This window comes from Telopea speciosissima, chromosome 7 (assembly GCF_018873765.1).
Source record: "Telopea speciosissima isolate NSW1024214 ecotype Mountain lineage chromosome 7, Tspe_v1, whole genome shotgun sequence".
Classification (NCBI taxonomy): domain Eukaryota; kingdom Viridiplantae; phylum Streptophyta; class Magnoliopsida; order Proteales; family Proteaceae; genus Telopea; species Telopea speciosissima.
The window spans coordinates 44,793,297-44,865,385 of record NC_057922.1 but is presented as its reverse complement, the minus strand read 5'-3'; the positions used below and the strand labels follow the sequence as shown (position 1 = coordinate 44,865,385).

The window sequence follows — 72,089 nt, the reverse complement described above, 5'->3', positions numbered from 1 at the left end:
CACTAGTCTTTCGAGCGGCTACGCATGTTGAAATTCATGTTGGTGATCTGTTCCAAGTGTTACTTGAGCCAAACAATGGTTATTTGTGAGAATGACATGTTCAATTGCAAGTTTTTAAGTAAATCTAAAATTCAGCAACTATGACTAAAGCCTTTTTGAGACTTGAAAAGTGTGTATATGAGAGAAAAAAGACAAGTGGTTTGTACCAACATGTTTACAAAGTTTTTCTCTACAAAGTGAACAAACCACACAGTCATTCGAGCTATAGGTTGATGTATGTGAAGACCAGAAGAGTGCTTCAGGATCATTGTCAGTGAAGCTGGATAGCAAGTTTGAGTTAATTTTGAAGAGAGAGTGTGAACCCCACCTGGGGGTGCCATGTGTCAGGGGGTAGTAAGGTGGCATGTCCACCTTGGCATTTGATTGAGTCAACATGGCCATATGGCCATCACAGCCTTGACAGCATGGTTGCACAAGCACCAGTCCAGCAGCCTAGCACCATGGGCACAACAGCCCAGGCACCAGCCCCGCAGCTCAGCCCCATGGGTACAGCTGCCCAACCCTCTTGGGCATTTTCTCAAACATATTGTGGGTGCTCATATACTTGGAAAATATTTTGAGATTTTGAAAATCAAGCTACTGGAAGTCATTCTCTGTAACAATTTAGTGAATTTTTTGGAGCATTACATGGGAATTCCAACCGTACGGAAGTGAAGCCCACGTGGCAAAGAGTGGGAGATAAAAATTTCAGCTTTTTCTAACTTGTGTACAAATCATAGATGAGTCATCGTTTTCCCAAAAATGTTACATGGTGAATGGCTGAGATTAGTTCTTAAATTGGTTTTAAACTCTTCTGTTCTGATTGGCTGATTTAAGTATCATATGGTATATGAGCGTTGCAAGTTATCATTTTAAGATCTTACGGCTCTAGTTAAATGATCTGAGGTTTAATCAACGGCTAAAATGGAAGATACTAAATCAACATTTCACAATTAAGCACATGCGTAATTGGTACACTTAAGTGATGACTTCTTATTGGTGGATCAGGAATCTAATTTGATGGTTCTATTTTAATCTCATATCAAAGATGAGGATCCAATGGCTTATGTGTGTTCCGCTCCCGTGTAAAGCAAAAAACGGAAGATCAAATCTTATTTTAATCTAGGCTGTCCGTACGATCTAATCTAATGGCCCAAATTGACTCAAGCTTTGCCTCAAACTTTGGGCTATTTAAAAGTCCAATTTCGGGATTTGTGTAGAGACACTACCCCCCATATTTTGACGTCCTCTACGCAGTGGTGAAGTCGGATTCAGGGTTTGATGCTTCTGTGATTTGTTTTTCAAAATTTCTCAGAGAAAAAGTCATTTTAAGTAGATCGATGCATTGGGATCCATGTCAGAGGCTTCCAGGACATGCTGTATGCCGCTACTAATATCTAGAAGGTCTACATCGATGGTGGTTGTAATTCTACTTCGTTCTTGAGGTAGTTTTTCATTCATGTTCTCGTTCTTATCATTGAGTCTTGTTGGGGAGTGAGATTCATGTAATTTTGAGTGGTGAGAATTTGGGTTGATCATATAAACTCATTTTTAGTGTTTAAAGTCTACTGTGCTGATACAGTTAGGTGTGTGGGAGTATTTTTTGTGGTTCCTGTGTCATATGGAACTGTGTTCAACCAATGCAATAAGGTTTTTAATAGAAGTGTGCTAAGCAAAGCACGAACCCGTGAAGGGGTATTGCTCTGTGGATGTAGGTCATTATGCCAAACCACGTATATGCTTGTGTTGTGGTTTGATATTTTATTTTGAAGTGCTTGCTTGCAGAGTGGGTGTGGTTCACTGGTAGACCAAGCTACTTTGTAGAGATTGGGGCATGACAATACAATTGTGTGTTGGTTGTTATAATCTGAGTTTGTGAAAATTTTTAATAAGCACAGATTCACCCCCCTTCTCTGTTCCGAGTGTCATTCATCAGAAGGGAGGAGAAACATACCTGTAGGAGTTTTGGAGATGAGGGACAATTGAGTTTGGACTCCCAAATGCAAGGATTTGGGGCAGAAGTTCGAACAGACTCACCTCCCCTCTTCCTGGGTTCTAGGGTCAGTTTAGCACAAGAGCCAAATGAGTTTTGAAAACTCGTGGGCTAAGTGGTTTATAAAATGGCTTGAACGAATTTACAAATGGACCCAGGCATTGGGCCTCTATTCAAAAATCTGTTGAGTTTACTGGCTGAGCAAATTGAGGTTTTGGCTTGAACAAATTTAGCCAACGGACCCAGATTCCATGCCTCCGTTGGAAAATCTGTTCAGTACATTTTGTTTCCTTCCTCTCAGGATGTTGCTTTTGAGAACGGATTATCCAACAGATCCACATGACATGAATCCATTTGAAAACCAGTTCCAAATTTTAAAGGATGAATTGACGGTCGGATTCACGAACGGACTCATGGGGTTTGCCTCCATCGAAAATCCATTCGTCTTGAGACCTAATTTTTGGCTATTTCTTTCCCTATTCACTGATGTGTGGTATCTTTCCCCGTGCCTCTTCTTGTTTCATACCATGATTGTGCACGTACGTCCCTAGCGAAGGATGCTTTATTATTCTTCAATTTTATGATTGTGCTGACCATGCATGATGGTGTGATTTTTCCCCCTTGACAGGTAGCCACTATGGTCAATACCCGTCACCAGAACCATTCCCCTCCTAGGAATGACACCGTTGATGTTTCCAATACGGCCTTACCTGTGCCTCCAATTAACAATAATGCGAATGTTGCCGCATTGTTGGGAAACATGCTATGGGCTATGTAGCGAGAGCATCGAGAGGCAAAGCAAGAACAATGCACTTTCATTCAAAACATGACCAATCAACTACAAGAGATTGCCAGGGAAAGGCAATAGGTACCTCCCACGATACACATGGACCCCACTCCCACAGCTGCTGCAGCACCTATTATTCCTCTGGCCCCTACTGCTGCCAAAGTTCCTTTGGTGCAAGTAGTGCCAATTCCTCCTCCCCCTGCTCCAGAAGCTCCTCAAGTCAAAAATGTGGTGCCAGCTTGGGCAGATGCCTCCAAACTCTCAGAGAAATTCTAGAGGCATCGCCCTCCTACCTTCTACAAAATGGCTCACGATTCTATGTTTCTGGCTACATGGATTAGGGATCTGGAAAGGATCTTTGAAGTGCTGCACTGTAATGACAGCAATAAAATCAGGTGTACCACTTACCAACTCCGTGGCGATGCCAATGCTTGGTGGCATTCCTCTAAGGAAAACTTTTGGGCCAAGTACCCTAATGCCATTAGGGCACAGTTCACAGAGGCCTTCCTTGAGAACTATTTTCCATGGAACTTTTGCGATAAGAAAGAAGCCGAGTTTATGAACATCAATCAAGGGTCTAAGTCAGTCCTTGAATATCAACAGACCTTCGAGGATCATTTCTATTTTTCTCCAAAGTACATGAAGACTAAGGAGGTCAAAACAAGGAAGTTCGAGAGAGGGTTGAGGCCCAATCTCAGTACTTTTGTGGTGCTGCACAAGTATCCTACTTATGCAGAGGTAGTCCAGGCTACCAAAGTTATCGAGGACCAGCAAAGGGAGAACTACAGGGCCATACAAGCTGGCAAGAGGCCCATATCTTCTTTTGATTGCCTAGGGCCTAGCAAGTTCCAGAAGAAGGGACCCTACACGGCTACATCTCCAATTCAGCCCCGCAGACTTGATGCGGCCCAAGCCCCCAAGTCCACACCTAGTCCTCACTATGGGACCCAGACCCTCATATGCTACAACTATAAGAAGTCTGGCCACATGATCAAGGATTGACCGCATCTATGGCAGACAAGTTCTTGGCCAACTGTGTCTTCTAAGGCACCCTAAGTAAAGGTAGTCGTTCGCTCTCTTCTTCCCTCTCCAGCCAACAGAACCCATGGGTGATTGTATTCTGTTACTAATGAAGAAGCTCAGGCTGACCTAGTGTCATCACAGGTATCACGCTCAACTCTTCAGAAGTGCTTCTTTTATGTTTGGGTTGTTATGATTGATTGTTTAATGTCTGTCAGGTATGATCTCTGTTTTCTATACCTGCTTACGTGTTGTTTGACTCAGGAGTGTCGCATTCTTTTATATCCCTGAGAAGTTACCTATCAGACCGGCAAGTATGGTGCAAAAGCTTCTAGTTAGTACACCGACGGGTAGCAAGGTCGAGCTTGACAAAATTTTTAATTCTTGTCCCATGTGAGTGTGTAACCACGGGCTAGAGGCTAGTTTGATAATCCTGGACATGAAGGACTTTGACGTAATCTTAGGAATGGATTGGTTGTCCACTCATAGGGCCAGCCAAGGGAAGGCCAGGAATTTATGTTCAAAGGCAACAAACGTGAGAAGCCTAAGAAGGCCATCATCTCTGCTCTCCAAGTCCAAAAGTTGATGGAAGAGGGTTGTCAGTGTTAGCTGGCCTCCGTGGTAGACACCAAAGCAAGGGTTATACCTACGGAAGAGATAGGTGTGGTGAGAGATTTTCTGAACGTCTTTCTGGAAGACCTCACACGGTTACCACCGAATAGAGAAACGGAATTCATGATAGACCTAGTACCTGGTGCTACCCCAGTGTCTAATGCCCCCTATATAGGATGGCCCCTACAAAGTTAAAGGAACTACAGGAACAACTTAATGACCTATTGAAGAAAGGCTTCATTAGACCCAGTGTTTCACTGTGGGGTGCATCTGTTTTGTTTGTGAAGAAGAAGGATAATAGTATGTAGATGTGCATTGACTACCGTGAACTCAACAAACTTACAATCAAGAACCGATATCCTTTGCCTAGGATCGATGACTTATTCGATCAACTACAGGGTGCTAAGGTGTTCTCAAAGATCGACCTTCGATCAGGGTATCATTAGTTGAAGATCAGGGGTAGTGACATCAACAAGACAACATTCAGATCTCGTTACAATCACTATGAATTCTTGGTTATGTCCTTCGGATTGACCAATGTCCCGACAGCCTTCATGGAGTTGATGAACCGGGTGTTTTATGACGTTTTAGACAAGTATGTTATCGTCTTCATTGATGACTTCCTGGTCTACTCTAAAAGTGAAGAAGAGAATGTAGACCACTCTACCTCATATTATAGTGTTAGAGAGAGAAGCAATTGTATACCAAATTCAGCAAATGTAAGTTTTGGCTGCAATAAGTGGCATTCCTAGGACACCTTGTCTCTACCAAGGGTATTGAAGTAGACCCCGATAAGGTAAAGTTTGTAGTTGATTAAGAGACACCCAAGAGTGTGGCAGACATTCACAGCTTCCTGGGTCTGGTCAGCTACTACATGAGATTCATTGAGAACTTCTCAAGGCTTTTAGCTCCTATGACTCAACTGACCCGGAAAGGAGTGAAGTTCAAGTGGTCTGATGCTTGTGAGAAGAGCTTTCAGGAGTTAAAGTAGAGGCTGATTTCTACTCCGGTATTCACCATTCCAAATGGTACTAGAGGGATGGTAGTTTATAGTGATGCTTTAAAGATGGGCCTTGGTTGTGTTCTAATGCAAGATGGGAAGGTAGTAGCATATGCCTCTCATCAGCTAAAAGATTATGAGAAGAATTATCTAACCCATGACTTGGAGATTGTAGCTATGGTCTTTGCTCTAAAAGTTTGGAGACATTATCTGTATGGTGAAAAGTGTGACATCTATAGTGATCACAAGAGTCTCAAGTACTTTTTCATCCAGAAGGAACTTAACATGAGACAGAGGGGATGGTTGGAGATAATAAAGGACTATGATTGCACCATCCACTACCATCCCGATAAGGCAAATGTAGTGGCGTATGCCCTTAGTCAAAAATCTCAAACCTTATCCTTAGCATCCTTAGCTGTCAGTAAGGCACTCATTAAGGAAGCAATGAATATGGATCTGAAACTATCGGTAGAGGGTGTTACCCTATCTTTAGCAGCCCTATCAGTATAATCAACATTGGTGGAAAGGATTCAGTCTGTCGAGCCCTCCAATTAAAATTTTTAGGAGATTATTGAAGCTATTTAGGGAGATACACAGCAAGATCTAGACTTTACATTAACCGAGGGTGGTGTCCTCATGTTTAGGGATCGGTTATGTGTTCCCAAAGATGATAAACTGAGGAAAGAAGTTTTGTCAGAAGCCCACGACTTTCCTTATTCAATCCACCCATGTAGTACAAAGACGTACAGAGACTTAAAAGGACACTACTGGTGGAGTGGAATGAAGAGAGATGTAGCTGAATTTGTGGCTAGGTGTCTCATTTGTCAACAAGTGAAGGCAGATAGGCAGCGGTCCTATGGCCTTTTATAGTCATTGCCCGTGTCAGAATGGAAGTGGGAGCATGTTACAATGGACTTCGTCATTAGGTTGCCTCGTACACCCAGGGGTGTTGATGCCTTATGGGTCATTGAAGACAAATTGACGAAGATAGCTCATTTTATCCCATTAAGATCTCGGACCGTGATCCCAGGTTCACATCCAAGTTTTGGCATGGATTCCAGAAAGCTATGGGTACCTTGTTGAGTTTTAGTACAGCCTTCCATCCGTAGACGGACGGACAGTCCGAGAGGACCATACAGACATTAGAAGACATGCTCTAAGCCTGTGCCATTGACATGCAAGGTAGCTGGGATGAGCATATCTCGCTCATCGAGTTTACCTATAACAATAGTTACCAAGCTACCATTGGTATGGCACCGTTTGAAGCTCAATATGGGAAGAAATGCCGAACACCTTTGTACTGGGACAAAGTAGGTGAGCGACGTATCCTTGGGCCCGAGTTGATCCAAACAACTTGTGAGAATGTGGACTTGATTTGTGAATGAATCAAGGCTGCCCAGTCTAGACAGAAGGGCTCTGCAGACTTAAGGTGAAAGGACTTAGAATTTTTCATCAGTGATAAGATGTTCCTTAAGGCGTCGCCCACCAAAGGTGTGATGCAGTTCAGCAAGAAGGGCAAGCTGAGTCCAAGGTTTATTGGGCCTTATGAGATTCTTGCAAGAGTCAGACCGGTGGCGTATCAATTGGCACTTACCCCATCCTTAGAAGGCGTGCATGACGTCTTCCACGTGTCAATGTTGCAAGAGTACATTCATGACCCAAGTAATATCCTATCTCAAGAACCACCGGAGCTTGCAGCTGATATGTCTTACAAAGAGCGACCTGAGAAGATTTTGGACAATAAGGTGGTAAATCTTCGCAACCGACCTATTCACTACGTAAAGGTGAAATGGTGCAACCATCCAGAGGAAGAAGCATCTTAGGAAGCTGAAGTGGAGATGCGAGCAAAGTATCCTTCCCTTGGTCTCTTACAAGGTATGCCAAATTTTGAGGATGAAATTTCTTGTAAGGTAGGGGGAATGTAATACCCGCACCCGAGGTTCTAATTAATTACTAATTTCTTCCTCATGATGTGTAGATACTGCTGCCTTGTATGCCAGTGAACTGTTCTCAATGGTGGTCAAGCCTAGTTACAAGATCATCGATCAGTTCACAGGTTTATCGGTCAAAGAAAGGTTCCTCAATCGGGATTGGGGGAGATTCGTCGATGGTGACTTCATCACCTATCCTCATAGTATGAGCCTCAGGAGCGAAGAGTACAAGAAGACTTTTCCTATGTCACCATATTTAGACACTCCGCTCAGTGATGACCTTAGCATCGCGGTTGGGAAACTCTTCGGAATCACGAAGAACACGCTGTGACGATTGAGAGATAAGTTACTGACCTTGAGTGTGCTTGTGCATCCTCCTCTCTATGACCTTGAGGTGTGAGTCTAGGTCCCAAGGCCTCCTTGTGTGTTCCTGCCCTTTAAGCTGCAACGGATTTATGAACCAACCCACTGCTGGTGAGTCTGTTCGATAATCTGTTCGTGCTGATTGGCCTGTTGTGTGTTCCTTTCATATGGGACCCTCAGACCCGTGTCCCGGATATGATAACCATGTTCTCGGACATGGTGGGACCTGCCCTTGACCTCCTCTATGTTGTTGGGCCATGGTTGTGGGCCCACAAGCCCAAAATCTATTTTAATGTGTTTCTTGTACATTGAAGGCCCAAGCTAAATAGGCCTTAAGTGGCTACTTTCTATAAACAGAACCTAAGCCATTCATTGGCCATTTACTATCTACACCAACCCAAGACCAAGCATTCAAGAGGAGAAGAGAAAGAAGAGAACGAAAGCAAGAGAGGGGAGGAAGGGACTTGCCACTTGGAGAAACACCACTGGCTTCGCACCTTGTTTAGGTAAGCACTCTTACTACCTCTATCTCCTTCATCTCTCCCAATTTTAAAAGGCTAGGATCAATGGTGACCTAGGGTTCTATTGAGACCAACGCTGAGCTCAAGGCCTTATGGTAGTCCATGTTTGGGCTATCAGTCCCCACCTCAAGCCCCAAGAACTACATCTAAGCAACCCAAGTTGCTGTTCTGCTATCCCTATGACCTAACCTTTTGAAATGGACTTTGGAAGGATTCCAACCCTTCCATTCTTAAGACTTAGCTTAGGAGAGATCATGGTGACCCTAACTGACATAGGAATGACCCTTTCCAAGACCTAAGACCATAGGACAACTAAGCATTTGGGTTGGGAAGCAAACAACTTAAAGAATTCGTATGCTGGTTTGAACGGATTCACAAACGAGCCCAGGCATTGGGCCTTCGTTCGAAAATCCGTTCAGCCTTTAATGGTTTGAAAACTTAACTTTGGGCTGAACGGACACCAACGAACCCAGGGTCCTGCCACTATTCGAAAATCTGTTCAGTCCATTTTCACTCTCTACTCTCGGGTCTTTATTTCCTGAGAACGGATTGACGAACGGATCCACTGGGAGTGCCTTTGTTCGAGGTCTTTTGTGCTATCATGAATGGTAGCTTGTGGGAACTCTTTGTGGGACCCACCTACACTCTTCTAACACTTATCTCACGTATCCCTAGGCAGTCTAATTTATTCGAGGACGTGTATCTGGTAACCTGGTGCATCAGGTAGGCAGCTGGCACCATATTATATCCAGCCAATCCCTTTTGCATGGATCCTAGAACATTCTTTTCTATTATTTTTTGAGTATCCATTATCCTTTCTTACACCATGTCCTTTGATACTAATCTTGGTCATAAGCATAGGATTAGATTTGCATCCTGGAACATCGGATCTTTGATAGGTAAGAGTATGGAGCTGATAGATGTTATGCAGAGAAGAAGGATTAATGTTGCATGCATTCAAGAAATGAGGTGGAAGGGCCACAAAGCCAAAGCATTAGATGACTTCAAACTAGGGTACTTGGGAAACGAATGTGAGAGAGGTGGAGTGGGCATAGTTATAGGTAAAGACCTTAAGAACGAAGTAGGGGATGTTAAAAGATTTGGAGAGCGGATCCTATCTATCAAACTGGTGCTAGACAACGAGGTTATCAACATAGTTAGCGCCTACACGCCCTAAGTAGGATTGGATGAGAGTGTTAAAGTACAATTCTGGGAACACATGGATGGTTTTGTGCAAGGTATTGGTTAGGGAGAGAAAATTATTATCAGAGGTGATCTTAACGGACATGTGGGCAAAGATCGTAGAGGATATGAAGAAGTTCATGGAGGCTATAGAGTTGGGGAGTGGAATGAAGAGGGGATCTCAGTGTTACATTTTGCAACAAGGTTTGATATGTGCATTACAAATACTTTTTTTAAAAAGAGAGAAGAACATTTAGTTACCTACAAGAGTGGATAACATGCAAGCCAAATAGATTTCTTACTAACTAAAAGGTCTGATAGACTTCTATGTAAGGATTGTAAGGATATACCTAGAGAGAGCTTCACTGCTGGTCTTAGATATGTACCTTGGTACGAGGCAACGTAAGAAGGTGAAACAGGTTTGCCCTAAGATAAGATGGGGGCAACTACAAGGAGTTCTCTTAGAGTCTTCTACCGATAAAGTAGTTTTATAAGGAAAGTGGGACTTCGAGGGAGATACCAACGAGGTGTGGATTGAGATGACGACTTGTATTAAGATGGTTGCTAAAGAAGTACTAGGGATTTCAAAGGATATGCAACTAGCCCCTAGAGAGACTTGGTGGTGGGATGATGAGGTCCAAGCAGCTATTAAGACTAAGAAAGACCATTTTAAGATCTAGCAAAAGACTAATGAAGCAGACCTATGGGGCGGAATGTTGGGCAATTAAAAAGAGTAACATAGATCAGATGAGTGTAGCGGAGATGAGGATGTTGAGGTGGATGTACGGTAAGACCAGAAGAGATAGAGTACGAAATGATTGTATTAGAACTGATTTGGGAGTTGCACTAATCCAAGACAAGCTCCGTGAGAGCCGGTTGCGGTGGTATGGTCATGTCCAACGAAGACCCATTGATGCACCAATAAGAGTGACCAGATTCAGCTTGACGGAGCAAAAAGAGGTAGGGGTAGACCTAAAATGACTATTGTAGAAGTGGTAAGAAAGGATATGCATGTGGTAGGGCTTGATCCTAGTATGATCGTAAATAGAGTTGTTTGGAGGACAAAGACCTATGTAGCCAACCCCTTGTAGGGGATTATTCCTAGGATGCTGCTTTGAATATTGCTTTGACTTCTACATTTACCTATTTTCTTCTAACTCCCTTTTACTCCTTTTATTTCTCCTATTTCCATTGCTATCATAGCATCTATCGGATCCATGTAGCCGACCCCATTTAGTTGGGATAAGGTTATGGTTGTTGTTCTTGTTGTTGTATATCTGGCAACCTCTTCTAAACATCTGAATATTACGCGAATCTTCGGTGAGTGGGTTTTGGGTGATTGTTGGGTTTGTTTATCATTAAATATAAATTTATCTTGCTACTTGTGTCATCAATAAGCATATTGCATATTAGCATTGTTTACCTTGATTATGAATTGACACGAATGTGGTTATGTGTTTTGCTTCATTATTGTATAGGGTTACGATGCTAGGTGTACCAGTACCGGAACCCCAGGAATGTTTATGAACTTTTATTGCTTGTCATTTTGGCCTGTATGTGTCGTGTCGTGTTGGTACCCCGGTGCTAGATGGAATAGGACGTTGATGCACCTGGAATACCTCTCGAGATGATAGGATTTGCATGTAGTATATCTGGGACTAGGTTTCATTTCCCTTATACTACGACCCTTACCAATAGGGGTTTAGGTGTTGGGTGATCAGGGCTCCTTGCTTGTGGGGGAGAGAGGCCAGCTCAAGGATGACTCCTAATCATCGGGGTCTGTCATTGGGTGGCTTTGGTGGCTTCGACCGGCGTAGGCCCCTAGGTGACAATTGAGGTTTTACTGTGGCGATAATATAAGTGACCCATAGTGACTCCCAAGTTATCATAGTAGCATATACCTGGACTTAGATTGTGTGCTAGGCTGAAAATCTATTAACATCTACATTCATCATGGACTATGTGTGATCTGTGCGTATGTGCATTCCCCATCCCCTCACTGGCTCAGTGGAGCTAACCTCCTATGTACACCTTCTTTTAGGTTTGATGCAGATGATGATTATTTGGCTGGTCTCGAGGTCCAGTCTATTGACTACGACGGTATTGGCACCGAGGAGCCAGAGGCTGTGTTAGAGGAACATGGTGATGGATGTCCTTGCGACGATTGTGCCTACGGGCCATCCTGATACTGGGGATTTGTTCTCTCTTTCGATTCTTTGGGGCTTTGCGCCTGCTCTTAACTCTTATCTGTATTACATTACATTTTTTTGAGTAGTTATATGATGGTCAGTCGGATAACTGTTAAAACTATGATGTATCACTTAGTCGATTGAACATGCTGTAACTACTGTACTAACGCTTCCGCTTTATTCTAATCTTGAAATGTAATATTCCCTTTTTCCCTGCACTCTGATATTATTGTGTAATCTAATATTGGTTAAGACGGTGGTTGGGACACTGTATCTGTGATCCTGTAGAGGTAGTACGACGTGTGTCATCCTAGTCACCCATTCATTTGTACTTTACTCCTTGTTGGAATGGGGGTGTGACACTTAAAATCACCAAAGAACAAAACAACAGCAAAGTAAATAAGTGTTCAGATCTAACCTGTATATCTGATAGAATGATAGCTAGGATGGATTAGATTGTAAGGAATGAGAACTGCTGCTGCGAATAGAGAAACACTCGATTAATGGTGGAATTAAAGCTAGAGCGAATAGACTCGTTGTCGGGTATTTGTTCCTTCTGTCGTTCTTAAATGTCTTTTTTTTTTTTTTAATTAATTCGAATGCTCACAATTCGCAATGGATTTTCTATTTTTCCCATTTATTTTCCCTTAATTGATATACAACAGAATGGTCGTAAATAGGTTGGATTGAGAAAAAGAATCAGTGGAGGATTCCAATAATATTTCAAGGCTACTAGATTTCTTCTCTCTTATTTTCTTCCCCTATTTAGTTATTGGGGGTATGCTGTGATTGTAACAATCTCTTCCATTTTCTGTACTGGTTTCATTGCCAGGACCCGGAAGGAACAGGAAAACAAAAACACAAAAACAAAATACCAGATTGGAAAAAAGAAGCAAACCCTTATGATGTTAACGATCAGATTGCAATTTTCTTGATAAAGTTCAAGTGCTAATGATATTGTTGTATTGCCTTATTAGGGGAAAGAAATGATTCTTTGCTTGTTCGATTTTCCTGTTGGTCTGGCTCCGGATTCTTTGCTTGTTCGATTGAAACGTAGAATGAAGTGGAAAATTCATGCTTAAGAGAAACTTGGAACACCATCAAAGCTGCAACTCGAGAAAGGGAAAGGGCGATTTGGGTATTTTGCTTTTTCAACTTCTGTCATTTTTTTTTGACTTTAAGAGTATTTTGGTAAGTTATCCCTAGAAAAGATATAATTGTACATTACCTTCTTCACATTAGCATTTAACGACTGAAATTAATGACATGGACTTAAATAGATTTGTATCATGTCATGATTAGTTGTTAGGATTTTATAGAGTTTCCTCATTATACTTTATTAATATTTACGGCAATAATTCGTCATGATTAGTTTTTGGAGTTTTACTGAGTTTCCTCTTTTGTATTCACAGAAATAATCTGCTGCAATCATTCATGATTTCTTGTTGGGATTTTGACGAGTTTCCTCATTATGTTTTGTAACGTTAAAATTTTATGTTCTTGCTTTCTTTTTTTCTTTACTAGTACCAAGAAATTTCTTGAAATTTTCAAATAAAAAATGTAAATCCTTATCCTATTAAAGGCATGACTGATGTCCTAGGGTCTCATAATTAAATAAAAAAAAATTCATTCAATTTTTTTCTTTTTAAAGATTATGACCATGAAACTATTGGACCTTGGAATTCCTATAGACTTGGGCTAAGTTTCGGTTGATTGGTTGAGATGAAGTTGGTAGAATGCCCTTTGAGAAAGAGGAGGGGGTTCTAATGAAGTCCTCCACATTGAAGGTCAGACATCTTTTAAGGTCTATAGCCCATATTCAAAGTCTCCAATGTCCTATACACATTCATAGAATCCAAAGCTTCTTAATATGCCAAATGGGTCCTTAAAACAGCCAAACATTACACAAAAAAGAACAGGGAAAACCAATCATTAAATTACATATATCTATAAAAGAGCATAAGGTTTGACTTTTGGCCACATATGGTAGGAATTGTGGAGAAGAGAGAAACAAAGGGGTAATTCAGTCAATATGAGTTATGGATCAAACTTCGCACAATAATAGCATTAAAATTAAATGACATGACCGGGAAAGGCCAAACTCCGGCGGCCGATAAATACATCACTGGTAAATTCGTCTTAAAAGCTCGAAGCTGTACTCGTATGAGAGAGAGAGAGATGCCTCGAAAGGGTAGAAAAGGATATAAAAGCTTCTATCCGAGTTCTCAGAAGATGGGGCTTTAAAATTCGTCGGTTACCGCTCAAATTGGGTGTTCTGTGGCTGGTCGGCTTTTCTCTTTTGTCAAATCTTTGGAATTTAGTTTTCTCAGAGAAAAAAAATTTCATTTGATTTATACAGAATCTCTCGTCCTCCCTGATTCTTGCTGATATCACAGATTTCCCGGCCGTTTCTTCTCCTCCTGAAATGAAATGGGCAATGCAGAAGCGCCCGAGGAGGAGCAGAGGCAATTCAAGCCCATAACAAACCAATCCCCAAAACCCTTCTCCTTTTGGCTCTTCTGGTGACTTTAAAGTGACTCTACCTGCTGGGTTCGCTTATACTAAGTCAGTCTTCATTAATATGATAAGCAGCAACTACGGAAGTAGTAAGCAGTAGCAGTAGCAGTAGCTATAGTAGTAGCAGCATCGGCAGCAGCAGCCGTAGCATCACAGTAGTGGTGGTGAGTAAAATGGAATCCGGTAGCGGCGGTTGGTCCGGCGAGGAGCCAGATGTCTCTGATCCTCAAAGGAATAAAAAGCGATACCATAGACACACAGCTCGTCAGATTCAAGAACTTGAAGCGTAAGAGATCACTGTTACATAGTGTTTTCATTTTGTTTTATTTCATTCACCTTTTCCTTCTGGAACTGCTCTTTTACTCTTCAGTTGGGTTTTGCTTTCTTTATTATTTCCTGTGGTTGGGTCCTTCTCTTTTTGGGTCCCTGATGGGCTTTTTCTATTCTAGTTTCTCTTTCTGTCTTAGTACTGTTGACCTGATGTTTGTTGTTGGGCTGATACGAGTTTGTTTCTAGTTTATTATTCTGATTTTCGTTTACTCTAGAGTTTGATCCGCAAGTGTTTTCTTTAAAATGACTGTGTGAGTATTGGAATCTTTTTTCTGTATTGGGTTTTCTTTCTTCTCTGTAAAGGAGGGTGTACGGTGTTCTTTCGAGGGTAATGGTTTTGTTGTTGTGGGGATGAAGGGTTTTCAAGGAGTGTCCACACCCGGACGAAAATCAACGAAGCCAGTTGACCAGGAATTTGGGGCTAGAACCTCGCCAGATCAAGTTCTGGTTTCAAAACAGGAGGACCCAGATGAAGGTAATCTTCCTCTTTTTTTTGGGGTGAATGAAGTAATCCGTTTTTTTACTCGCGCAATTTTATCTCTTAACAGATTATGGGTCTGGTGTTTCTGCTATTTGTAGTTTTTTCTATACAACTTTTTCCTGCTTATGAAATGGGAAATCGTCTTTGTTTGTATAATTCAGGCACAACATGAGCGTGCGGATAATTGTGCTCTAAGGGCAGAAAATGATAAGATACGATGTGAAAACGTAGCAATTAGAGAGACAATGAAGAATGTAATGTGCCCCAATTGTGGGGCTTCTCCGGTTGGAGAAGATTCTTATTTCGATGAACAGAGACTGCGAATGGAGAATGCCCGATTGAAAGAAGAGGTAGAACTCCGATCATCTCTGCCTTCTCCCATTCATTTATGGATTTTCGTCTGTTAATTTGCTTCTGGTCTTTGGAATATCTTGCAGGTTGAAAGAGTATCAAGCATAGCGTCAAGATACATTGGTAGACCTTTCTCACAATTCCCACCCATGCAACCATTTCCAACCTCCCCATTGGATTTATCTGTTGGGAGTTTTGGAGGTCAGCCAATTGGGGGACTATCCCTTGATCTCGAACTTCTTCCTGGAAGCTCGTCCTCTGTTCCCTCATTGACATTGCAGACAAACATCTCAGATATGGAGAAGTCACTTATGGCAGAGGTTGCTGCCAATGCCTTCCAAGAATTGTTCAGGCTTTCCGAGATGAATGAGTCATTATGGATGAAGTCTCCAATTGATGGGAAAGATGTGCTTAGTATTGAAAACTATGAGAAGATATTCCCAAAACCAAACAAGTTGAAAAATCCCAATATTCGGGTAGAGTCTTCAAGAGCTTATGGTGAGGTGATGATGAATGGAATGGCATTGGTTGAAATGTTTATGGACTCTGTGAGCTCCGTCCTCCATTTTATAATTCCACTATTCACAAGCGAAATACTGGTAAACTGTGTTTTCTATTATTAATTATCTGATGAGGTTTCATTTGAGTGCAGAACAAATGGGCTGACCTATTCCCTACAATTGTCTCCAAGGCAAAGACAATTGAGGTGCTGACATTTGGAATTGGGGGAAGCAGGAGCAGTTCCCTGCAACTAGTGAGTATCCTGCTTTTTTCTTTTTTTCTTTTTTTGTTCAATTAAAGTAATATTTGATTGGTAGTTTGGGGAGAAGTTTGTCTGATTTAAAATGGTTGATACAGATGTATACAGAAATGCAGGTGCTCTCCCCATTGATTCCTACTCGAGAATCCTACTTTCTCCGTTACTGTCAGCCAATTGATCAAGGCTTCTGGGCTATAACAGATGTCTCCTTTGACTTATCCCAAGAGATCCAGTTTGGTTCACCTTCTCGCGCTTGGAAGTTTCCTTCTGGATGTTTGATTCAAGACATGCCCAATGGATACTCCAAAGTGAATAACTAAAATCAGATATTGGCATTTTCTGCCATGCGTTTGTATTAGACCTAAACAAATTCTGACTTATATAATCTGAATTCTTGGAAATGTTTTATAGGTGTCTTGGGTGGAACATGTGGAAGTAGAAGACAAGAATCCAATTCATCGGATTTACAGAGATCTTGTTCAAAATGGAATGGCATTTGGAGCTGCACGATGGATTAGCACTCTTCAAAGAATGTGTGAGAGATTTGCTTGTCTGATGGTGATGAGTTCACCAAATCGAGACATCAGTGGAGGTATTAGATTCGGCTTTGTCATAACATCTAATCTTCTTCCAAACAATTACTGGTTGTGTACAAATCAGTGACTTGTCTGGTTGTTGTTTTGGTGATGTTTAGTAATTCTCTTACCAGAAGGTAAGAGAAGCGTGATGAAACTTGCCCAAAGAATGGTTAACAACTTCTGCACGAGCATTAGTGCATCGAGTGATCACAGATGGACCACACTTTCTGGCTTGCATGATGTTGGGGTTAGAGTCACAGTTAACAAAAGCTCAGATCCAGGCCATCCCAATGGTGTAGTCCTCAGTGCAGCAACCTCTCTGTGGCTTCCAGTACCTCCACATGATGTCTTCGAATTCTTTAAGGACCAAAAAAATAGATCTCAGGTAATACATAAATCATCTGTTTGGAGAGGATTATATCAAATCAATCAGTACTAACAAAATTTCTCTGTTCTTACTTCTGACAGTGGGATGTACTCTCCAATGGCAACTCAATGAAGGAGATTTCGAAAATTGCAAATGGGTCAGATACTGGCAATTGTATTTCAATTTTCCGCGTAAGTTTGCTGGAATTGGATAGGTTTTTTTTTTCAAAATTTTTTTTTTCCTGATCTTATATTATGATTTTCGACGGTGTGTATGGATTGGTTGGTTAGTTTTATAGCAATTTGTTCTCTCCAACAGGCTTTCAATGCGAGCCAGAATAACGTGTTGATACTTCAAGAGAGCTGTACAGACCCATCTGGATCGGTTGTCGTCTATGCCCCTATTGATATCCAGGGAATTAACGTAGCAATGAGTGGGGAAGACACCACATATATCCCCCTACTTCCATCAGGTTTCACCATCTCTCCTGATGGCAAGGGAGACCAAGGAGGAGGAGCAGGGCCATCGACAAGCTCAAATGTGCAAGGGAGCAGGTCAGGTGGTGGTTCACTGATAACGGTGGGATTTCAAATGCTTGTGAGCAGCTTGCCATCTGCAAAGCTGAACCTGGAGTCGGTGACAACCGTTAATAACCTTATCAGCTCAACTGTCCACCAAATAAAAGCTGCCTTGAATTGCTCCAGTTCCAGTTCCTGATAGAGCTGCAAAGGCTGGCATATATAGTTCTCTGCTCCCCCATCTCCAACCTTCTTAAATATACTGGTCAGAAGATCTCAGAGCTCCTGCTGGTTGCATTCAATGGTGGAGTGAGACATAGTGTTCATTGGTTGGTTGGTTGGTTGGTTTGGACTTGAATGCTTTCATCAAGAGCTAAATATGAACATACAACTTCTGCTGCTCTACCCAAAGCTCATAGCAACAAAAATTTCAACTTTGTTACAACACCCTACCCCTTCTTAGTTAAGTAGAGGAAGTCAAGAACGCACCATAGCCGTCCTTCATTGCTGTGTGGACTCTTTTAAATCTCCCCCATTTTGCTTAGAATCTACCTCTCTCCTCTGTATCCTTTTTGGCTTCTTTCATCATCACTGGCCACGCAGCAAGGGTAATGGTTCGGGTATTGACTTCTGTTCAGGGACATCAGTTTCATATAGAATATGTTGTCTCTTAAATAGGATAGTCTCCCTTATTTATTCTGTTCTGTCTGCTTTAGTTTGGTTATAATAGATATAGAAGTTATTTTAGACATTTAAATAAAGGGGTTTGTTCTTTAGTTCAGACTTCAGATCATGACTTCACACACGCACGCACACACAAAAAAGTATTCATAAATTTAGATTTGATTTGTTTTTCATTGGGCTTTCTTATCTATGTGGGCTGTCAAAGAATTAGATTTATGCAAGTGTACAAATTTAATTATCTTGTATGTGTGTGTGCCATGGAGTAATTAATTATTTGAGCTGAAGGGGACATCCTCGGTACCTATTGGACCTATCAGTCGATTGGTGATGTCTCGCTCGGATTGGCTGTAACCATCCACGTGAACTATGCGTTGTTTTGTTTTTTTTAGTGAAAAACTATGCGTTGTTTGGATGCAGTAGAATGGTTAGTGTTGAACTAAAACGTGTCTTATGGTCTTGGAGGTATATCCTATGATGGGTGGGTGGGCCTAGAGTGAAGGTCACATGGGTTTGGATCCTATAAGCCAAAAAGAAAGCTATCATTGGGCCCACCTAATGTCATTGTTATGCTAAGGTCAATTGTCTGGAAGATTTAAAATTTTCTTTTGGCGTGTTTTACATGCAAGAATCCCCACAAGGGCATGTCTTTCGAAATGGATTTTCGTCGAACCTACATGTGTATTCTGTGGTTCTTACGATGAATCGATTTGGCATCTCTTCTTATCATGTGATTGGACTAAGCATATTAAGCCCTCTTGGACTAAGAACCGAGCATTTATCAACCTCCGCGTTACTTGACTTTTGTGTCTCCCTCCTTGGCTCTTTCGCCTTGAATAAACAATCTTGCATTTGGTTTTTTTCTGTTTTTATTATTACTTTTTATTATATCTGATTTGTAAGAAACAAAGTTGCTATGAGTGGTGCTAAAGCCGATCCAATTTCGATAATTAAGACTATCATGAGATGGTTGATTGATCTTAACATTTACCCCCAGATAAAACTTCACCCAAGGCCTGCAACCCGCAATGCACACACACTATCACGAACACTTTATTGCCCGCTAACGTTAATATCTTCCCTATGCTAACAGATGCAGGTAGATTAAAGACTTATTGATATCACAGAGGCAGAACTTTTTGGACTCTTTCAAGGATGGCAAGCAGCGATGCAGGAAAATATTCAGCTGAAGGGTATAGACCACCAACAAGACAATCTACAACATGCTTAAATCTCCCCTTCTCAATTCCCATCCCCTGGACAGCCATTAGTATCTACTGTGAATTACGGGAATAGTCTAAGAACTTTGCTAGCTTAGGTCTTCACTTACCTACTCCTAAGTCTCAAAACCATGGTAACATAGGACTGTAGTTTTCTTACGTTCCTAGATATATATATTAGCAAACTCTCACACATGCAAATGCACGTGTCGCACCATATGTCTTGGAGAGAGAGATTTCAGTAGAGAGGGGGTTCTTGAAGAGAGAGAGAGAGAGAGAGAGAGAGATCTCTTTGTTTTTCTACTTACTTTGTATTGGCCGGATTCAACATCAAATGGAGGCCAAAAGGAAAGACAACAGTTATAGGTGAAGAAGAAGAGGCACTAAATCAGGTGAGCCATTGGGTTCTTTGTTCGTACATCAAATGGAGGCCAAAAGGAAAGACAACAGTTATAGGTGAAGAAAAAGAGGCACTAAATCAGGTGAGCCATTGGGTTCTTTGTTCGTCTTTGTTAATCTACCTTTCTACAACAGTCCAACAACCTTTATTCTTCATTTTTTTAACTATTAATCTACCTCTATATAACAGTACAATGACCTTTATTCTTCATTTTTTTAACCATCCAGAGAGTTTTCTAACATGAATATTGATTTTTAAGGAAAAAAAGAAATGCGATGAGAGGAGAAGACAATTTGTAACCATAGTCATTATATCTGACTAAATGTACAAAGGATAAATAGTAAGCATTATCAGTTCTTACTAACAGAACCACCAAATAGAAAAAGAATCTAAGAATAGTAATATTGTCTTTCTTTTTAATTCTATGAATGAAATTAATATGAGAAACAAATTGGAGCATTTACAAGAATGGAAGCAAATCAGATGACGTCATTGATAAGGAAAACATGTAATTATAGGGAATGGATTTCTTTTTGACCAGCTATTTTACACTAACCATGTTGAGAACATTTGAAAGACTAAAATTACCCGTCATATTGACACTTGAACCAAAAACTATAGCAATCAACAATTAAAACTGATGCACCGCTTAAGAAGAACTTTCTCATTTAACCTCATTAAAAATACAGGTGGATGCTATCAGTGTTTGCAGCTCCTGCTCCACCACGCCATAGAGCCATAGATCTACCTTGCTGTCATTCAAAAACTTAAATTTGGAATGCAATGGTTTTAACTGATTTGAATTTCATCAACTGAAAGCTACATACACTTGAAGCATCAATTGAAGCCAAACAAAATGCATGACCAATAGTTAAAAGTAGTGATTCTCTGCCTGATAAGCTAACCAATGGAGGGCTATCATGGACAGAGTACAACATCTCTCAGCCTAGAGAGAGAGTATATGTACCGTAAGAGTCAATTCAGTATATTTACCAAAATCTTTGTACATACTGGGAGAATGTCCTTACAAATCTAAATTTTGAGGTTCATAGTCGCCAATATCTGCTTTATCTACACAAACAAGACGTTTGTCTGAGTTGGGGGCTTGGAGTTAAAAACTAAATATTATAGTAACTGGTGTGTACACTCTTTGATTCACAATCAAACTCAAAAGATAACACAATCCTTTACCAAAAAGCACAACCGAATCAGAAAGTAATAGGTCCTAGTCCCAAGTAACCAAACAACTACCTTGGAGAAGGTGAAATTTCTAAACAAAAATTTCTAAACAATTTCCATTATTAGAAGTACCCAATTGAAATCATCACCAAATACCAAATCCAGCAAGAATTTGCCAAAAATAGTACGAAACACCACGATGAAATGGGCATTCAAAACATGCTTGCCTAATTTTCTGTTCATACCAATCCATAGTACCAAGGTGAACTGCAAATTCATGATACTTATTCAACTGCTTCAGTATAAAGCTCAGATGACTGTTAACTCCACAAATGATAATATGCTCAGTCTTAACTTACCCTAAATTGTTCTTCTTTCAAAATTAACTTACCCTGAATTGTTCTGTCATCGTTGCCAATAAGCGGTATTAAAATAATATGCCTCCATATATAGCAAGCAAAAAACCAAGTATGCGTTCAACATGTGTTCTTTGCTGCAGTGCGACATGAGAATAGTTTTGGAATTGTGAATTGCATCATTATCACACCATTTATTTAGCAATACAAAAGCAATTTCTTCATGAAGCATCAACTTTAGTTACTATGAGACAGTGGCATACTCTTGTGAGTAAATGATGAACAAAGGCATGCCCAGGCTTCTCAATAGCACTCCTCGAGAGAATGTTTCCTACCCCTGAAATATCCAACTCATAATACATCTGAATAAGAAAGAGAACATTAAAACTAAAACTTGATTGAAGAAAGAACCAAATAACAGTTCATTATAACAAACAACTCACTCAAAAAATTCTTGAATTGGCAGTAAGAATGGGTGAAAGAAGCATATAAAAATTTTGAATCATTAATAGAAGTACTTACTAAGCCAGAAGGTATGAAAATCTAGAGGGAATAAAACAAGAATTCAAGATAATTAACCTCAAAAATAAAAAATACTTGAAAGTTTCAACAATATGAAGAGTGCCAAACTGAAAATGAAAATATAATCCTCCAGAGATGGGGATACTATACACAGCAGAAAAACATATATAAAAACATTTTCCAAATATCCAATAGTGATTTTTAAAGAAGAGGACGTGGAGACCACATGGCTGCTAGGACAACAGCATGGACTGCAACATGAAGCAAGAAGTTATTGGGTGTCATATAGATGAGTGTTCCTTCCTTTCTTGCTCCCTTACACTCTTTTTTCTTTCTTTTTATTTTTTCCCCTCTAGGTTAAGAAAGAAAATTTGATTTCTGTATCAAAGGACTACATTTACAAGAATATGTGTCCTTAGTACTTTTTTGAGACAGGGGGGAGGGTTATATTTACAGACTGTTATAGGCTGTAGCTTGGCATACAAAATTTGCAATACTTTTCAGATTACAATTCCAATTCTAGTAGCAAACTGGCCAAATGCTCTAGCATTGTATGTGTGGAATCTGTACCCAGTAGGACCTGATGGAAGGTGTAAAAGTTTGAAAACAAGGGCTACCATAGAAAGTAAAAAATCACAAACAATGCATTATAAAATATTTTAATGAATTGGATTTTGGGAAAGGTATCTCTCAAGGCCTGCAATGACCTTCTTGGGCAAGATCAACATGGCAAACACTTTTATAATCTTGCTTAGCCTGCAAGTTTGATGGTAAATTCAACGCAATAATAAGAAATGTGCAGAGATTGTAAGATCTTTTAGTGAGGAAGGCTGATAAAAAAAATCAAACAGTAAGTCATAAATGAAGAAATGTGCAGAGAATTATAAGCTCTTTTAGTGGGAAAGATTGGTACCAAATCAAATCAGGATGACTGAAAAACACCTTTAAATTACCAAAATCTTTGACATCATTGAAGTACTGGATGTTTTGATCTATGCAGAAATACCTCAAGATATCCACATTAAATTTCACTCAATTGTTGATTAAGAAAGACAAGTGGTCTTATCTCTTGAGCATAGAGTTCCAGTATTGAAACAAGAAAGACAAAGGATCAGTTAAACCTTAAATTCCTTGGCCAGTATTGAAACAAGAAACAGAGTGCTATTCCCAATGCCCAAAGTTCCAACTTCTTCAATTTTTAGATACAACTCCACTACCCGGCATCACCAATGATCCCCCATAGAAGCAATTTCATGGGAAAATATCGACCACCATTACCACAGCTAAATCCTACATTTCCAAATTCAAATGCAAACTACATTGATCTGACTCCTCTCCTCCATCGAAATGGAAATTGGATTTGTAGTTGGGCTATGTCTGCAAACAAGGAATAGAGCATGAGACTGGTTGAGCTTAAACAGGAAGTCAATCATGGACAAGGCATTTGAATAAAAAGGAAAGAATATGGCCACACCCATTAAAACAGAATGTTTAAACATCTAATCACATTTCAATAGTATATGAACCAAAGAGTCCGACTAATCAAGAATATTAAAAATTTTGTCCCTTGCTATCAATAAAAGTGTAATAGAAAGTGAGGAACATAACCAAGTCACTGGATATTTGCAGAAAAGTATCATAAAGGCATATCTTTTTTATTTTGTTTCTTGATCGAGAAGATCAATAAAAAACAAATGGTACAAACTTAGATACAACGAAGCAGTGATTAGATACAATGAAGCATCATACATACAAAAGTCCAAATTCCAATCAGGGATAAAATCCATTACCACACTACGACATAGAATACTCAATTTCAAAATAAACCAAAAACCCCTAAAAAGAAATTATTCCGTGACAAATTAATTAGATACCAACAAATTTGGTTGCAGCAAAGCAAAGAACAAGAGGAAGAAACACAAGTTTCTAGGGTTAGTGGCATACTCACGTGCAAGGTCGGGTGTCCAAGGACCGCTCCAACCAGACCCTACCGAGAGAAACACGAAGTGGGTCGAATCCGAAATGAGTTTCTTTTCTCAATTCTAAAAAACCCAGAAAGGATTCCTTCTTCTATGATAAGGAGAGCATGAGAAAATAACAATCAAAAGAACCCGGAACCAGATTCATCACCCTCGATGAAGAACTGAAGAGCCAGAGAAAGAGAAGCAATAGGCAATGAAATCAAAGTTGATTCCATAGAGGCGAGGCTTTTTTTTTTTCAAGAGATCCGCCGTTCATGTATTCGAGGAACTGTTGGATTACGCCGGCATGATTCCATGGCACTTGACGACTTTAGGGTTTCCAACGTACGATACTAAGGCTCACGTTCTCGTGGCAGACCTGGTGGTGGACAGAGTCTTAATGGTTGCCATAGATGATTTTGAGGGCGTATAGAGACGGCATGCAGGGCTGTGACGGGTATTGTAGTTGGTTCCAGCGCTGCTCCTTCCAATGCACTTGTCTCGGTAGAGTTTGTGGAAACTCAGGGAACTGGTGGTGGCTAGTTGGCGGAGGACATAGCAGAGGTGGTGGCGGAGGCAGGGAGAGGGAGAACCACGGCGAAGGAAGGGTCGCATTGGAGGAGAGGGATCCTGTATTCCTGGCTGTCCAAAGGACCTCTTGCGAAGAATGTATGTGATGCATGGGAGAAGTCGTTTGAGAGAACATAGGGATGGATGGTCGTGATTTTTGAGTTTGAAAGGGAATCGACATCCTCTACTTCTGCCTGCCCCTACTTTCATGTGCGCCCTACACACAACGAGGCTCGTTAAGACCACCTTACCCCAGCTCGGGCAAGGCGCTCGGGCAGGGGTAAGGCGATCTTTGCGTATCCCGTTGTGTGTAGGGCGCACATGGAAGTAGGGGCAGGCGGAAGTAGAGGGAGGTGTGTCTTTCGCACAAGTGAAAGTGTACAAGAGAGAGAGAGAGAGGTTGGCTTGGTGAGGGCATTTTCTGTCATTTTAAAAATTTGACAAAAACTGTGGAGTACGTACTTTTATAGGATATATATATATATATATATATATATACTAGTAAACTCACACGTGCATGGCCATATGTTGTGGAGAGAGAGAGAGAGAGAGAGAATGTAATTTAGGCTCAGATTATTAGCATCATCTAAACTGACTGAAACAGGGTTATGAGGGGGAGGGGGTTTCCAATACAGGAATTAAGTATATATCAGAGCAAGAAGTACCAACCATTGTCAGAGTTCCGTACCTCTACAAACTATGCAAGATAATACTTTAATTCACTACATTTTGACCACTGTTAAAGACTCTAACGAAGAAGAGTTTAGATTCACATTTTAGGTTGAGTATACTCGTGCTGTCATTAAGACTTTGCCAACTCCATGCATAGTTCAATTTTTTTTTCTTTGCTTGACTTTACACTTATCGTTTCTCCATATTAAGAAACATCAGAAATCATTAAATCATTAAATACATCAAAGTACAAAATCTTGAATTCGTAAATGGCCACCATGCGGATGTAAGCAGCCAACAAACTACATGCCATCTCTAGTTTTAAAACAACAGAGAGGATGAACAAACTCCAGGCAACAAACTACACGCCAATTGACTACATGCCATTCTTTTATTTGGAATTTGGATTGGGGTGGGAGGATTAACAAACTCCAAGCAACAGGCTTCAAAGATTTTGCTACGGTTGTGCCATGCCCCACATAGACATAATAGTTTTGGAAACATCCATAGGGCCCTTTGATCCCTTGCAGCCCGTCAACTTTGCCACGGTTGTCGAGAGAAAAACCAATCAAATTAGTGAATATTTTCTACCTATCAAATACTTTAGAAGACAAATTAGGATAAATTGTAGTTTCTTTCTAATTCGAGGTGACAAACCTGACTCATAGTGTTTGTTTCCACATCACACAAAAGAAGTACCCTTGGTAAGGATTGTCAACACATATCTATGATCATGCCAATAATAACCCAAAAACTCTATATAAATAACCCTACTAAAGGATACCCAAACAATAAAAATTCAAAATGCAGTCACTCCAGGTGAAAAATGCATACTGTATCAAACAAAGTAGCCCTATGTATGTATAATATTCTAGGAAGCTCATCGGCCAGAGATTCCCTGCTTTAACTACATAAAGAGTATCAGGTGCTGATCTATTAAACTATATCAGCCAAATATTCCTTCTTTTTGGCTTTTTAATCCACCGCCTACCTGACTCTTGTCTTTGTGTTATTAAGGCTTGTCAAGTAGAAGGGCCAAGATTCGTGTTACACGTACGATGACAAGTAACAAGTGAAGTTCACATTTATTGTAATGATGATAAAAGTTCATTCTAATTAGAAGTTTACATGGATAAGAATATTAATGCTCAACTCTCTCATCTGTTAGGTTTGAGTCAATGGTCCAGAAACAACACCAGTCTACAAATTCCTGAAGGCTAGTAAACTCGGAGGAACATTTGGGTCAAGGATCAAATGGACCTTCACCAAATCTGTGTGTGATCCCCTAGGAATCTGACATTCTTGATGGTATTCCCTTACTGGTAAAATTCGAATACCATGGGGTGGTCATATGTTATTGAGTCCGATTCAGTCTCTAAATTTTATGTTCTTACTTCAGACTCCATCCTCAAACGATTATCAGAACTCATGTCTGAGTTTTGCATATCCCCGGATTTACAGGAAAACACCATCATATCCCATAAGTATATCTAGTGAAACAACCATCGTATCCTCCTCAGGCCTATTTAGAAGAGTCCATAAGAAGTTTCAAAATATTGACTTTAAACATAAAATTATAACTTCATGAAACATCAGAATCCTTGTCTGAAATCCAAATACCATAGTCTGAAAACTTATTCATAAATTAAAATATCAACTTCTTACATGCAAGTAGGTTGTCACATTTAAGATGCATTCCAAGTTTTAATATCTTGACATGCATAGGACATTCAACCTGAAGATTTATTATGCTTATCCTCATAACAAATACAAAAATTACATCCTCAGAAATCTGATTTGAGGAACAAACAATTAATCAATTCCTAATAGTAATAGGTTGATAGAAAACAGTCTGCAATTTGTTACCTAGTTATTTTTTTTGGCATGAAAAAACCCGCAAGCAGCACAATATATTAGGCCTTGAAGGGAAAAAAGGGCTCCGAGACTGTTGTGCCACAACGGGGTTAGCAACCATCTAGGAAACCCAAAAGCCAAATTATTACACTGATTCTAAGAGGTTAGCTAGGAGCCACTGGAACTATATAAAGAGTTGCTTTCATGTAAAGGCTTTTGTTAAGCACCATAATTTGAGGTTTCCTATTTTTCTTCTCAGAACAGGGGAATTCAAATACAAACAAACTATAAACACTGCAATTGCATTTCAGAAGTTATAGAAATTTATTTAGATCTGGTCACTTATGCAAACCAAAATACCTTGATGTGCTAGGTGAATCACCGACAATTTAATGATAAAGGTTGACAATAAATTCTAAAGGTATGAGCAGATCGAATTCTGCAGCATTCTTTTTCATATGACAAATTAGAACAACACCATCTGACATCATGACACAAATCTTCAGATGAACTCAAGGTTATCTAGGACACCCACCTAGCCAAGAAGCATGCCAAGTTGCATTTATGTTTGAACCTAAAATGATTTGATTAGAATGCAAATAGACTGAGGTCGGTTTCACACCCTACTTAAAAATGCCAAATATCCACAAAGAATGAGGTAAAGGAAAGGGCCTTGAGCAGAATTCATGAGGGCACGGAGTCCTAAGTACATCTAAATTCTACAATTTGGTATAAGGGTTTCTCGGGACCAACATCAACATCCGTGCTAATCACTCCTAGAAAAGGGTTGAGTTTAGTATAGCAATCTATACTTACAGTACTCTCTACCTTCTCTGTGTGAGTATCCTCAATTCACACCTAAAATAAGGAAAAAGTCCATATTTAAAATATTTTTAAATGATGTAGGCATAGGAATTTTGGTGGAAAATAACACTTACCCATGAGTGTGGGATGATTTAGTGGCTGTAAGGACCTGAGATGAATTTTTCAGTATTCTGGATGTAGAACAGAAAAAAAAAAAAAAAAATCAGAGACTTGGGTTTCTGGAGGAGAAAATGAATAACATGAAATTCAAAACTCAGCTCAGCTGGATCTCAAATTAAAGTCAAGTGGTCTGTGGATACCTCTCTTTCTTAAAAGTAAACTGGTTTGTAGTCAAATGCTACTCGTAGTACTTGATCAATGTGAGGAAGCACTACGCAACACGAATATAATCCATTATCCATCTCTGCTTTTTGTATCTGAGTTCTCGGCGATGAACATACAGGATTTTGGCACCACACCTTACATCTTACTATATTCATACATACATACAAACTTAAAAAGTATAAACCTAGTCTCAGAGTTGAAGGTTACAAAACGAAAAGAAAATAATTCCCCTTCAAAAAAAAATTAAACACCCTTATATACCTGCCTTTTGGATGGATTTGGGAAGGACAGAGCCAATATCTCATCCTCTTATCACCTCAACAATCTCAGATGGCTCTCTATCAATTATCTCAAACTCCTTAACCATAGCAGATGCAGCATTCAGGGGAGTTTTGTTTACAATGTCAGAATGAAATAATATATTCCTAGTACAACCTATGCCAAAGAAAGGTACACTTAGAATTTCTACTCAGAACCATAAACCCAAAAGTCATTAACAGAGGAGATTCGATACGTATCATTCTTCTATGGGTTTTGTACTTTAAGAAAGATGGAAGAGGCATAGTCCACATGGAAGTCGCCATGATACAAGGTCTTAATAGAGGATGAATCCCAAATAGGGGAGAGACAGAGAGATACATGAACTGAAACTACAAATTAAATCTGAAAACAAAAATATATGCGATGCATCATTACAATCTTGGTGGAAAACCGTAATGTTTTAATCACATTGAAATTTCGCTCGGTGTCCACATAAATGAAAAGCAGGAAACCAGGAAATTAGAAAGTAAGAACAAAAAAGGAAACCATGGTGGATGTCGTAACAACATTTATTATATTGATAAAAGAGAAGATTAATCTTCAAAATTCTAATCTTATCTAGACAAAACAACCACAAAGAGAGTCCAACACAAGAATACTCCGACCAAATCATTTGCAACAGAGAAAACTAAACCGATTTCATAGATCCGGCCAACCATATCAAAAGATAATGAAACAAAATCAAAACCAACAAACTTCTGAAAATGTGGGGAAAAAATTATACCCACATCTGGAAAAGAGAACAACAAAACCAAGAAAAATCAGACACCAAATATCACAACCAAAACCTACCATCTCATAACGAACGCCTCCACTTGATGTTTCTGTCATGTTCGTCTCTCCTCAAACTAAAAGCCGCTAGTAAACCATATAAACCGACTCTAAACCACGATCTCCGCTTGATCAAAACAGAAACAGAGAAGAAAAAAAAAGCAAACGCTTCAAAAGCCTCTTTAGATCCAACACTTTTCGTATCCGCAACAACCAATACACAGCATAATTCAAGGATTCCTAGGTCCATAAGCAAGAAGATTGCATTCAATAATTTTCTCACCTCTGTGTTTGCCGCCACTATTTTTCCAGTTTCCACAGATTGTAAGAGAAGGAGAGCGAGGCGACAGGTCATGAAAAAAGAGGGAGAGCCATGGAGAAAGAGAGAGAGAGATGGATGAGGAACGGGGACGGATCAGAGGGAAAGAGAGAGTGTCGTAGCGACCTACCTTCTCGGGGTTACTCTCTTTTGTGCGCGGATGCGTCTGTTCGAGAAGAGAGCTTGTGAGAAAGAGATATCGGGAAGAATGTGGTTTTGTTTTTTTTGTGGTCTTTGGAAGGGATCTTAGGGGTATTTTGGGTATTTAAAAAATTTGACCGAAAAAAATTGGGTACGTACTTTTTATATATATATAATATATAATGTCTGAAAGATTAATGGGTCTGCGCTAAAAATGTCCATTTACCCACACAATCCTTCAAAAAGAAAATAGTGTCAGGCCCTTTAGTGTGCCAAGGTAAGCCTTGGGTGAATTAATAGTGTAGGACTAGATTTGGCAACCTATATGAGTTTCCGTCAAGGGGACCTTGTCCTCATAAAGCTCAGCGCGTCCCAGCCAAGGCAGCAAGGAAAGTTAGCACCAAACTGGGAAGGCCCGTATATAATCTCCAAGCAAATTCGCCCCGGGACATATCGCATGCAGACTTCGGGGGGCAAGAACGTACCGAGACCTTGGAACTCGGAAAATTTGAAGAAGTTTTTTCAATAACTGAGCATGCTTGTATTCGGCTTCAGCCCCGACGTTTGATTCAATTAAATAAAGTCTTTCTCCACCACTTAGCGTATTTGCAAGCTCCTAAATCAAAGTCGTAAGACCAATCCTCATAGACCTGGCCGACCTCGAAGACCGACCCTCATAGGTCGGCAACCAAGTCGTAAGACCGGTCTTCATATACCTGGCCGACCTCGAAGACCGACCATCATAGGTCGGCAACCAAGTCGTAAGACCGGTCCTCATAGACCTGGCTAACCTCGAAGACCGATCCTCATAGGTCGGCAACCAAGTCATAAGATCGGTCCTCATAGACCTAGCCGACCTCGAAGACCGACCCTCATAGGTCAGCAACCAAGTCGTAAGACCGGTCCTCATAGACCTGACCGACCTCGAAGACCGACCCTCATAGGTCGACAACCAAGTCGTAAGACCGGTCCTCATAGACCTGGCCGACCTCGAAGACCGACCCTCGTAGGTTGGTAACCAAGTCGTAAGATCGGTCCTCATAGACCTGGCGGACCTCGAAGACCGACTCTCATAGGTCGATAGCAAGGTCGTAAGACCGGTCCTCATAGACCTGACCGACCTCTCAAGAGCAAACTCCCCCTTTGGCCGAGCCTAACAAAGATTGAAACTAAGCTAAGGCATTACGCTCAGCCGGGAAGGCTGCTCGGCCACGCGTCAGCTTATATGATAGCCGGTCCGATCGGACCGATAGGAGTGGCGAATTAACTAACCAAAGCAAAAATCACATTGACCTCGGGCATGGCATGGCCGAGTCGCCAACCACGCGAAGCATGGGTACAAAATAGACAAGTCCCTAAGCTCGGCTAGCTGAACGACTCGGCAGTTCGGCCACAACCACAAATGGAACAACATACGCAAAGAAGAGAAGGATAAGAGTGCTGAGCTAAAATACTTGGACAAATTCTGACAAAAATAGATTTTTTCATTCATTATAAGCCGACTGCTCGGCATGGTTACAAGAGGGGCAGTTCGGCCCCAAAAAAAAAAACAACAAAAATTTACATCTCAATCTCCTCGGCGTTGAACTTGGAGGCGACCTTGGCTGTATCCACGGCGGTAGGCTCGGCAAGTGGATCTTGGGGTTCAGCGTCAAGAGGGAAGACGTCGGCCTATGGAGGTTCCTCGAGGGGCAGAGCCTGGGTGACCTCGGCTCCCTCCTCATTTCCCAACTCCCTGGCAAAGATAGTCGCGTCATCATCAAAACGTGAGAGATTGAGCTCGGGATAAACCGCCTTGATCTCGGCCAAGAGATCAGCCCGGCCTGCCTCAAAGCCTTCGGCGAAGGGAGGCTTCCTGATCTCGTGGCACACATCAGCGTACTCCTTCGATTGGAGATAGTCGCTGATCGCCTCGTCCCGAGCCGTGGCCAGGTCCTCCCTGGCCTTCTCCCTCACCTCGACAAGCTGAGCCTGCAGAGCCCGGACCTTCTCTTTCTACCTGATCACCTCGGCTTGAGAGCTCTCCACTTCAGCCTCGGCGGTAGTAAGCCTCTCTTGGGTCTCCCGACGCCTCTGAACGGCATCCTGGGCATCCTGGTAGGCCTTCTTGCACTGGACGCCCAAGGAGTGGTTCTCGATCAAGAGCCACTCAAAGCGAAGCATGGTCTCCACTGCCTTGGCGAAGCCCTGCAAAAAAGCATGAGAACAAAAGTCAGGACAGACTACACAGGTCGGACCTAATCACAAGAGCCGACCAGGAAACTCACCATGTTAAAATCTTGAAACAGCGTGGAGAGGAGCTCAGGGTCAGACAGCGCCTCAAGCTTCTCCCTGTCAGCCGGCAGTCGACCTGCGTCCAGCCATTCCTTGGCATGTGTGGCCGACGTCAATGCCGAGTCCCCGGGGAAGAGGCACCAAGTCGGCCTCACAGGAACATTGCTGGTCGAGGCCCTCCCCAAGACATATCAGGAGATGTTGGGGGGTGAAGCCACGGGCGGAAGGCCACCAGTCGTCAGATTGACCGAGAGCTTCTGACGCTTAGTGTCTTTCAGCAGGCTCCTCTCGCCTTTTCGGCCTTTCCCTTTCCTCGGAGACCCCTCTGGGCCCGTACTCTTCTCGGCCTCAAGGCCGACCATAGCGTCTGACGGGCCCGGCATCACGGCCTTGCCCTTGGGGGCCTTGGAGGACTCGCCCCGGGACGTCTTCTCTACATTTTTCTTCCTTCGGTCCGCAAGGGTCTCGACCCTTAGCCGAGCTGTATCCATAGGGGGAATGTGGCCGACCACTGCAAGAGAAACCGAGAACATAAAAAATAAGTCGAAAAAGAAAAGAAGACTAAGTAAAGGGGTCAGCTCGGACAACAGAGACAAGCTCGGCTCGGGCTCCTACCAGGGGTCATATGCCACCTCTGAAGAAACCCCTCATCCTGAAGCTGGAGGACATCGAGGGGCGGACGCTGAAGGATCAAGTCAAGCGAGGTCATCTCGTTCTCGATCAGGGGTAGTACCCTGTTGACATAATTCAAATGGATCTCCTTCCACTCGGCTGGAAGAGGGCTATTTGGGATCGAAGCAAAGAAGAAGCGAGGCTTCCACTGGTTATTGAAGCTCGGCGTGCCGACCAAAAACTTGTGGCCGCCCAGGGACGCACTCTTCCCAGATTGGCGGCTGAAATAATACCACCCCTTTTTTGGAGAATTCTTCAAGAAGAAGAGCCGAGAAAAGAGCGCCACGCTTGCGCCTCGGCCCATCTCACAAAATAGGACGTAAAAGCCGTACACGGCCAGCCAGGAGTTCGGCACCAGCTGACCCAGGGACAGATGGAAGTGGTCCAAGATCTGGTCCACCAGGCCGAGGACGGGGAGCCTGAACGCATACTTGATGGGAAACTCGTACAAAGCCACCTCATCGGGCCTGATGTAGCAGGCCATCTCCCCTGGGTTAGGAGCTCAGAGCTGGATGTCCTCGGGGATGGCATAGGTCATCCTCAGATAGTCGAGGTTGGCATCCGTGATCGTGCTCAGAACGGTGCCGACACTCCCTTCTTCGAGCTCAGGGGCGTCAGCAGACGAGCTGACCGAGCCAACCTCCACTTCAAATGAGTCTCGCTCACTTGACTCCTCATCGAATGAGGACGACCCAGAGTTCTCGGCTCGGTCCATGGTAATTGGCTGGGCCACGTGGTAGAACTCCAGGAGCAACGGAGGTTCGGCCACCTCGGCCTGACGAGGCTCTACTACATCGGGCTCATCCGAAGTCGAGCCCAACAAGTCTATGGTGGGAGAACGAGCGGGGAGCTCTCGGCTCGGACTAGCGCCCTCTGCCGCCCCGGCGAACAGCTCGCCCATGAGACTACTACCAACTGACATACTGGGCGGAGAAGACTTACTGGTTGAAGAAGAGCTGAGGGTGAGCTGAGCGCGGACAAAGCAAAGGCTGAGCTGATCACGAACCAGTAAACACCGAGCGCTACAGAGCTGAAGAATTCGAGCTTGCCGAGGAGTCAATAACTTAGAGTAGTGAAGAATGAATAGTTAGGAGTCACCTATTTATAATTCTTGGGTTGAACTAATCCAACGGCCAAGCAGAGCTCAGCATAATTTGACGGCCCAGATCAAAGGACGTTTTGAATTCCCAAGCCTACCATAATGACTCTGCTGACGTGGCACTGACACCCAACCGTCAGACCATGCAACGTCAAATCCGCGGCAAAAAATAAGCTCGGCTCGACCGTAAAAATCTTTCAGACAAGCAGACCAGGAAACTTCACTCATCAGTGCTGAGCCGACCCCTGATGAGTGGGGGGGCCTGTGATGAGGCATAAAACACCCCACCTATCAGAGGCTGCCACATGGCCGACCTGACCTCAGTCCGAGAACCGAGTTGGGCCGAGCAGGAAATCGGGCCGACCCCATCTCCGATAAGCCACCTGATAGAGCTAGATTCGTGCGAGCTAGCCGGTGGCTGAGGCCGAGCTCATACAGGTTAGCCATAGACTCCTGGCGGAGCTTACGGCCGAGACCAACCTCTCGAGCCGACCTCCCTTGCTGACCCCCTGGGCCGACCTCCGAGGCCGAGCCCTCCTCCACTGAAGCTGCCATAGCACCCCACCGGGGATCTCTGGGTCACGTCAGCGCATCCCGAGAATCACGGGATAAGGATCGAGCCACGATCCCCGCGCAACACGGAATCACACTCTACATGGATTCTTACCTTAATAAGAGCCCGACCCCGAAAATAGCTCTCCACTCCGCTCTACGCGAGAGAACCTTCCGAAAGAAGGACTCCTACCATTCTAGGACTCTCCCAACCGCCTCATCTCATCCTCACTCTATAAATACCCAGGTATGGAGCACCATTCCTCATCTCGCTTTTTACTAGCTGTTACGCTGTTGCACTGGTGATCTAACTTGAGCATCGGAGAGTCCTAGGCCGGAGCCACATCGGCCCTCTTGTGCTCATCACTTGGTCCTTACAGGTTCATCCGTGGGTGAACCAAGAGTCGGAGATTTCCACACGCAACAGTATGTAGGGATGTAAATGGATAATCGAAAATCCAAATTTGATCTACATCTATATCCATTTAGGGACATCCGTATTTGTTTAGAGATATTCGGAAAAAAATCTGAATACTCCGATAAAAATCCGTCCAGGAAAAAATCCAAATACTTAATAATAAAAAATTAAGTAATAATGATCTTGAGGGGTTTTTGAAGATTCAATAGGTTCTAGAATATGAGGACAAGAGAATCATGATCTAAGGGATGAATTGAGAGTGAATTGTATCCGTTTGGGGAGGAAGGTATGGGTTACACAAGGCAGAGATGTAAACGGATGGTCGAAAATCTGAATTTGATCAGCATCCGAATCCATCCGAATCCATTTGGGGAGGAAGGTCTAGGTTACACAAGGCAGAGATGTAAACGAATGGTTGAAAATCCGAATTTGATCAGCATCCGAATCCATCCAAATCCGTTTAGAGGTATCCATATTCGGCCAGGGAATATCCAGATCCGATCACATCTGATTCGTATCTGAGCTGAATCCGATCCGTTTACATGCCTATTGGCATGGCCTATGAAAGTCTTCGAGCAATGCATATAGCATTTTATTAGGACTGCAAACTGGGGAGGGTCAAGTCTAAAAGCAATCATAACATTCGGGAAAAGGCTGGGCATGCTTCTAAGGTGCCCAGCATGTGTCGAACTCTCTTCTTCCCTTTTGAAAAAGACCCATTTGCCCTCTTATGTTCAGCCCTGTGATTGGTGTATGCTACTAGTTACCGAAATATTCACTTGTAGAAATCTATCTTCACCTAGGGAATGGGGATAGAACTTTTTGACTTTTGATTGTGGATTTTGGTGCTTTGGGTTTGGGGGTAGGTCCAATAGGATAAAGGATGGGCCTTGGTAATGGGTATGTAGGGTAGAACCCTGTCACCCCTACCTTCCCCATTTTGCTAAATTAAATAACGGAAAGGATTCTCTGAGAAACCAGGGTACTCTACACCCTCTTATAGGCATATTTTAGGGGCGAGAAAAAAGTAATAAAAAAATATGATGTTAGAGGGGTGTCAAAATCAAACCGAAAACATTTACCGAAATCAAACCGAATCGTTTAAACTGAAACCGTGAAACCGCTTAATAAATGGTTCGATTATGGTTTAACAAATGAGGCTGTTTAGTTAAACGACTTAAATCGAATCGGGCTATTTAATCGAATAAATCGTTTTAACATTATTAGATGTACATAAATGTGCCAAAATCAAGCAGAAACCGTTTATCAAAAACAAACCGAACCATTTAAACCAAAATCGGGAAACCGTTTGATAAATGGTTCCATTATGGTTTCAAAATTTAGGCCGTTTAATTAAACAGTTTAAACCAAACCGGACCGTAAAACACCCTTAGGAGTGGCTACCTCACCATCTTAGAGAATATTCTCCCAAAAGTTTTATCCTCTCTTCGAGTCTAACCTACCGGTTAACACTAAACATATTAAATTTTCCCACTTACTCACCAACAAAGGATTAAATGAGCTAGGTAAATAGGTAAGACAGTAGCTTGCCAACTCAGGATTTTTTACGTGACTCAGAGCCCTCATAATTCGACCAGACTCAAGGAATCTTGTAAATAAGGGAATTTTTTTTTTTTTGAATATGGATTTCTTTTAATAATACAATTTATAAAAACTAATAGATATGTTCATTTGTGTCAAATGTTGAAGTTTGAATATAATTTTTTGTTGTTCCCAAGTAGACATTGAGAGGGGATTCCTCCAAATTTTGCTCCCACTACTGTTCTCTAACTCATACTAAGAGCCCCCTATGTGATGACATTCAAAATATTCACTGAAACTCACCCAAACCTACTACCAAGAGCTAAGTGTTAGAAAATCGTTGGGTTTTCATGAAACCCTAAACAAGTTCCATACAATGAACTAGAATACGATTGAATAAAGAATACGAGAGAAACGAGGTGTACTTTGCACCCACGTATGTTGGAGAAGACCTGATAGAGTTTCCCATGAAGAACACGAACAAAATCCTTGGTTTGGTTCTTCCATGGTCTTCTTGTCTCACTTGCACCTCTCAAATTCTTGATGGGAAGAACAGAAAATGTGATCAAGCGACTGCAAGGACCCCAACCGTGTATTTTTAATACAAAACCATAATCCTTGTCCACCCCCATAATAGAAAGGACTAGTATACCCCCAATAACCTTAAAGTGGTCCCAAACTTTGTTTTATGCCCATGGACCCACACCAATAACTAGGATATAACTAATTAAGTCCACAAGAAATCTAACAGTCTCACACTTGGGCTACATTAATTATACACACCTCCCTGCTGACTTGGCTAGTGAGTCACATTACAAATTGCTACTTTAAATCCTTGATTCAGCCAACAAATTGACTCATGTCAAATAACAGCAGAAGATACATCTCAATATATGGCGCACAACTTTCTGTCAGTCACAAAACACAAGCCTACTTGCTAACTGGAATTGCAATAGAAAATTAAGCATGACAACCATCTTGTGATCACAAAAACTTTGTCATGCCCTTATGAGTCCTTTACTTTGATATTAACCATCACCCTGTGGGCAAACCACCATGGCTTACCACCTAATTTTGGCTAAATATCGCCTTTAAATTTGGCAAACGTCCTTTGGCTATTACCGCCCATAAAACATTGATGTATCAACAAACATATGCATACAAATGCTAAACCAAGTATAAACAAACATATTCATAAATATCCATCCTCAACAAATCTAGTGTGTAACATAATAGTTAAGCAAAATAAACAAGTTCCTACCGAGCTCCCACTGAATAACTAAAACAAGCAATGTACCACCATAAAAATCTTAAAACCAAGTAAATTGTTCAAACTATTTGAAACAACTGTCTAAACTCAAAACATTAATCTTTTCCTTACTAGGATATACTTGATCATAATGTATTTGGAACTACTAAATTTCTGTGCGGCCAAGTACCATCTATATCTCTAATTTTATCATCGGGTGCCTTTTACACACAATTACATTTTTTTATGTTTCCATTTTTCCATCCCGATCTTATCTCCTAGAGTGTTCCTAAGCGCATCAAGTTTGGATTCCTAGAGATCCAAATCTAGGTCAAGTATCCCTAAATCATCTTTTAAGTCTACAATCTATTTTTTCCTTATAATTATTTCAGTGAAAGTAAGGACAATAGAAATATTCTAAAAAATTAGACGTACTAGAGGAATAAAAAACAATAATCAAGGTATCAATCATGAATAAATAAGCCAAGTAGTGACATAATCAGTGCAATTATCAAAATAAACCAAAAAAGAGTTACAACTGCTACTGCATCCCTATCCTTTGGACTAGGAATACACTGGTTCTCATATTAATATGCATTTACCGCATAAAGAACAATAACTTTGAGAAATCCCATCACCTTTGGGCAGAAGGAATCCTTAAATTACTGTCCTTTCTAATATGTGTTTCCTTAACTCATATGACTTCACTTTTGGGCAAATATCACAAACTTTGCTGCTAAAAAGAAACCATAAAAGCATAAGATGTCCCACTTTGGTGAATTCCACCCAACCCTTTCACAGTTCCCCATAAATATATTATGCAACTAGACATGTGCGAAAGCACCTTTTACAAGGCAAACATATCCAGTTTATTTTCAGTCTTAATCGACCAACACTTGAGTGTGATATACTCACACTTAATGAACCGTGCCAGCAATTAAAATCAATAAATAATAGTTCCAATCGCATTACATTTTCTAATATTTGGGTCAAAAAATGCACTATTCCTCTCATCGTAACTATTGCTAGATAGCAACGATATTTGAAAATCTCTCCACCTTTGGGTGATAAGAAACCCCTAGACCATGCTTCTCAATTTCTAATGCATAAAACTTTTTTAAGCCTTGACAATATCACCTTTAGGTGACAATTATCCACTTTGCTATCATAATAATTTAATTATATATCCTTGAATTACAAAAACATCACAATAGGAACTAAGCATGTCATTTTGGTGGGTCCCACCTAACTCCATCATGATATTCTATAATCTCAACCTTTGCAGCCAAATTGGGGATTCCAAAATTCTATGCACAATAAGTAACTTTGACATTAAAGTCACTTTGATACATTTAAGTACCCCACTTAATCATTAGACCCCAAACTAGGACTCCCACAATATATTGCAATTTAAAAATCGAGAACATCGGGTCCATATACACCATAATGGGTTAAAGAGGCAAAACAAGTCCCTAAAAGTGATAAAAGTATCAAAACAAGGTACCAAATTGTAGATCATAAAAATACAGACACAACAAGCCAAACTGAACCTCAAATAGATGCTCCATGAGTCCTCATGAGCCGCCAAAGGTGGCGCATGACATTACTCTCGGCCTGGCCTATTTTGGTTAGTCCGATTTGGCTTGGGTTAAACTAACCAGTTCACAGTAGGACCGGTCCGATCCAATCGACCATGTTGCCAAGTCACAAATCGGATCAGATGTGCCAGGTCATCATGTTGGTCTAGGTTGCACGTGCAAGTCGTACATGCATCTTGAGTTCTGGTCAACTAGGTTAACCGTCCGATTCTCAGTGACTTGCCCGAGTCGACTCGAAAACCCTACCGAGTCACCTATCAAATTCTTTCTTTTCTTTTAATTTAAACTTGCTGGCGAGTAGGTCTCACTCACCACTTTGGCCAGTGCGTAGAGGCGTGTCTGGCCGCCAGTGGTAGTGTGAGGACAATGGCATGGCGAAGGATCACCACATGTCCTCCACCGCATCCCTCCTTGTTTGGGGAGAAGGGAGAGAGGTGACAATGTATGTAGGAGTCACCACTAGAGGAGGGTCTAGGACTAGGAATTGTAAATGCATGAATCTTATGCAATACGCCCTTCTAGGGACAAACGGTCCGTCGGTCTGGGTAGGGCTCTGGTTACAGTTTGGGGATGGAATTAAGCACCCCAGTCGGCCCGGACTTGTCGGTCTCTCTATTGCTAGGCAGGTTAGGGTTATAAGATGCTTCTGGGTGGAATGTAAAGTACAAGAAAACTGTAAGGAAGTAAGGTCTGAGGTAAGATGAAGAACACACACCTGGAGGTTCAGCTGTAAAACCAGGGGCAGATATACATGAAAGTAAAATAAAGGCTTCAAAGCCTATATGATCTATCCATGACCAACACTAAACTATACATGATAGAATTATGGGTGCATGAAAACAAAAGAACAATGACTTAATTTACATGCATGGCATGGAGAAAGTAAAGGACATGAGGTTGGACATGAAAGTTAGAATTAAAGATGCGTGAAAGACATGCGCATGACATATGAATACACATAAAAACCCATAACATGATTACAACCATGGGAGAGTCTTAGACTACGAGGGATAGGGGATCATGGACTTATGCATGCAAGCAAAAAATCCATAACTTGAAAAGAAAGAAAAGGGGAAGAAAGAGGTGTGATGACCATCTAGAGAGATGGGATCACAGACTCCTCTGGAGATGCAAAATGAGTTAAACAATGACAACTATGTAAATTAAACAAAAAAATTGAGCAAAGTGTCACCTACCTAGTTAGAAAATGACCAAAACCAGGGATGTGGAGGTTTCCCTTTGTGACTCAGGAGATTTGTTTGTGGAGCAAGTTTCACCGCTTATAGTGGCTTCTCTTGTCTCTTTGTAAGTGACACTTCATTGTCCAAGCACTAAAATCATCGAGTTGTTGACTCTAAGCGTTGATCTTGAAGCTTTAAGTGTATATACTCAAAAGGCTATGGAGGCAATAGGCTAAGGCCAAGTGGAGGACCAAAGGCTATTATGGGGAGGACCAAGGCTATTATGGTGAGGACCAATTGAGAAATTGAGGAACCAAAGACCCTCCTCAAGGTGAGAGGGGTTGTATTTATAGATGTAGAGGGGTGTGTACACTCCCAAATTCTTATAAGACCAATTGAGAAATTGAGGAACCAAGGACCCTCCTCAAAGTGGAAGGGGTTGTATTTATAGCTGTAGAGGGGTGTGTATACTCCCAAATTCTTGTAAGGATGTTGGGTTTGATCCGGATCATCGAAAAGAGCTGTCTTTGCATCGACAGTGGGTGTTTGGTCAAGGTAATGGCCAATGGGATGTGGGCATGGGTTTTGTTGCCTTCAGGAAGGTTTCTTGGGGCCTGAGGAAGCCAATATTCGTATTGAAGTTGCCAAAATTGGGTTTGGTCACGAATGGAATTGAAATCAGAGCTAAACATAACAAGTTTGGGCTTCTCGGATTTGCACAGGTTTGACAGTGAACTGTGGTCAAATCGACATCGAGGAGGGGTAAGGTCGACATCGAGTGGCTATCGATGAACAACACTCGACATCGAGGGAAATGGCTTGACTGTCAGTGTACAAATTCTAAATGTTGAGGTAAGTTAGACAGTAGGAATACTCTACTCGACAGTCAATAGGAATATGTCGATGTCGATGGTAGGTGTATCGATGTCGGCTCAGGGTCTTTAAGTGTCGACCTAGGCCTCAATATCAACAGAGATGATTTAGGCTATTTGTGTCAGGTTTATGCTGGGCCAGACTGATTCTAAGGGGTCTGGATCAGGGCTAGCCTTTCCAAGGGATCTTTGAGGGCTTAGAGGCTCTGATTATGGGCTTCAACAAGGAGAATCAATGATCGGTAAATGGACTCGAGCAATGCACACTGATGCTACATCCACAGATACAACGACGATACACCTTGGAGGGTACTATGAGGACAAATGACAAATGGCTGGGGATTGCCATGTGTTCTCCATCTCATCACCTCTTTGGGGGAGAGTAGAGAGAGGTGCAAAAGTGAATGTTGGAGTCACTACCTAGAGGAGGGTTTAGGACCCAAAAATTATACTGTAATAACTCTCATGCTATGCCCTTCTGGGGATAAATGGTCCGTTGGTCTGGGTTTGAGTCAAGTTATCCAGGGAAGGTATTAGGTACCCCAGTCCGCCCAGACTTTCTGGTCTTTCTATTGCTAGGCACAATTGGGTAAGGTCATACCATGCTTTGGGGAGAATGTAAAGTACAAGACAACTGTAAGAAAGTAAAATAAAAGGGAAGGTAAAGTGTTACACCTATACACCAACCATACTAATAGAACAACACCTTGAAGAGTTATGTATGATGACTTCATGCCAAAAGTACCCAATTATACCCCTCTTGTGTGTATGGAATCCCTCGAGAAGACCCCACCCCATTTGGAGTGGAATTGCCCTAGATTTGCTCTCAGCAAATGATGCAACTGGAATCCAGCAGACAATGCACATCGTCTGCTCTATACTTCGTCTGTTGGGTGTAAATTGCCCAGAAATCATGTGGCCTTATGTTGGATCATCAAGACTCGAGCCTAGGCCTCCACCTTGGGTTAGCTAGACCTCTGAATAACCTAATGTGACCATCTTTGACCTAAGACTAAAACCCTACACCCTATTTGGGACCCCAAGCATGTAAAACCCTTTTTAAGGCTCTAAAACTATTACATCTGTACCCGAACCCTGACTCGAACTCCGAATATAGGTCCGAAACCCAATGGATCCTGGGTCTTACCCACTAGCAACTTGTGGTGCACTGACCCAGTGGTCATTCTTGAAGGGGAAACTTTGGTGATGTCATACCTACCGGTCCGAAGGCAACTACCAGACCTGTGTCGCTGTTCTATACACCAGTTGATGAACAGCCTAAGGTATAGCCCCTGCTTAACCAAAATAGGTTTAAATTCATTTTTAAATGTTTAAACATTGTTCGATGGCCACAATCTATACAAAAACAATGCCCTAGGCATGGCACAAGTCTCTGTTGGACCCAAATGCAAAAACAGCAAGGTTTAATCTACTGGTTCATCCCTACTAGTCGATTGGATCAACCAGTGCTGCTGTACTGCACAAAATTCACCCCAGATGTGTGGGGCCCAATGTCTCGCACCCTGAATCATCCCTTCATGCCTAGAATGATTTGTGGAAAAGTTACCCTAACAATGTGATCATGTGGGGCCAACTTTGAAGCCATTTGTATTAAAGAATGGGTTTCAAGAATGTGTTTTTCATAAAAACAGCCTTGGGCAAACAGGCTTTAGTAGCTGGGCCTATATAAACATGCCTCCAGCCCAAAAACCTTCCCTATTCAATTCGTTGGAAGAGAGAAAGAGGAGAAGAAAGAGAGAGAAGAAGAGGAAGGGAAGGAGAAAGGCTTGGAACCCCCCCTTGTGCTTGGATCCTTCAAGGTAAACCCAAACCCAGCAACTCCATGATGTTTTCCTCCCTTTTCATGGCTGCAACCAATGTTGTAGTCTCTAAATCCTACTGTACAACCATTTTTCCATAATGTCTATGATAAGAATCATGTCTTACTAGCTTCATATACTAGGATTCTTATATACATGCATGAATCTGCTAAGGATGACCTGTTATTTACTCTTCTCATGATTTATACATGCTGTAGCTAACATTACCAGCTTGTATAATTGATTCTCAAGCCCATTGCTAGCCTTGAATGGTACATATAGGTGAGGGAGCCTCAATACCTAAATGCATGATGAATCCATGGCCTTGTTTCCTAAAACAAAGATGATACAGAACTGATAAAGACCACTCTATATGTTTAAAAATCTATTGATCTGGTTTACAAGCTATGCATGCTAGCATAGGTACCCAAACTCCCAAGAACCCCATGCATGTTGGATTTACCACCATGTATATGTTGGATGCCATGCATGAACCCTACTGTAACCCCTGATCATCCATGCATGCTACTGATTCAGAGATCCAAGCCAAAATAGTGCTGGCTCTTAAGAATTTTGAGCTGTACTTGCACTGGTCCATTGCTACTGGTCCATTGGATGGACCAGTACGAATCGACCACTACCAGAGACCTTGTCTAATTTCAAGCTTGAACAGCCCTTGGCCGATGAAACACTATGAAAGGTCTTTTATGTTGGAACCCTAGTCATCCTAGCTCTATACCTTCTGTTTGGAGTCAGTCTGACATCCCGAGACATGTATCGGGTAACCAAACCTTGTTTAAATGGAACCAAGGCCAAGAACCTATGTTGGTACCACTGGAATAACACCTAGGGATCCCTCATGAGAAACCATAACCATTACCTAGAAGCCCCTGCACTTTTAGCAATTGTGACCCTACTGGTCCATTGCTACTGGTCCATTGGATGGACCAGTACCAATCAACCACTACAGGAAACCTAACCCTGTGCTATCTCAGACCTACCCCAAGGTCTGAAACACCTTTCTTAAAGCCATTGGTATAATCCATAACACAAAACACAGCATTCCAGCCCTGTTCTTATACTTTAAGCAATGGGTTGATTGCCACTGGTCCCTTGGATAGACCAGTCCAATCGACCACTGCTATTGTCCCATCTGTTTTGAGTCTGGCTTTGGTTTGGGACTTGAACCAAGGATACCCCTAGACTCCATTACTTATTTAACACTCACTAACTTATGCTTTTGAATTAATAAACCTAGGCTTTGATTATTTGCCCAGTGACCCGTGTCTGAGCACTTTTGTGGATCGGCAGTCTTCGAAACAAGCGGAGTATAGTCAAGGTGAGTGGATATGGATCATCCTTGTAGGTGTGACCTTGTGAACACTTTAAGGATAACAAATTACTTCTCTTTATTGACATCTGATACATATTATTATTTATTTGCTTTTGGATATTGAAATTAAAGATGTGACTGTGGATTGTGATTATGAGCATGATGATAAAATGATTGATGACTAAAATGCATGCTATGTGAACTGTTAGATTAGATGCCGTAATAGAGGGCTTGGAAATAAAAGGTATGGTGAGCCGTAGTATGGGCTGCGGGAGCATCGTACATTTTATACTTAGAAATGAGGTTTGTGGTAGCCCGTAGAATGGGATACGGTTGGCACCACTCAACTCATACTTATCATGTAGATCATTGAGCTAGGTGAACAGACCCTTATGCTACAGTCCTTACCAACAGGGGTGCATGTATTGGGTGATCATGGCCTTCTGAAAGCCTAGGAGTTGTAGAATCTAGGATAGGTTGTCATGGTTATCTTGGGGTCTGCCAAGGGAGGGAGTCGGTGCTCCTGATCCTAGCACGGGTTCTACCCGCAATGATTAAGGTGGCAACTAAAGAACGGACGAGTAGCGACTGAGGTTGTCACCCAAGTCATTGCAAGCAGCATATACCTAGTGACTTAGTTATGTTGTTAGGTGGAATAGAGTAATGAAATTGAACCAAGCATGTAGATTGATGATGATGATGGTTGTACTTGCTTGTATGATTTATTATTCATTTGCTGGGCTCAGTAGAGCTCATCCCTCTGAAAATATTTTCTTTTTAGATAATTTTACCGGTACCGATTCACTTACCAATGGGTGATGAAACTGTAGAACTTTCATACTTTGCTGCCCCGTGAAGATCTTGTAGTTTTTATTGCTTCCATCCTTTCGAAAGCATAATCTTCTTGTGTGTTTGATATAACATAGGTACTTGGGATTTTACTGTAATTAATATAATCTATCTTTTAGGAAGTTTTTTTTATCTTCCGTTACCTCTGATATATTTTTGTCATATATCTACCCTTGTTATGGTTTTGTGACATGTAAGTACTGCTTCTGGATCCTGGTGGATTGGCGGATATCGTGGAATATCTGGGTCACCTGCTCAAACCTCCTGGGAGTGGTTTGGGGTGTGACAGAGTGGTATCAGAGCGAGAAGCTCTATTTACATTCACAAATAGCGAAAGTAGGATGTTGGGTGGTCTAGAGACAAGGAAATAAAAAAAGGTTTAAATAAACATAAAAATAAAGAAATAGAAGAACACAGTAGGAGACTAGCTATGTCACACCCCCATCCCTGAACGACGGGAAATGCAACCGGAGCATACAACTATGCTCTCCAACCACCATAATCACTGATGCAGTACCCAAGACTAACTCATTCACAATGACAGATAATAGGTAAAAAGGAAAGGATTAATATTAATAACATCAGAGTTAGCAGAAGCTAGGTGATAGCATATAAAATATTATCTATTCAAGTTTACCCCTTCAAGTACAATTCGTTCTAATCAGGACTTATGTATTACCTACTATATAAATAATACATCTATCATGAAAGGAATCAAAAGAATACACCTATAATTCAAAATGAATAATCAAGTGCATCAAAAGATGGCCACCGCCATAAGTCACGCTCCGCCAAGGAACACACATCGCAAAGAACACTCGGTCCATGCTCCACGATCTCCGGAGCCCACCAATCAACGTAACCAGCCTCGGGAGTCTCGTACTGTGTGCCACTGCTCTCGAATGTACCTGCATCAACTAAAAATATGTTTCCTCGAGGAGTGAGCTCCAATCGAGCCCAATGAGTGGCTAAGCCACACAAGCATACACAACAATAATAATGAATGGGGTTGATCGCAAACCATACATGATGGACGGATACCAAGGTGTCCCATACCACCAAGGTAGACCGTACATCACATACAATTTACAATCATGCTACATGAATGAATGATGATGTATAGTTTTATTGTTATCCACCTAACACACAACTAAGTCGGTATAGTACTATAGCAACACCTTAGGTAGCATCCCCGACATCGGTACCATAAACGGATGGTATACCGATGACAAACCCGAGTCGCACTGAAGCCTCGCATGACGGTCTCCACCAAGAGATATACGCAAACCCCCAAGTCAAATCCCGTCCCGGCGTTCGCCCAAAATACGGTTGGCGCCCGAACTTCCCGGTGGGTATACCCGAATAACGGTCGGAACCCACGGATTTGACCGACACCTAACCCCTGCCGGTAAGGGTCATAGTACTCGGGTAAACATTTATCCTAGCCAAGATTCACCTATTGTATGAGTGAGGTACGCATGTGCATAGGCCGAGGCCGAGTCCATAGATACCGAAATACGGTCGGCCGGCTATCCTCTCGCCCCTCTAGCCCATACGCGTATACAAGTACGAGATGTGAATACCGAAGGTAGTCGATCGGTCACCATCCCGTTTCCACCTAATGCAATGGACAACTCTAATGCAATTTCAAGCACGGTAATCTCAAGCCCAAGACCCACCGGCACTTGATCCCGCTTCGAAACCCTAGATCTACATGCCATGAGTGAGTCCATATTATGGAATCCCCAGTGTCCAAGACCAACCGGCACCCGAGTCCCATAACTAAATCCAATACCATTTGCACCATAGTGCAATAAAATAAATAATATCGCAAGACAAGAATGTAAAGTCCTATCAACATCTAAACATTTATATCGTCCTATATCTTACTAATAATTATATATTATAGTACACATGCATGAATGACATTCGCAAGACACGACACACAAACATTCCATAAATTAAGACGTTTGCTTAACTCACTCACCTTGATTCTCGGTCAATCGCCGCACGGAGCTCTTCAAATCGGCTTCGATGCCAAGTACACTATCCCACGTACTAATACCCCAAGCCGGGTCACCAACCTAAAGAGAGTGTACAACGTGGGGAGAGATTAGTGCCTTAGGGCTAGAAGAGTTGGGCCCCATAAGTTATCAAACAAGGCTAAAATAGGGGACCGCACATACAAAGAAGGCTATATCATGTGCTGTCCATGTGCTCTGCCCATGTGCCGTCCCCTCTCGGACTTTCCCACCAGATCTAGGTTCTCGTGGACTGGCACTTGCATGTGCCTCGTCCATGTGCCTGTCCTCTCGGACCTCCCACCGGCAGATCTTTCTCGGACGCACTTGCATGTGCCTGTCCATGTGCTCGTCCCTCTCGGACTTCCCACCGGCAGATCTAGTTTCTCGGGATTGGCACTTGCATGTGCCTGTCCACGTGCGCCTTGTTTCATGCCATTCCGAGAATGGTTTTGCAGCCCCAAAGTCTTGGGCTAAAATGGGGTATTCTTTGGGGTTTTTTTAGGGGTCTCTTTGGCCATGAGAACAACTCCAACCAAGGTGCCATAGCACACACCCAACATGGGTTTGTAAACCCCATGATCGATTAGGTTTTCCTCCATTAAAATACATATGGAAAGAAAACTCATGGGTTTGGGTATTGGGGTTTTGAAAGGGTCTTTAATCAATGTTATTTAACACCCCTCAAACCCACACATCTACGGTCTTCCATGAGGGTTGGTAAAACCCATAAATGGAGGTAAATCCCCAACTTAGGGTTCATAAATGGAGAAGGGTGAATGGGTTTAAGGTAGGGTTAGGTGCTTCATAGTTAAACATCAAGGATTTGCCATTAATGGCTCTTCTAATTGAGTAGATGGAGCACTCAAGGTGTGCTCAACCAATTCAAACCCTAGGTAATAGAATTAGGGAAAGAGAGATGGAGAGAGAGAGAGAGAGAGAGAGAGAGAAAGAGACTCACCAAGGGTTGATGATGATAGCTTGTGCTCCACCATACTTCTCCCTTCTCCTTCCTTCTTCCTCTTCTTCTTTCTTCTTCTTTCTTCTTCTTCTTTCTTCTTCTCTTTCTTCTTCTTTCTTTTTCTCCTCTCCTCTCCACGATTTAGGATTGAAATGTGAGGTGAATAGTAGTTTTGGGTCTTTAATAACCCATCTAGGCATTTGGTCTTGTTTGGTTAGTCTCAAGTCCTTAGGTCCATTTGTTTAGGAGCTTGTTTGGTTAGGTATAAGCCCAAGGTCTAGTTTAAGTCATTGGGCCATTGGATCCACTTGGGCCCATGGCCCATGGCCCATGTCCTAAGTTCTAGTTACAATTAGAAAGAGACTAAGCTCCTAAGCCCAAGCCCATTCTAGTTCTTATGCTTATTAATGGTTATGCATAGGCATGAATTATTCGGATAGTGACTTACTCCCAATCATCGCTAAGTGGATAAGGGCGATTCAGGTGCGGACCCCACGGATCCCTATCATAAGGGAATTCCAAGAATATGCTTTCGTGGACGATTTTCCCCTTTCTCTCGACGGTGGAACTTTCCTCGAGGACTTCCCTTTTCAGGTCGACAATCTCGTGTGATGGCTTGAGTATTATGACCCACAGCTTCACGAGCGTACTCCACTCTTGGTTCTACATAAAGGTTTAAACCAGACCGGTGGTCGATCGCTTTCAAACCGGGTTTTGGGCACGGATTTAACATCCTCCCCACCTTATAAGAATTTCGTCCTCGAAATTGAGACGTACCTAGGTATCTCGCATAGGTGAGGATACTTCACCGCACTTCGCCTTCTCATTAACAAGATGCCCCTTTAATCAATGAGATTACTCCGCATCGGTAGGTTGGACTTCCTTAATCATCTCTGCCAATGAGGGTTGTACTGTCAGGGCGACAAATAACATAGTAGCATCATCAATTAACACTTCCAACCCCATTCTTCTGGCTTCCTCTATAAGCTGCTCATTGACTGTTAAAGCTGGCAAGGAAGGGTTTGTGATTTCCTACTAAGTGCATCCGCCACCACACTCGGCTTTGCTTAAATGGTATTGGATAGTGCCGATAGAGGGGTTAAAATCGTGCTCAACTTCCGCGCCAAGATCGCTTAGTTATTTAGCTTAAACTAAGTTGTATTGATTTGTCCTCTAATAGTATCCACCTTACACAATGGTGTAAATCAATTCCGATTTAGTTAATATAAAGTCCAGTGTATATAAGGACCCAGTGAAAATCAAACTCTGAGCTTATACTTTTAGACATAGAGAGATGCAACTATTTCCATATACTTCGTCCAAGATTCGTACTCCAAAAATTTTGGGTTGAATGACACAAGGTCTGTACTACTTTGCTTACCTGGTCGTTCCTATGAGGACTTTCACTTCCGATCCTCGACTACCTAACTCGCTTTAGAATGAATTGGAATATTGATGGAATCCCTACTATTCACTCCCAATAACGGAGGGGACATTCAGGACCCATTACTCCACTCATATCTATTGTTGAGCAAAGTTTTGTCGAATCCTTCATTCCAGCCTTTTAGTTCTTGACCGCACTTGGCTACACTAACACCCGATATAATATTGTTCATCAACTTAAATTGCTAGATCTATCATTCTCTTCCAACTACATGATATAATCCATACCTCCTAGCATCCGTCCTAAATTATCCTTTCTAGATATCCATCGGTTCGTGGGTGTATAGACATATCGAGATTCAACTACGTGCCTATATATATATATATATTTTTCACCGTCCCTTCGAATCTAGACACAAATCTTGGGTTTCCTACTAGACAAGGTCCCCGAACGTATCGTGCCCATACACCAAGCCAATCCCAAGATTCCGTAGATTTACCACCAAGTCCTAAAAATGGCTCTCCGAGAGACATGTGGGGCCATAGGCTTACCTAAGGGTACTTAGGACCAATACTCAAAATTTTTAGGTGGTTCCCAAAGAAAGCCCGGGCCACCACTAAGGCCACGAGAAAATGAAAGATAATTTCCCCTAATCATTAGCCTACGTAATAAGTCCTGCGGAAAGTCTCTCACCGACAGTAGCTTACGCAAGTTGGAATTACAACTAACGACCGTGGGTGACTAAATTGAGTCGTAAACTCTAAAATCAATAATGCGTGCACGTGATAGGTATAGACATAAGGTACTGCACATGCGCTGATGATGACTCCTCATCTCGGCAGATGTTGAATACACTCGGGTTGCATGGGACCGATGGCCTGCAGGTTTGGCACATACACGGCCATCAGACGAGCAAGTCTTGGACATATGCCCCGCTTGTTGCAGCCGTAGCAACGAATGCCCAGTGATGAGTTTGAGGTGTTTGTGAAAAGGCTCAGGTGAGCTTTTCTTTTGTATAAATTAGCTATTTGCTAATCCATCTCAATGTGTAAGCTTCTTCCCGTTCCTATACCTGCTTATGGTATGATTCACTATTCAAAATGTTATTCGTAATGTTCCTAACCACAATTTTTCTTCTTTTTTTATTTTTTATTTTTTTATTTTTTATTTATTTATTTATTTATTTTTTTATTTTTATAGACCAAGGGCCCCAATTTTTTATTGGTATTGGTGTATCTTGAAGTCGTTGGGCTTATGCAACAACAATCCTATAATGTATAAATTTTCCTAATATATACAATAGCTCTTTATGATTAGGCTAATCCCAGTTATCATTATATTTTACATCATTGTCCATGACTTTACCCTCATAAACCTTAGTATATATCCTTTTTCTTTTCTTTTTTTTTCTTTTTTTTTTTTTTTTTTTGTAGCTCCTAGGGTTTAGTATGTAGTTTCTCATCTTTTCTTCATTTCTAAACTGGTTTATGTTTTATAAAAGTCTCCTACCTTTATTTGTATTATCAAAGCATTGTTCTATCAGCAAAATTTATATATTCTCCCTTGTTGTACTGATTCTTGTTTATGGTTAAGGCTTTTAATATTTAACCCTAATTTAGAGTAAATCGGGTCGTGTGAACACTGAGTTAGTCTATGAGGTAGAGCATCACGCTCGATACCAAGTCACACACCCCATCCTCGAACGACGGAAATGCAACCGAGCATACAACTATGCTCTCCAACCACCATAATCACTGATGCAAGACCCAAGACTAACTCATTCACAATGACAGATAATAGGTAAAAAGGAAAGGATTAATATTAATAACATCGAGTTAGCGTAAGCTAGGTGATAGCATATAAAATATTATCTATTCAAGTTTACCCCTTCAAGTACAATTCGTTCTAATCGGGACTTATGTATTACCTACTATATAAATAATACATCTATCATGAAAGGAATCAAAAGAATACACCTATAATTCAAAATGAATAATCAAGTGCATCAAAAGATGGCCACCGCCATAAGTCACCGTCCCGCCAAGGAACACACATCGCAAGAACACTCGTCCATGCTCCACGATCTCCGGAGCCCACCAATCAACGTAACCAGCCTCGGGAGTCTCGTACTGTGCCACTCGCTCGAATGTACTGCATCAACTAAAAATATGTTTCCTCGAGGAGTGAGCTCCAATCGAGCCCAATGAGTGGCTAAGCCACACAAGCATACACAACAATAATAATGAATGGGGTTGATCGCAAAACCATACATGATGGACGGATACCAAGGTGTCCCATACCACCAAGGTAGACCGTACATCACATACAATTTACAATCATGCTACATGAATGAATGATGATGTATAGTTTTATTGTTATCCACCTAACACACAACTAAGTCAGGTATAGTACTATAGCAACACCTTAGGTAGCATCCCCGACATCGGTACCATAAACGGATGGTATACCGACGATGACAAACCCGAGTCGCGCTGAAGCCTGCTTGCATCTGTCTCCACCAAGAGATATACGCAAACCCCCAAGTCAAATCCCGTCCTGGCGTTCGCCCAAAATACGGTTGGCGCCCGAACTTCCCGTGTGGGTATACCCGAATAACGGTCGGAACCCACGGATTTGACCGACACCTAACCCCCGTCGGTAAGGGTCATAGTCATCGGGTAAACATTTATCCTAGCCAGCATTCACCTATTGTATGAGTGAGGTACGCATGTGCATAGGCCAGAGGCCGAGTCCATAGATACCGAAATACGGTCGGCGGCTATCCTCTCGCCCCTCTAGCCCATACGCGTATACAAGTACGAGATGTGAATACCGAAGGTAGTCGATCGGTCACCATCCCGTTTCCACCTAATGCAATGGACAACTCTAATGCAATTTCAATGCACGGTAATCTCAAGCCCAGACCCACCGGCACTTGGATCCCGCTCGAAACCCTAGATCTACATGCCATGAGTGAGTCCATATTATGGAATCCCTGTGTCCAAGCACCAACCGGCACCCGAGTCCCATAACTAAATCCAATACCATTTGCACCATAGTGCAATAAAATAAATAATATCGCAAGACAAGAATGTAAAGTCCTATCAACATCTAAACATTTATATCGTCCTATATCTTACTAATAATTATATATTATAGTACACATGCATGAATGACATTCGCAAGACACGACACACAAACATTCCATAAATTAAGACGTTTGCTTAACTCACTCACCTTGATTCTCGTCAATCGTCAAGACGGAGCTCTTCAAATCGGCGTTCGATGCCAAGTACACTATCCCACGTACTAATACGCCCCCAAGCCGGGTCACAACCTAAAGAGAGTGTACAACGTGGGGAGAGATTAGTGCCTTAGGGCTAGAAGAGTTGGGCCCCATAAGTTATCAAACAAGGCTAAAATAGGGGACCGGCACATACAAAGAAGGCTATATCATGTGCTGTCCATGTGCTGTCCATGTGCTCGTCCCTCTCGGACTTTCCCACCGCAGATCTAGGTTCTCGGGGACTCGCACTTGCATGTGCTCGTCCATGTGCCTGTCCCTCTCGGACCTCCCACCGCAGATCTTTCTCGTGGACTGGCACTTGCATGTGCTGTCCATGTGCTGCCCTCTCGGACTTCCCACCGTGAGATCTAGTTTCTCGAGGGATTGGCACTTGCATGTGCCTGTCCACGTGCCGATCTTCTTTGCTTCATGCCATTCCGAGAATGGTTTTGCAGCCCCAAAGTCTTGGGCTAAAATGGGGTATTCTTTGGGGTTTTTTAGGGGTCTCTTTGGCCATGAGAACAACTCCAACCAAGGTGCCATAGCACACACCCAACATGGGTTTGTAAACCCCATGATCGATTAGGTTTTCCTCCATTAAAATACATATGGAAAGAAAACTCATGGGTTTGGGTATTGGGGTTTTGAAAGGGTCTTTAATCAATGTTATTTAACACCCCTCAAACCCACACATCTACGGTCTTCCATGAGGGTTGGTAAAACCCATAAATGGAGGTAAATCCCCAACTTAGGGTTCATAAATGGAGAAGGGTGAATGGGTTTAAGGTAGGGTTAGGTGCTTAATAGTTAAACATCAAGGATTTGCCATTAATGGCTCTTCTAATTGAGTAGATGGAGCACTCAAGGTGTGCTCAACCAATTCAAACCCTAGGTAATAGAATTAGGGAAAGAGAGATGGAGAGAGAGAGAGAGAGAGAGAGAGAAAGAGACTCACCAAGGGTTGATGATGATAGCTTGTGCTCCACCATACTTCTCCCTTCTCCTTCCTTCTTCCTCTTCTTCTTTCTTCTTCTTTCTTCTTCTTCTTTCTTCTTCTCTTTCTTCTTCTTTCTTTTTCTCCTCTCCTCTCCACGATTTAGGATTGAAATGTGAGGTGAATAGTAGTTTTGGGTCTTTAATAACCCATCTAGGCATTTGGTCTTGTTTGGTTAGTCTCAAGTCCTTAGGTCCATTTGTTTAGGAGCTTGTTTGGTTAGGTATAAGCCCAAGGTCTAGTTTAAGTCATTGGGCCATTGGATCCACTTGGGCCCATGGCCCATGGCCCATGTCCTAAGTTCTAGTTACAATTAGAAAGAGACTAAGCTCCTAAGCCCAAGCCCATTCTAGTTCTTATGCTTATTAATGGTCATGCATAGGCATGAATTATTCGGATAGTGACTTACTCCCAATCATCGCTAAGTGGATAAGGGCGATTCAGGTGCGGACCCCACGGATCCCTATCATAAGGGAATTCCAAGAATATGCTTTCGTGACGATTTTCCCCCTTTCTCCGACGGTGGAACTTTCCTCGAGGACTTCCCTGTTTCGCGGTCGACAATCTCGTGTGATGGCTTGAGTATTATGACCCACGTTCACGAGCGTACTCCACTCTTGGTTCTACATAAAAGGTTTAAACCAGACCGGTGGTCAGATCGCGTTTCAAACCGGGTTTTGGGCACGGATTTAACAAGCTAGGTGCCAAAGCAGGTAACCTCATAATTTAAAGAGCATAAACTATTATATTCAGAGAAAGTGGAAGTACTACTTCCAAACACAACATAAAAGAAGAGTGCTACCAATAAACAAAATCAAACATGAACATAAACCGAGAAGTTCTAAATTTTAGAAAACATTAAGACCTAGGCCTACTCTTGAGCTTAACTAAGAGTTTGAATTGATGATCAATGACCATAGATACCTATAGACCCAATTATACCGAAATCGAACTTTGACAACCAAGGATTTTTGTGTAATTGAAGGGAGAATAGATTACCTCCAAGACCAAACCACCTGTATTGTGAGAAGTTACTCCATTGATGGTCGGATCAAATCCAGTGCCTGAATTGGGGGCATGTGGGTGCATATCTTGCCTAACACTGCCTTAAGATCATTGCACCCATGCATTATAAATTTCTTGTTCCAAATCATTCCATTCAAATATTTCAAGTACGTAGATGTTGCCTCAATATATGAAATATGTTGAATCTTTCTGTTACGACCAAATAACCTTAAATCCTAAATTCTTTTCAGAAAGCAATCATGGTGCAAACTCAACCCAACAGAAATATTCCTTGTAAAGCATGTCCTCCTATTATCCCTTCAGTAAATCCTCCCAATGAACCGGTTTCTCAGAACATAGAAGTTCCACTTGCATCAGTACTTGAGGCCCCTCCAGCTCATGCACCTGCACCTCCCCCTGTTATAACCGCTAATGAGGTGTCTACCATCATGGCCAATATGATGCAGACCATACAAAAATAGCAACAAATCCTGATGCAAATCCAACAACAACAACAAGAGCTGCTAGACAGCATGACCACTCAGTTTATGACCGCAATGCAACAGTAGCAGCAATAGTTCATGACTTACATGAATGCACACTTTCAAGCTGCAAAGCAGGCACATGCCGTACCAGGGATTCCTCCTATATCTGACACACCACCTATGCCCGATAAGTCTGTGAAAGACAGATAGGGAGTTGAGGGCGTAACACAATATGAGTCTAGGAAGAGACGTATGAACTCACAAGAGTCTGAAGAACCTAATAAGGCTCCCGAAGGACCTTAACCTGATTCAACTCCAGCATGCTCTGACGGAAAGGATGCAAACCGACCTAGCAAATTGGCACAATTCACCACTGCTCCTCGGTCGTCTAAGTCAAACATTCGATGTTATGTCTGCAATCAGCCCGGGCATATGGCCAAAGATTGTCAGTATCGTGGAGCCAAGTACGTACCGTATCTGGATATCATCTATCCGGAGCAGCCACAATAGGACAGTAGGCCAGAAATGGAATAAACTTTTCAACCTCCTCGACCAGCATCGAGTCAAGTGAGTCAGGCCTCTCCTTAACCAGTTATGCCTACCAAGTGTTTCATGTGCAACAAGCTTGGGCACATAGCAAGGGACTGTGCCAGCCAGAGATTCAGTACACCTCCACAATTCCAATCTGTTGCTTGGCCTTCTAGCCCCCACAGAGATAGAGTTCAAGGGCAAGTATATGCCTTGACCATAGAGAAAGTTGAGGCGAATTTGGAATGACAACAGGTACTCTATTTGTATCATCCTCACATGTTCGAATATTATTTGATTGCAACGCATCACGCTCTTTCGTTCTACTGAGTTTGTTGATAAGAGGAACTCAGAACACAAACTAGTGGTTAGCACTCTTACTTGAATTGTTGTAAGTTTAAATGAAGTGTATGAACACTATCCATTAGGAAATTCCATATTCATATCTAGATTCCAGAAGGACGCTGAAAGACCATAGGCTTGTAGTTAAGTCTCGGCAAGGCTATACACCAACGAACCAAATGAATAGAACATTCCAGGCAAGATTCAGGAAAGCATGAAATATACCAAGTAGTTGGAGGTAAATAACAGATCTGGAAATTTAAATTGGTGAAAAGGACGATAATGGGTGTTAGTATAACCAAGGACAGTCGCGAACAGAAAGAAATTGGAACTGAAGGATTTGACAAAACTTTGCTTAACAATAGGTATGAGTGGACTAATGGGTTACTGAGTGTCCCCTCCGTTAATGGGAGCGAATAATAGGGATTCCATCAATATTCCAATTCATCTTAAAGTTGAGTTAGGTATTGGAGAACCCAAAGTGAAAGTTTTCATAGGAATGAGTCGTGTAAGCTCAGATAGTCCAAATTTATATCTTGCGACCAAATACTATAAAAGTATAGAGTACTAGATGAAATGCAAAGAGATAATTGAATCGTTTGGTTTCTTGAGGGTTTGTGTATGACGTTCGATTCCCTTAGGACCTTTATATTAAGCAGAGCCTTAGATCAGCCAAACTCGAAGTGATTTAGATCACTTGTTGTTAGGTGGATATGTTTGGGAACCAAACCTTGACAGCTCAATCGAAGCAATGAACTATGCTGGTATAAGACAGAAGGATCCAAAGTATGCCCTGGGCGATCAGGTATTTCCTTGGGTATCACCAACCAAAGGGGTGACGCGGTCCAATAAGAAAGGGATGCTGAATCTGAGAATCATAAACAGTGGCATACTGATTGGCAGAAATCCATAATGTATTCCATGTATCGGTATTGAAGAAGTACTTCCTGGACTTGACTCATGTCTTAACTCAAGAACCACCTAAGCTTGTTACCGCCATGACCTATGAAACCCAAAGGGATTGTGGGATGTAAGGGGCACAATCTCCACAACCAGATCATCTTGTTGTAAAAGTATTGCGAAGTAGTCACCCCGAACAAGGAACGTCCGGTTGACGAGAAAGGGCATGAATGTAATTTGGGTGATTATTGATAGATTGACGAAATCGGCCCACTTCATCCCTATCAAGGTCACATACCCATTGGACAAGCTGGCCCAGCTATACATCGATGGCGTTGTTCGTCTTCATGGTGTGCCGGTCAGCATTATATCTAATCGAGACCTTAGGTTCACCTTAAGATTTTGGAGATGCCTTCAACAAGCTATGAGTATTCGATTGAACCTCAGTATTGCCTTCCACCCTTAGACCGAAGGGTAGTCCGAGCGGACCATACAAACATTGGAGGGCATGCTTAGAGCATGTACCTTAGAGATGAAAAATAGCTGGGACTCGCATGTTCCCCTGATAGAGTTTGCTTATAATAATAGCTACCATTCCACCATTAGAATGGCACCCTATAAAGTATTGTATGGGAGGAAATGTCGCACGCCTCTCTACTGGTATAAAGTTGGAGAGCAGCGCATGATAGGCCCGAAATTAGGTCAGATCACTTGTGAGAAAGTGGATATGATAAGAGAAGAGATCAGGGCGGCTCAATCAAGGTAGAAGAGCTATGCAGACAATAGAAGGAAAGATATTGAATTTGTGGTTGGCAAGAAGGTGTTTCTTTGGATTTCTCTAACCTAGGACATCACGCATTTTAGCAAGAAAGGGAAGTTAAAGGTCCATATGAAATCCTAACAAGAGTTGGACCAATAGCATACCGGCTAGCTCTACCTCCGGCATTTGAAGGCGTTCATAAAGGGTTCTATGTGTCGATGTTAAAGAAGTACATCACCAATTCGACACATGAACTTTTGGCCAAACCAGAACCTCTTGACTCTGATCTGACCTATGTGGAGCAACCTGAAGAAATTCTGGATCGAAAGGAACGTAAGCTCCGTAATCGTACCATAGCTTACATCAGGGTTCGATGGAGAAACCACACACCTGAGGAAGCATCATGGGAAAGTGAAGAAGAAATGCGTAAAAACACCCTCACCTTTTCATCTTACAAAGTACGTCAATTTCGAGGACAAAATTCTTATAAGGGGAGGAGGATGTTACATCTGTACCCGAACCCTGCTCCGAACTCCGAATGTAGGTCCGGAACCCAATAGATCCTGGGTCTTACCCACTAGCAACTTGTGGTGCACTGACCTGGTGGTCATTCTTGAAGGGGAAATTCTAGTGATGTCATACCTACCGGTCCGGAGGCAACTACCAGACCTGTGTCGCTGTTCCATACACCAGTTGATGAACAGCCTAAAGTACAGCCCCTGCTTAACCAAAACAGGTTTAAATTCATTTTTAAATGTTTAAACATTGTTCGATGGCCACAATTTATACAAGAACAATGCCCTAGGCATGGCACAGGCCTCTGTGGGACCCAAATGCAAAAATAGTAAGGTTTCATCTACTGGTCCATCCCTACTGGTCGATTGGATCAACCAGTTGGATCGACCAGTGCTGCTATATTGCATAAAACTCACCCCAAATGTGTGGGGCCCAGTGTCTCACACCCCGAATCACCCCCTCATACCTAGAATGACTTGTGGGAATGTTACCCTAACAATGTGATCATGTGGGGCCCACTTTGAAGCCATTTGCATTGAAGAATGGGTTTCAAGAATGTGTTTTTCATAAAACCAGCCTTGGGCAAACAGGCCTTAGTGGCTGGGCCTATATAAACATGCCTCCAGCACAAAAACCTTCCCTATTCAATTCGTTGGAAGAGAGAAAGAGGAGGAGAAAGAGAAAGAAGAAGAGGAAGGGAAGGAGAAAGGCTTGGAACCCCCCCTTGTGCTTGGATCCTTCAAGGTAAACCCAAACCCAGCAACTCCATGATGTTTTCCTACCTTTTCATGGCTGCAACCATGCTATAGTCTTTAGATCCTGCTATACAACCATTTTTCCATAATTTTTGTGATAGAATCATGTCTTACTAGCCTTAGATACTAGGATTCTTACATGCATGCATGAATTTGCTAAGGATGACCTGTTATCTACTCTTCTCATGATTTATACATGCTGTAGCTGACATTACCAGCTTGTATAATTGATTCTCATGCCCATTGCTAGCCTTGAATGGTCCATATAGGTGTGGGAGCCTCAATACCTAAATGTATGATGAATCCATGGCGTTGTTTCCTGAAACAGAGCTGATACAGAACTGATAAAGACCACTCTATATGTGTAAAAATCTGTTGATCTGGTGTACAAGCCATGCATGCTAGCATAGGTACCCAAACTCCTAGGAACCCCATGCATGTTGGATTTACCACCATGTATATGTTGGATGTAATGCATGGAACCCTACTGTAACCCCTGATCATCCATGCATGCTACTGATCAAGAGATCCAAGCCAAAATAGTGCTGGCTCTTAAGAATTTAGAGCTGTACTTGTACTGGTCCATTGCTACTGATCCATTGGATGGACCAGTACGAATCGACCACTACCAGAGACCTTGTCTAATTTCAAGCTTGAACAGCCCTTGGCCTATGAAACACTATGAAAGGTCTTTTGTGTTGGAACCCTAGTCATCCTAGCTCTATACCTTCTGTTTGGAGTCAGTCTGACATCCCGAGACATGTATCGGGTAACCAAACCTTGTTTAAATGGAACCAAGGCCAAGAACCTATGTTGGTACCACTGGAATAACACCTAGGGACCCCCCATGAGAAACCATAACCATTACCTGGAAGCCCCTGCACTTTTAGCAACTGTGACCCTACTGGTCCATTGGATGGACCAGTACCAATCGACCACTACAGGAAACCTAACCCTGTGCTGTCTCAGACCTACCCCAAGGTTTGAAACACCTTTCTTAGAGCCATTGGTATAATCCATAATACAAAACACATCATTCCAGCCCTGTTCTTATACTTTGAGCAATGGGTTGATTGCCACTGGTCCATTGGATAGACTAGTCCAATCAACCACTGTTGCTGTCCCATCTGTTTTGAGTCTGGCTTTGGTTTGGGACTTGAACCAAGGATACCCCCAGACTCCATTACTCATTGACGTATGCTTTTGAATTAATAAACCTAGGCTTTAACTATTTGCCCGGTGACGCGTGTCCGAGCACTTTTGTAAACTGGCAGTCTTCGGAACAAGCAGAGTATAGTCAAGGTGAGTGGATATGGATCATCCTTGTAGGTGTGACCTTGTAAATACTTTAAAGATAACAAATTACTTCTCTTTATTGACATCGGATACATATTATTATTTATTTTCTTTTGGTTATTGAAATTAAAGATGTGACTGTGGATTGTGATTTTGAGCATGATGATAAAATGATTGATGACTAAAATGCATGCTATGTGAACTGTTAGATTAGATGCCATAATAGACGGCTTGGAAATGAAAGGCATGGTGAGCCATAGTATGGGCTGTGGGAGCACCATAAATTTCATGCTTGGAAATGAGGTTTGTAGTAGACCGTAGAATGGGATACGGTTGACACCACTCAACTCATACTTATCATGTTAGATCATTGGGCTAAGTGAACATACCCTTATGCTACAGCCCTTACCAACAGGGGTGCATGTGTTGGGTGATCATGGCCTCCTGAAAGTCGAGGAGTTGTAGAATCCGGGATAGGTTGTCATGGTTATCTTTGGGTCTGCCAAGGGAGGGAGTCGGTGCTCCTGATCTCAGCGCGGGTTCCACCCACAGTGATTGAGGTGGCAACCGAATAACGGACGAGAAGCGACTGAGGTTGTCACCCTAGTCATTGCATGTAGCATATACCTAGTGACTTAGTTGTGTTGTTAGGTGGACTAGAGTAATAAAATTGAACCAAGCATGTAGATTGATGATGATGATGGTTGTACCTGCTTGTATGATTTATTATTCATTTGCTGGGCTCGGTGGAGCTCATCGCTCATGAAATATTTTCTTTTTAAATGATTTTATAGGTACCAATTCACTTACGAATGGGTGATGAAGTTGTTGATGAAGCTGTAGAACTTTCGTACTTTGCCGCCCAGTGAAGATCTTGTAGTTTTTATTGCTTCCATCCTTTCGGAAGCGTAATCTTCTTATGTACTGTACTTTTGAACATAAATGGATATGTATATGATATAACATAGGTACTTGGGATTTTACTGTAATTAATATAATCTATCTTTTGGGTAGTTTTTTATTATCTTTTGTTGCCTCTGATATACTTTTATCATATATCTACCCTTGTTGTGGGTTTATAACATGCAAGTGTTGCTTCTGGATCCTGGTGGATTGGCGGAGATAGTGGGATATCTGGGTCACCCGCTCAAACCTTCTAGGGGGTGGTTTGGGTTGTGACAAAAACACCCCAAACCCAAACACACCCTAACCCCCTTTGCTAAGCTGCGCTAAACCCTACCCCTCCTCTCATTTCTCTCATTCCTAAACCCTAAGAGAGAGAGGAAAACATGGAGAGCTTAGCTTGAACGAGTAATACGGAGAAGTGAAGAAGAAGGAGGAGAAAGGAAGGACCCCAAACCCATTTTGAGCTACCCTTGAGCTCATCTCACTCCCTCCACTCAGCCTAACCTCGAACTTAGAGCTCGTGGAAGAGATGGATTGAAGCCCAAATCTAGCTTAAAAGCTTGTTCTCGTGCTGTACCAAGATCACCTCATTGTAAGCAAGCTAAACTATGAAGCTCCTAGTCTGATCTCTTAGCATTTGATTAAAATGTCATCTAATCTCTAGCCTAAGCTTAGGGCTTCTTGTTCTATAGTAGATAAAACTTCTATAATGTTGATTTAATGTCAATTGATGACCTCTATTGGCTGGTGTGAGGATCCGTTCCCGAAACCACACGTTCCAACGCTTGGTTCAGAGGGTTTGGGTTATGCTCCTCGGTTGGAGAGAGAAGGAATGCATCTTCTCAGGGGTATGTTGATTTATCAGGGGATGGAGGTCATACAATTAAATGAAATGGAGTCACCAACTAGGATTAAGGCCTAGGATCCATTGGTGTAGCCATGTGAAGGGCTACAAGACTTCGTTTGGTTTGGTAAGAGATTCGGGGTAAGTGGTCAAGTTACAAGAGTGGGAAGGTGTTAGGCACCCACCTCACCCAGGTAAACCGGTCATTCTACTAGATGCTGGTTTTTGAATATTATCCCTTTATAAATGTCCTATTCCCACATGTATAACTAAAATGATGCATAAACTACTTAAAGTTAAACTAATTTAAATTAACTACTGTACACTACACAAGAGTAATTTAAAAGTCTACATTGTTACAAAATTAAAATGCAATGAAAGAGATGTGTACCCGTATGCCTTAAAACAATATAATTATACGGGACAGATTGCGTCCCCCAGCTCAGGTGGAGGCAAAAGATTGGCTTTACCCTTTGTTGGACAGAGTAACGACTTACGGTTGTCTGGTAATAGGACCTTGTACAGAGTAACTGCGTCGAAAAATCTTTGGAAAGTAATCACCCGGATGTCAGGCAGAGTAACGGCTCATAAGTATAGGGCACTAGAACCTCGGACAGAGTAACGGCATCGGAAAGCTTTGGAAAGTAATCTCCCAGATGTCGGGCAGAGTAACGACTCACAAGTGTGGGGCACTAAGACCTCGGACAGAATAACGACGTCAGAAAGCTTCAGAAACAAGGCATTAGGACACTGGACAGGGTGACTAGGCCATGGGAGACTTCGGGGGTTTGGGCGAAAATGGGTTAGGGAAGGCAGATTCTAGAAACCCGAACTTCGAACAGAGGGACGAGGCTCGAAGGCTCGAAATTGGACTGGGGAAAGGCCCCGAAATAAGGAAACTAGAAAAAAAGGGAGAAAAAAAAACTGGAGCTCTGGGGGTGCTCCCTCTCCCATCACTTAGACTTGTTGAAATGAGAGGTGAAGGGGGGTATTTATAGGCAAAAAGCGCATCTGACGGCGCCGCAGGGTGAAAAAAAATGAAAAAAAAAGGTTGTTAGGGTCCCTACGGGGGCGCCGCCGCCGCAGGGTGATTTCCCTATGGGGTAGTGAGCCGCAACTGCGCATGGCGCTACTGTGCGGTGCTATGGCTGGGCGTGGCACTGCCGTGTTGGGCCGCGATTTTGCATAGGGCTGCCGAGCGGGGTCGTGGTTTCGTGTGGGGCTATGGTTTTTTTGCATGGTGCCGCCGTGCAAGGCCAAGGTTTTTTGTGCGGGGTTACGGTTTTTGCGCAGGGCTGCACCAAGGATACTAGGGGGTTGTGGGTGCCTTCAGGGTGGAATAGGGGTTGTCTAGGTTACTTTGAAAAAAAATGGACTTAGAGGGCTTTACCAGTCTTTCATGTCCGATTGTCGTCATCGCTGGGGGGGTGACAAAATTCAGCGTCTACGGTTTGCCTCTCTTTTACCGAGGCTTGTGCCAACAGCCGAAGGTCAAAGATAAAAGACTACTTGATTTTGTCACCAGGAGCATGTACTGCCACCACTTTACTCAAAGGTGGTGGAGTTGAACGATAAAAGTGCATCTTGGTAAACCATGTGACAAACCTTTTGAGCAATTACAACTGTGACTTTGCTCATTGGTAACGGTGTTCCCTCGGCAAACTTTTCAGTAAGCCTCCTTGGGTCGAGCAACTACTCCATTACTTTACTCAAAGGCAACGGAGATCCCTTAGTAAACCTTTCAGTAAACTTCCTCGGGTCGAGTAACTGCTATCGCCACTTTGCTCATAGGTGATGACGTTTTGAACGATAAAACCTAATTCGGTAAATCGCTCGGTGAATGATAAAACCTATTTTGGTAAACCATTCGGCGAAACTTTTTTGAATTTGGAACGATAAAACCTATTTTGACAATCCGTCTGATGAAATCTTTTGTATTGAACGATAAAACCTATCTCGACAAACTGTCCGATGAAAGCTTTTGCTTTAAATGATAAAACCTATCTCGGCAAATGGTTCAGTAGCAATGGGTGCTCAATCAGTCGATCTAGAGGATCGGGTGTCAATAAGAGATCGAAGATCTGATGGCAACGGGCGATCAACAAATTGAATGACAGTGGATGCTCACAAAGTCAAATGGCAATGGGCGTTCTAGGGATCGGATGACAATGGGTGATCAACAGTTTAAACGGCAATAGGCGATCCAAGGATCGGATGACAACGGGTGATCAACAGATCAAATGGCAATGGGCGATCCAAGGATTGGATGACAATGGGTGATCTATAGATCAAATGGCAATGGGTGATCCAAGGATCGGATGACAATGGGTGATCAACAGATCAAATGGCAGTGGGAGATCCAAGGATCGGATGGCAATGGGTGATCAACAGATCAAATGGCAACGGCCGATCCAAGGATCGGATGGCAATGGGTGATCAACAGATCAAATGGCAACGGGCGATCCAAGGATCGGATGGCAATGGGTGATCAACAGATCAAATGGCAATGGGCGATCTAAGGATCGGATGACAATTGGGTGATCAGATGTCAAAAAGGGTAATGTTTTTTAGCGACGCTCTGTTGGATTCTGATTTTGGGCAACACTCAGCTGGATTTTGGTTTCGAGCAACGCTCAACAGGGTTTTGATTTTAAACAATGCTTAGCAAGAGTCTGATTTTGAGCAACGCTCGACAAGGGTCTGGTTTTGAGCTTTGCTCGGCGGCAATCTAATTTTGAGCAATGCTCAGTAGGGTTTGGGGTTTGAGTAACGCTCAGCTGGAATTTGATTTGAGCAACACTCAGTAAGAATTTAGATTTTGAGCGTCGCTCAGCAAATTTTTTATTTTAAGCAACGCTCAGCAAAGTTTTGATTTTGAGCAACGCTGTTGCTCAGCTGGAATTTGATTTTGGGAAATGCTCGGCAGGGTTTTGATTTTGAGCAACGCTCGGCAAGGTTTAGATTCTGAGGATAAGGTGGCATCACTCAACTAGAAGGATGGGGTCAACGAGTGATCAAGCTATACACGAGTATATCAGAGATCAGAAGACCACAGGAGATCTGATAAATACGTGACTATAGAGGAGATCAGAGGACCATGGGAGGTCGAACCATACACGAGTATAGCAGGGATTGGAAGACCACGAGAGGCCAGACTGCACGTGACTATAGAAGAAATAAGGAGACCATGGGAGGTCAGACTATACGTGAGTATAGCATAAATTAGGAGACCACGGGAGGTCGGTCTATATGTAAGTATAGTGGAAATCAAGGGACCACGGGAGGTCGGTGTATATATGAGCATAGTGGAAATCAAGGGACCACAGGAGGTCGATCTATATGTAAGTATAGCAAAAATCAAGAGATCACGGGAGGTCGGTCTATACGCGAGTATGCAGAAATTAGGAGATCACAGGAGGTCGGTCTATACGCGAGTATAGCGCAAATCAAGAGACCATAGGAGGTCAGTCTATACACGAGTATAGCATAAATCAGGAGACCACGAGAGGTCGGTCTATACGTGAGTATAGCAAAAATCAGGAGACCACGGGAGGTCGGTCTATACGCGAGTATAGCAGAAATCAAGAGACCACGGGAGGTCGGTCTATACACGAGTATAGCGGAAATCAAGGGACCATGGGAGGTTGGACTATACGCGATTATAGTGGAGATTAGAAGGACTATGTGCGACCATTTGAGCATCGCTCGGTCGGATTTTATCTTTTGAGGATGAGACGGCATCGCTTGACCGGATTTGATCTTTTAATGGATCGATCTGAATGAGAGTACAAGTGAGAGCGAAGATTGATGGGATGATTGAACTACACACGAGTATAACGAGGATCAAAAAAGTCAATGATTAACTTGTACACGAGTACAAAGGGGATCAAATTTGTAGGGCAGTTAAATTATACACGAGTATAGTTGGTTTAATGAATGATCAAGCTATACACGAGTATAGAAGAGATTAATAGGATCAAGTTGCACAAGAGTGCGAAATTTTAAAGCTCATTGATGAATTCAGTAGTAGTCGAATAATCAAATTGCATGCGAGTGCAGAAGAGATTGAAGGCTTGGTCAAGCCAAACGTGAGTGTGGTGGGAGTTAAATAATATGAGATCTAGTTGTACACGAGTTCAATGGTGATCAAATGAGTAGGTTGCATGTGAGCATAACAGAAATCAAAGCACTGGACGATACATATGACAATGCAATTCTTATGCATGATGAAAATTGAAAAGCAATCCAATATATATACCATGAGAAGTCAAGTAGTGCGCAAGTACTACAGTGACAAAACATAATCTAAATTGCAAAAGTGAAAACAATCCTATGTAAATAAAAAAAACATTTTATGTAAAGAGAAAACAATCCTATGTAAACGTTTATGATGCGAACATGGACGTGAAACGTAATCACATACAATTAGAGATGCTTACCAAATATCCTTCATTTTTGTACTACACAACACCTGTTCTTCACAAAAGGTTAATGAAAAATTATAGTGGCGTCATAAAAAACCTAGATAATCTGGGAGTCACTCAAGCATTTTCCATGATTGTGATTTACACTTTTTTATTATTATTTTTTTCTTTTTTCTTTTTTCCTTTTTTTTTCTTAAAGTACATTTTATTTTACAAAAGCATTTATTTTGAAATCCTATTGCACAATTCCACGTAGGCATATTATTCACATCCCTGTTACACGCATAGGCTTGTCAAACATTAAGGGGCCAAGTTCGAATGGATAGAATTTTTCCCCAGTGAGTCAAAATGGATATGACCATGATGGGTGGATAGGTCATTCTTCCCTTCCTCCTTGGGTAGCATTGTCTTTCTTTTCCATGTGGTCATTGAGGTTTTTCAACGATTAGGAACTGATCTCCATGGACAGGATGCCCCTCTTATTTCAGATGCTCTTTCCCGGTAGATTGCCCCAGGGAAATAAACTTTCTTCTTCATACCTCATTATCTCGGATAGAGATTGCCCCAGTGACAACTTGATTCCTCTTCTGGTATTCCCTTGGTCACCTTGCTGGTTAAAAGGGTAAGTACACTGCTGCTGATGTTCAAAGCCATAAATTCCCTTGACCTTGGTAGACAGGCTCCTTTTTTTTTCTTTTTTCTTTTTCTTTTTTATCATTGGGTCGCATCAAAGAGAGAGATATTGACGAAGAAGAGAAAAGAGCAGAAATACGGAGGGTAAAAAAGATAGAGAAGTAAATGGATGGACGGATGATTGTACATGTGGGAGGACCGAACTTGATTGTTCTTTTAGAAAGTTGCCTACGTACCCTAACTAGGGATCAGGTCAAACATAGTTCAGGACAAAGATGTCCCAGCATCAAAACCTTGATAATTAAGTTCTGCCATAGCTGGGTGACCTCGAAGCTGTGGATGAGAGTCTCATCATCATTTAGCCTAGGAGGGCTTTACTAGGTTGTAATGGGGCTTAGGACTAGGTTTCAGAGGATGGTAGAGGCTCAAATGTGCCCCTAGGGTCTAACCATGACTTGACACTTCTACTCCCAAAATTCTACCAAGAGTCTAGTAATTGAACTCGTTGGGGAACTAACATCTTCACATGTATAACATTAACATTCATTTCCAATATCCACCAGATATGAATCAGAATTAAATAGGAATATAAAGCAATTTAAATAAATAAAGACAGTAAATATTGTTGTTACTGTTGTTATTGTTGTCATGTCTCATCAGCCATGTTACATCTACACCCATGGTGTAATCCACTCACCTTGTCCTGATCCCGCTTGCTCTTCAGTCAGCTTGGTCCCAGTCGGTATCTGACACTGCACCCTGTGTTCGGGGTTATAATCTATGTTAACTGGACCATTAAAACATGTCAAACATTGTTTCAAAAAGGGTTGTAGAGTCCTAGGGTTGGTCTAGGTTTGATTGGAAACAAACCTGAGTACCCAATATTGAGTTGTAATTCTTTAGGACTTGCACTGGGTCTTTGGGTCAAATGCCTAGTGCATCACCCAGAGATATAAAACATTATATCTCATGAATTCCATCACATGGCTTACACATGTAGGGTCCCCACAAACTTTGGAGACAGTGACAAGGTTCCTCAAACTGCCCTAGGCCTATGGGTGATGATCCTAAAGGCTGGAATCAAATCAAACATCAAATAGCCTCACTGGGCGTTTCACTGGACGATTGGATGTAACACCCAGTGCATCGTCCAGTCCCTTTGAACACGGGATTTTAGATTCCAAATCTGATTTTGGCTTCTGGATTGGCCTCAATTCGACCAGGAATGATTCCTAAAGGGTTTTAACTCAAAAATTGAGATAAATGGAATGGGATTAGGGAGTTCTAAACATGGTTATCCATATGGGTGTTGGTTTGGATTCAATCAACCTGGTCAAGCATCTAAGGCTATGATCAGTCTCAAAATAGCAAGTATGCATGTCATCAGTTTAAAGTTGGAGCATCCTAGCCTATTACAGTAGTGCATCTAAGCTGATTTACGTGAAACAACTCATGCATGTTAAGATACATAGCTTTAGAACATGATTCGAGTAGCATGCACATGGTCCTAATGTTGTTTATCTACACATCATGGTTGTAAGCTAATTTATATGCTTGACAGGTTGTACAGTATTAAAACCAAGTAGATCATGTCTAAACTAACATGCATGGATGATCTAAAGCTATCCTAGGCTTCTAGATGATGATTTTACAATTTAAAGGCAAAAACATAACTATATGACTTATGGACTGAACTCAAACACCAAGAACAACATACAACTAAGGTGCGGAAAGTGCATAGGCTTTGATCAATTACCTTCAAGCTTTGGTTAGGTCTGATCAAGGCTTTCCAAGCTTGAACCCAACTTCTCTCCTCCTTCTCTTTACTTCTTCTCTTCTTCTCCTTTTCTTGATTTCTTCTCTCTTACTCTCCAATGTTAGGAACAGTTGGAACAACTGAAATGGGGTTGGGCCCCCTATTTATAATTTTTATGGTGCTAGGGCCTGTTTGGCTTGGCAGTCCCCAAAATGTATTTTTAACGTGATTCTTGCCCAGTTTATCTATATAGGTGGGGCCCACATGGATTCCAAAGGTAGGGGATGGTTCCTAAAATACCAAGGTACATATAGGAAGTGTTACAAGCAATGCACATAGCTCCCATAAGTTTGGAATGGAAAATATAGGTTTAAGCTTCTCTGGAGCTTAAACTGGACCTTTGGGCCAATCGTCTAGTGTATCGTCCAGAGAATGCAACACTGCTGAGTTTTTTTTACTGTGGCTTCCACAGGGGTTGGTTCCTCCACATGGTACCTTCCCTACACCCTACTACTCATACAAAAACAACATATTTAAGGGTATGACCCCTTGGTACCCAGGAGAGAGAAAATACCTGTACTCTGTGTTGTATAGCAGGTGATGGGCTGAGCAGTTGCAGGGTGTTGCAACCCACCTTCTTATAGGTATGGTGGATGTCATTTGTGGGGGCTCCCTACTGATTGTAACCACTGGGCTGACACACCACAGATCATTGATGTGGGTGACTGTAGATTCCTGTTCTTTAAGCAGAGTCTTAGTCAGATTGGGGCAGGTTTAACAGGAATAATATTGGACAACCATTGAGGATATTGGATTACTTGAAGGAACCCTGCATGCCATTGCTTAATAACTTCGTCCCTGATCTTTTCACTCCATTTTGGTTGCATTCACCTTGGCTTCTGCTTGACGGGGCCGGCGTCCAGATACATTGGTAGTCGATGTTGTACGATTTCTGGGTCGATACCAGGCATATCCTCATAAGACCATACAAAGACTTCTTTGAATTCCTTGAGGAGAGAGGTCATTTGGTGAGCTTCTTCGTCATTGAGAGATGAACCAATTTTGATCATTTGAGGGCATTGGTTAGTTCCTAAATTTATGAAAGAAGTGTCCTCTCGGACGGACCGAGCTCTTCTTTGCTCCAATTTTTCAAAAAGATGTTGATGTTCGATAGTGTCATCATCATCGGAAGAATGAGAAGAAAAAGAAGAAGAAGAAGGAACATACTCAGAATCAACGATTTCATTCATGGTAAAAGAAGGAGTACAAAGGGACTCAACAAACTGGAAGTTACTAACTTCTTTTTGGAAAGTACATGCAGACTTAGAAATAGACTCAGACTAGATTACATCAAAGCTAGCTACAACTTCAGACTCTATGACATGGAAATTTTCTGCAACCCTTACCCAGTTTCCTATGGATCCTTGAAGAGGTTGAATTAGGAGCTGAGGTGCTGGCCCTTCCTTTTCTTCAGTGATCATTGCTATCTCGAACAACCCATCAATCCCTTGATCATCCTGTTCTTTGTTCATCTTGGCTTATTCCAATTTTATGGTTACCCAGTCCACTTCGTCTTTGAAGAATATCTCGAATCCAGGCTGGAAGTTGTCCTTCTCTTGATTGAACCAAGGCTCAATGTATCCACAATATGGGAAATTCTCCCCTTCTTTCACAAAGTAACCATTCAAGGTTTTGAAGTAAGGGGTGATCTCAGTCTTCTGACTCTTCAGTCCTTTGCTAATGTTCTTCTCTCCTGCTGAGGTCTTTCTTTTTATTGGGATGAAACCTAGACCATGGCGGTTGGTGTTAGCCTGTATCTCGGGGAACTTTGGTATCCCTTGTTGATTCTTTCCCAATCCCAAACCTGGAAAATACTTCATCTTCTTCATCATCCTCATTGAAGCCATGCTCTATACTGTTGGGAATCTTGTCGGGATGGGCTCTTCTTCTTCAACAGAGGTTGCATAGATATTTCCAATTTCAAATCCTCCTAACTGTACTTCTGATGGAGAAGAACCTTCCACTTCTATGTTTGCAAGTGTGTACACCATTTCTGAGTCTCCGAAAATGGTGATCACTTTTTACTCATAAATAAATTTCAACTTCTAGTGAAGGCTTGATGCTAGAACGCCTGTAGAATGTAGCCATAGTCTCACCAGTAGCATATTGAAGGATGCCTAGATATCAATAACTTGAAAATCAATGGTGAACCAGGCTGGTCTGACCTTGATATATGTGGTGAGAACTCCGATCACCTCTCGTCTAGTATTGTCATATGCCCGGATAGTTTGGTTTTGAAGGCTTCATTTTGTCAAGGGATAAACCCATGTATTTTGTAGCTTTTAATGGAATGACATTGAGGGCTGAGCCATTATCAATCAATATTTGGGGGACTTGATTCATGTTGTATTCCGCCGTGATGTAGAGAGCTCTGTTATGTCCTTTTCCTCCAGGCAGCAAATCTTCATCTGAGAAGAGTAGTGACTAGATTGCATAAGTGGCTCCCACTATATGAGATAGATCCTCTGGTCCCATTTCAATGGTCACTTGAACCCTGGAAAGAGCTTTTAATACCGCTTTTTGGTGAGTTGGTGAAGCCATCAACAATCCCTAAATTGAAATACTTGCCTAGACCTTCTTTAGCTGATTCGACACTGGATTCTCGGGCTCATTGTCTGACATTGGTTGATTAGACTAATGTTTTTCCACAATCAGACCTTTATTCTTGAAATCCCTTCCACTTATGGTTTTCATTACCTCAGATTTTTCTCTTTTGATGATTAATTCAACTGGACAAATATCTTCTTCTATATCACTGTCTGTGATGATTATGGTTCCTACAGTAGGACTCCTCTTCTCTACAACTTGCTTCTTGATCTTGGTTTCCATAACTGAGATGGAATTCTGAGCCTGATTCAAGATCTTTGCTAAAGACTCTTGTTTTTCAGTGATCTGTCGCATTAGATGAAATTGTTCAGGGTTCCTTGGGTTATCAGGGATCATCTAATGCAACATTTGGAAGGTTTCTAGGGTTGCTTGATACATTTCTCTTGCTTCTGCCAAAGACTTGTAGAAGTGACAATCCTTCTCATTTTGGGAACCGAAGCTTCCAGAGTTGGATTCTGAATTTAACTCGTGACTAGAAATAACTGGATGGATGTTTCCTGTGGAATCATCAA

At 42.0% G+C, this 72,089-nt stretch overlaps 3 protein-coding genes and 1 long non-coding RNA gene across 5 annotated transcripts; 3 read left to right on the top strand and 1 right to left on the bottom strand.

Annotated features, from left to right (window-relative positions):
- The first annotated feature begins 3,122 nt into the window (after positions 1-3,122).
- On the top strand, positions 3,123-3,821 carry LOC122668615. Its single transcript, XM_043865155.1, has one exon. The coding sequence runs from the start codon at positions 3,123-3,125 to the stop codon at positions 3,819-3,821; it is 699 nt and encodes a 232-aa protein (XP_043721090.1).
- A 3,093-nt stretch (positions 3,822-6,914) lies between these two features.
- Positions 6,915-7,274, top strand: LOC122668614. The gene has a single exon (XM_043865154.1). The coding sequence runs from the start codon at positions 6,915-6,917 to the stop codon at positions 7,272-7,274; it is 360 nt and encodes a 119-aa protein (XP_043721089.1).
- A 6,578-nt stretch (positions 7,275-13,852) lies between these two features.
- Positions 13,853-18,300, top strand: LOC122666932 (homeobox-leucine zipper protein ROC8-like). Of its 2 annotated transcripts, XR_006333727.1 has the most exons (11): positions 13,853-14,440; positions 14,842-14,959; positions 15,127-15,315; positions 15,403-15,864; positions 15,969-16,070; positions 16,175-16,384; positions 16,488-16,668; positions 16,771-17,039; positions 17,123-17,212; positions 17,340-17,830; positions 18,003-18,300. XR_006333727.1 is itself a non-coding variant. In XM_043863046.1 (10 exons), exons 1-10 carry the CDS (start codon positions 14,328-14,330, stop codon positions 17,736-17,738), a joined length of 2,133 nt encoding a protein of 710 aa, XP_043718981.1. In that variant the 5' UTR covers positions 13,853-14,327; the 3' UTR covers positions 17,739-17,992. The 2 variants fall into 2 exon arrangements, 1 of the variants encoding a protein (XP_043718981.1); XM_043863046.1 differs by lacking the exon at positions 18,003-18,300 and having other exon boundaries at positions 17,340-17,992.
- A 7,882-nt stretch (positions 18,301-26,182) lies between these two features.
- Positions 26,183-43,299, bottom strand: LOC122669876. Its single transcript, XR_006334090.1, has 4 exons — positions 43,288-43,299; positions 28,288-28,292; positions 26,759-26,760; positions 26,183-26,371 (listed from the first exon to the last, which is right to left on the bottom strand). It is a non-coding gene; the product is annotated as an uncharacterized LOC122669876 (long non-coding RNA).
- Positions 43,300-72,089: the final 28,790 nt, after the last annotated feature.

Excerpts from the sequence above, each read along its gene's own strand:
- LOC122668614 (XM_043865154.1), top strand. The coding sequence starts at position 6,915 with ATGTTCCTTAAGGCGTCGCCCACCAAAGGTGTGATGCAGTTCAGCAAG.
- LOC122666932 (XM_043863046.1), top strand. The coding sequence starts at position 14,328 with ATGGAATCCGGTAGCGGCGGTTGGTCCGGCGAGGAGCCAGATGTCTCT. Across the intron at positions 14,960-15,126 it reads ACAGGAGGACCCAGATGAAG|GCACAACATGAGCGTGCGGA; the intron begins GTAATCTTCCTC and ends TGTATAATTCAG. Across the intron at positions 17,213-17,339 it reads ATTGTATTTCAATTTTCCGC|GCTTTCAATGCGAGCCAGAA; the intron begins GTAAGTTTGCTG and ends TCTCTCCAACAG.
- LOC122668615 (XM_043865155.1), top strand. The coding sequence starts at position 3,123 with ATGGCTCACGATTCTATGTTTCTGGCTACATGGATTAGGGATCTGGAA.